This window comes from Pseudophryne corroboree, chromosome 3, assembly GCF_028390025.1.
Source record: "Pseudophryne corroboree isolate aPseCor3 chromosome 3, aPseCor3.hap2, whole genome shotgun sequence".
Lineage (NCBI taxonomy): Eukaryota > Metazoa > Chordata > Amphibia > Anura > Myobatrachidae > Pseudophryne > Pseudophryne corroboree.
This window is the reverse complement of record NC_086446.1, coordinates 498,060,646-498,132,734: the sequence shown is the minus strand read 5'-3', so window position 1 is coordinate 498,132,734 and position 72,089 is coordinate 498,060,646. Positions and strand designations below refer to the sequence as shown.

At 43.9% G+C, this 72,089-nt stretch overlaps 1 long non-coding RNA gene and 2 pseudogenes across 1 annotated transcript; 2 read left to right on the top strand and 1 right to left on the bottom strand.

The window, feature by feature from the left end:
• Nucleotides 1-40,063: 40,063 nt before the first annotated feature.
• On the top strand, nt 40,064-61,302 carry LOC135057945 (uncharacterized). The gene is made up of 3 exons (XR_010244483.1): nt 40,064-40,138; nt 60,751-60,803; nt 60,892-61,302. It is a non-coding gene; the product is annotated as an uncharacterized LOC135057945 (long non-coding RNA).
• On the bottom strand, nt 56,450-56,568 carry LOC134896565 (5S ribosomal RNA; annotated as a pseudogene).
• Nucleotides 58,619-58,737, top strand: LOC134894667 (5S ribosomal RNA; annotated as a pseudogene).
• Nucleotides 61,303-72,089: the final 10,787 nt, after the last annotated feature.

Here is a 72,089-nt window from a genome sequence, read left to right as displayed (position 1 = left end):
CCCGGACGCTGACAGTACCCCACCCTCCTTTGCGGGTGGACTCCGGACACCTATAAGGTTTAGCTGGAAATTTGGCATGAAATGTCCGAAGAAGTCTTGCGACATAGACGTCCTCTGCCTCTACCCAGGACCTTTCCTCAGGTCCATATCCCTTCCAATCAACTAGGAACTGGAGGCGACCATATCGTTTGCGGGAGTCGAGGATCTTATGAATCTCAAATTCGTCTCCTTGTGTTGACTGGATCTTGGGTGATTTAGGCAGAGCAGCTCTGAATCGATTGAGTACCAACGGTTTTAAGAGAGAAATATGAAAAGCGTTAGGGATTCTTAAATGTGGAGGTAACTACACCTTGTAAGCCACAGGATTCAAAACTTTTTTGATTGGGTAGGGCCCAATAAACCTGGGAGTAAACTTGTTAGTAGGAACCTTCAATCTTAGGTTACGTGTGGAAAACCAAACCCGATCTCCCACTTTAAGACTTGGTACCGCTTTTCGCTTCAGATCTGCGTAGGTCTTATACTTCTTGGATGTCTTGAGCAAGGCCTTGTGAATTTGTCTCCAAGTTTCAGTAAATTGTCGAAGTGTTGACTCTGCGGCAGGAACCTCGAGTGTAGGCAGAAGTTGGAAGTCAGAAGTCAGGAACTTTCGGATGATAACCATAATTAATGAAAAATGGAGAAGATTTTGTGGCAGAGTGATAAAGATTGTTATGGGCAAATTCTGCAAATGGGAGGAAGTCCAGCCAGTAGTCCTGAGAGGAGGACATGAATAAACGAAGAAATGTCTCCAGGTCCTGGTTCACTCTTTCTGTTTGACCATCCGTTTGAGGATGATATCCTGAGGAGAAATTCAATTTCATGCCAAGAGCAGAACATAGGGATCTCCAAAACTTGGCCACAAACTGGGGACCTCTATCAGATACGATTTCCTGTGGTAAAACATGGAGTTGAAAAATTTCTGCTATGAATAATTTTGCCAGCTGGGATGCTGATGGAAGACTGGCCAGGGGAACAAATTGTGACATTTTAGAAAATCGATCAACTATGACCCATATGGTGTTCCGTCCGCCAGACGCAGGCAAGTCAGTAATAAAGTCCATAGAATTATGTGTCCATGGTCTTTGTGGCACAGGTAGCGGATGAAGTAACCCGGCTGGAGGACCTTTGGGACTTTTATGCTGAGCACACTTTGGACAGGCAGCCATGAATTCCTGAACATCAGTCCTGAGATGAGGCCACAAGTAGGAGCGCTGAATGAATTTGAGCGTTTTATGACCACCCGCATGGCCCATGAAGGAGGAGGAGTGAGCCCATGTAAACAGTCTCTTGCAAAGATTTGGAACAACGAAGATCTTTCCTGGAGGAGGAGGTGGAGAGGTATTGGTTGCTGAAAAAGAGGTGGAGTCTAAGATGTATTGTTCTTTTGAATGGTCAGAGGGTTCTTCAGAACTCAAGGAACGAGATAATGCATCTGCCTTTTTGTTGAGGGACCCTGGACGGTAACTAAGTTTAAAGTTGAAACGGGTAAAGAAGAGTGCCCATCTTGCTTGACGTGGGTTCAGACATCGGGCTGACTGTAGATACAGGAGGTTCTTATGATCCGTGGTCACCGAGATTGGATGCTGAGCTCCCTCCAACAAATACCTCCACTCCTCAAAGGCTAACTTAATTGCTAGTAATTCTTGCTCCCCAATAGCGTAATTCTGCTCAGCGGGGGAGAATCTTCGCGAGAAGAACGCACAAGGATGGACTTTCTTGTCCTCGAAGAGCTGGGATAAAACCGCTTCTCCTCCTACCGTGGAGGCATCGACTTCCACCAGGAACGGATGGCTGAGATCAGGTTGTCGAAGAATAGGAGCGGTCATGAAGGCCTTCTTTAATGACGAAAAGGCTTCTAAAGCCTCTGGAGACCATTTGGCTGGATCGTCTCCTTTCCTAGTTAAGTGCTGTTATGGGGCTATGACAGAGGAATAATTCTGAATGAATGTTCGGTAGAAGTTAGCGAACCCCAGGAAACGTTGAACTCCCTTAAGGCAAGCTGGAAGCGACCAATCCTGAATCGCTTGGATTTTAGCGGGGTCCATCTACAACTTCTGCCCTGAAAGGATGTAACCGAGGAATGGAATCGTGGGTACTTCAAAGGTGCACTTCTCGAGCTTACAAAATAGTTGATTCCTCCGTAAACGAGTTAGAACTTCTTTGACTTGTTCTCGATGGGTCTTCAGATCCCTAGAAAAAATGAGGATGTCATCCAAGTAAACCACCAAGCAGTCATAGAGGAGGTCTCTGAAGATTTCATTAACGAATTCTTGAAAGACAGCTGGGGCGTTACATAGGCCGAAAGGCATTACCAGATATTCGTAGTGGCCATCATGGGTATTAAATGCCGTCTTCCATTCGTCACCTGGGCGAATACGTATAAGATTGTAGGCCCCCCATAAGTCCAGCTTAGTGAATACAGTAGCTCCTTTGACACGGTCGAACAGTTCTGGAATTAGAGGTAATGGATATCTGTTCTTAATAGTAATGTCATTGAGACCTCTATAGTCAATACAGGGCCGCAGACCCCCATCCTTCTTTTTGACAAAGAAAAACCCTGCCCCAGCCGGAGAGGTGGATGACCTAATGAACCCTTTTTCCAAGTTCTCCCGGATATACTCCGACATGGCCTGAGTCTCAGGGAGTGAGAGTGGGTAGATTCGACCTCGGGGAGGAGTCTTGCCGGGTACCAGATCAATGGGACAATCCCAAGTGCGATGCAGAGGCAAGGTGTCCGCCCCATGCTTACTAAAAACATCTTGGAAGGCCTGATATTCTGCAGGAAGGCTTGAAGGACTAGAAGTGCAGAGAGGTCTTACAGAGGGCAAACAGTTCTGGAAACAATTTCGTCCCCAGGAAAGAACATCCATGGTTTGCCAATCTATGTGGGGATTGTGTCTTATTAACCATGGAAATCCTAGGATCAGTTCGTGAGAGGCTTTAGGAATTACTAGGAAAGGGATGTTTTCCGAATGAAGAGCTCCAACCTTCATCTTAAAAGGAATTGTACGAAGAGTGATAATTCCCTCAGGAATATGACTTCCATCCACAGCAGTAATTGAGATGGTATGATCCAAACGAACCGTTTGTATCCCAGATCGTTTGACCAGAGCTGATGTAATAAAACTTTCGGCGTCTCCGGAGTCGAGTAGTGCAGGGATGAGAAGGGAGGAAGAAGGAAGCTCCAGGTGGGTTAACAAGACTGACTGTTTCTTGGCAAGTAATTCTGAAATTCTCCTAGCTTGACCTCTCCGGCACAAGCTAGGAGCGGGCGTTTCCCGGACGTTGGCTACAAGATTCAACAAAATGATCAGATGCACCACAGTACAGGCATAAGTTCCCTTGTCGCCGTCTCTGACATTCCTCATTGGAGAGACGGGAACGATTGATCTGCATGGGTTCCTCGGTAGTTGGAGTTGATGGTGTTGGCGGAGGAATGACTCAAGGCCTGGGACAATCTGACCGTGATCTCTCCATACAGCATTCTCTGTATCTTAAGTCTAATTTATTGCATAGGGAAATTAACCTATCCAACTTATCAGGTACGTCCTGGGTCACGAGCTCATCTTTGATCTTTTCGGAGAGACCGCTCCAGAAAGCTGCGATGAGAGCCTCCTAATTCCAGTTCAGTTCAGAGGAGAGAGTACGAAACTGGATCACGTACTGACTGACCGTACGCGTGCCCTGACGCAGGCGCAGGATCTCCAATGAAACAGCAGAAGTCCTGCCCGGTTCGTCGAAGATTCTTCGAAAGGCGGCTACAAACTCCGAGTAGTTAGACAGGATGAGATCCGACCTCTCCCACAATGGTGGCGCCCATTCCAACGCTTGTCCAGTAAGTAAAGAAATGATATAGGCTACCTTGGTTCGTGCTGATTGAAAACTGTCTGACTGTAGTTCGAACTGGATTTCGCACTGGTTAAGAAACCAGCGGCATTGCTTTGGATTCCTATCGAATTTACTGGGGGATGGCAAATGCAACCGTGGAAGTGGGACTGACACAGGAGGAAGCGGAACTGGAGGTGCTAATGTGGGAGCAGCTGTAGAAACTTGAGGAGCCGTAATGGCAACATAGAGAGAATCGAGACGTTCGGACATACTCTGCATGAATTGCACAATTTGAGATTGTGTGGCCTCCTGCTTACTTAAGCGAGACCAGATATCTGCGGTTGAATCCCCTCCTGAGGCCTGATCACCCGTCGAATCCATTGGGCCAGTGCTTACTGTCACGTCTAGCAAAGTTTGGGGATCTGGCAGCTGAGATTTGCCCAAGGAGGTAGCAGACTGTGGAAGAACAAGATGAGGGGGTTGGATATAGTTCCTTTGCATGGGACACGGAGCAATAAAGGATGTAGGCGGGGTTTGAGAGTCAATGGAAAGTATTTATTATGTACAGAGCTGAGGTAGAAAACTGAGGTTGGTGAACGGTGACTTGAGAACGTGGTCGGAGACAAAGAACTGTGGAACTGTGAGTGAGGGTAAAAACTAGGCTGAAGACAAGAACCAAGGACTGTGATCTATAAGATGAAACTGCGGTAGAGGAGCTGAGAACTGTGGACGGTAGTTTGGGTCGTGACTGGAGACTGAGAACTGTAGACTGTGGCTTGAAAGATGAAGCTGGAGATAACGAGCTGAGGACTGTGAATGGTGGTTCGAGGACTTGGCTGGAAGCAAGAATCTGCGGACTGTGGCTTGGAGGACGAGGCAAGAGACCCGGGGTCGTCCGTGCCCAAAGGGTCTTACTGAACTGGGTTTTCCAAGAGCATCTCCACGGGCAGCAGCAGGCTAGGGACGGCAAGATTGCAGCAGCAACTGAGAACTGGCAAAGTAGGGTTAGAAGTACCAGAATACAGCAGGAATCCTGGGAGCACAGGCTAAAGCACCTACAACAGGGTTGTAACTTGAAGCACTGGCGTCCCTGTCCTAGACCAGCCCCCTTTTATAGGAAGAAGTCTCCCTGGATTGGCTGGAAAACTAGGAACAGGAATTATGTCAGAAACTTGGTCTCCAACATGGCGGCGCCCAGTAATGCAGACCTTTTCTGACAACATGCTGCTCACTGCCCCTGGTCTCCTAGGCAACGGTGTAGTGAGAGGGAGCTGCTGCAAAGGCATCCCGCCGCCACGAGCGGACCCCCTCAGCGCCATTACTGCTGCCGGTACCCCTGAACCCAGCGCCGCTGCCCTCCACCGCCGCTGCCCAGCCGCCCGTGAAGCCCGCCCCTCGGGATTCCGCACGCTGACACTATTTTCTTTACCAGAAATATCCATGTAGTGGGGTAGTTTTAATTAGAGTCTTGTCAGTCATAAATAAACAAGGTGACACTTTCTGAAGTAGTCATAGGAGTACAGTAGTGACTCAGCAGTAACAGGGAAATATTACAGCATCAGCTGTGCAGTACTGCAGAATAGTAGATCATAGTGGGGTGGTTTCAGTATGCCGGCCGTTGGGATCCCGGCGCTCAGTATACCGGTGCCAGAATCCTGGCATACCGACAACTATTCTCCCTCTTGGGAGTCCACAACCCCCCTGAAGGGAGAATAAATAGTGTGGCGCACACAGCGAGCCCACAATGGGCTCATTTGCGCTCGCCCAGCTGTAAGTATGCCAGTGGTCGGGATCCCGGCCGCCGGCATACCATACTACACCCAGTTAGAGATGTGTGCCGAACCATTTTTGCTGCTGCTGCCACCAGTCATGACATTCAGACCTGATCGCAGCAGCAAAATTATTATCTAATGGGTAAAACCATGTGCACTGCAGGTGGGGCAGTTATAACATGTGCAGAGAGAGTTAGATTTGGGTGGGTTATTTGGTTTTTGTGCAGGGTAAATACTGGCTGCTTTATTTTTACACTGCAATTTAGATTTCAGTTTAAACACACCCCACCCAAGTCTAACTCTCTCTGTACATGTTATATTTGCCCCACCTGCAGTGCACATTGGGGGTAATTCCAAGTTGATCGCAGCAGGATTTTTGATAGCAATTGGGCAAAACCATGTGCGCTGCACAGGGCCGTAACTACGTGTGTGCCAAGGGGGCTTGGCACACAGCGCAGTTGCCCTGGGGGCGCAACGGGCAGCGGCATGTAATGAGTCAAATTGACTCATTACATGCCGCCTCTGTGTGCGCCGCGCTGGAGGAGAGAGACCAGCGCCGGGTTCAAGGAGGAGGAGGGAGGGGGAGCAGTGAGCCGCAGCAGCGCTATTTGATTGGTAGTAAGCGCCGCTGCAGCATCCCCCTCTCCTTCTGTATTGGCTGGCCGGCGCTGCTATGGATGCTGGGATGCGGTTCCTTCATCCCAGCATCCACAGCAGCGCCAGGCAACCAATACAGAAGGAGAGGGGGATGCTGCAGCGGCGCTTACTACCAATCAAATAGCGCTGCTGCGGCTCCCTGCTCCCCCTCCCTCCTCCTCCTTCTCACCTCACACAGCCTGCACCGAGAGGGAGCTGCACGAGGAGCCTGTCAGCGGGGAGAAGGTAAGTATGTCTCTCTCTCTCTTTCTCTCTCCCTTTCTCTCTCTCTCTCTCTCTCTCAGGGGGACACCGTCTGCCGCAATGTGTAAAAAGGGGTCCTGGCTGCCGCAATGTATAAAAAGGGGGTCTGGCTGCCGCAATGTGTAAAAAGGGGGCCTGGCTGCCGCAATGTGTAAAATGGGGTCCTGGCTGCCGCAATGTGTAAAAAGGGGGACTGGCTGCCGCAATGTGTAAAAAGGGGGCCTGGCTGCCGCAATATGTAAAAAGGGGGACTGGCTGCCGCAATGTGTAAAAAGGGGGACTGGCTGCCACAATGTATAAAAAGGGGGTCTGGCTGCCGCAATGTGCAAAAAGGGGTCCTGGCTGCCGCAATGTGTAAAGAGGGGGCCTGGCTGCCGCAATGTGTAAAGAGGGGGCCTGGCTGCCGCAATGTGTAAAGAGGGGGACTGGCTGCCGTAATGTGTAAAAAGGGGGGGGTCCTGGCTGCCGCAATGTGTAAAATGGGGTCCTGGCTGCCGCAATGTGTAAAATGGGGTCCTGGCTGCCGCAATGTGTAAAAAGGGGGACTGGCTGCCACAATGTATAAAAAGGGGTCTGGCTGCCGCAATGTGTAAAAAGGGTGCCTGGCTGCCGCAATGTGTAAAGAGGGGGCCTGGCTGCCGCAATGTGTAAAGAGGGGGACTGGCTGCCGCAATGTGTAAAAAGGGGGACGCTGTCTGCTGTAATGTATAAAAGGGGCTCTACCTGGTGTAGTGGCGCTACTGTGCAGCGTAATTTGAATAATGTAGACTACTGTGCACCGTAGTATGAATTGCTGTTATTTTGTGGCCACGCCCCTTCCCCGTGAAGCCACGCCCCTATAAATTTTTTGCGCGCCTGCTGCGCGCACTGCCCCTGTCTTACATGGGGGGGGGCGCCACTGTCGTTTCTTGCACACAGCGCTAAAATGGCTAGTTACGGCACTGGCGCTGCAGGGGAGGCAGATATAACATGTGCAGAAAGAGTTAGATTTGGGTGGGTGATTTTATTTCTGTGGAGGGTAAATACTGGCTGCTTTATTTTTACACTGCAAATTAGATTGCAGATTGAACACACCCCACCCAAATCTAACTCTCTCTGCACATGTTATATCTGCCTCCCCTGCAGTGCACATGGTTTTGCCCAATTGCTAACAAAAATCCTGCTGCGATCAACTTGGAATTACCCCCATAGTTTTGCCCATTAGAGAACAATTTTCCTGCTGCGATCAGGCCTGAATTAGGCCCTTGGTGTTGTTTAAAAAAAAAAAAAATTGACAAAAAAGCTAAAATCACATAATTGTTTGCCTTTTTTGTTCATAGAGTATTATTAACCTCAATAACATTAATTTCCACTCTTTTCCAGCCAGTTTTGACCACCCCACTGCTCACAGTATTGTTTTCATCAACTTTAGGCCAAAGGCTAACAGCAAGCTGGGTTGTTACTAATGACAGAGTAGCGGTATAAACACATTGCAGTTTATAGCACATCTATGAAACATTGCCATACAACAGTGGTAGAAATGAAAAGTAGTGCAATATGGAATTGTTCTTGGGCCATCCCACCCACCCTTATGTTGGATATTAAAAAGGACATGCACAATTTAACAAGCCAATCACTTCAGCAACAGGGACTGACCTTTTTGTGGCGGAAGTGCTTGGTTTGTTTGGGCCCGCACAAAAACAAACTACCAATGGGCTTAAGGCAGCTATGCTAACAGCTCTTTAGTGGCAAGATGTCATCATCACTACCATCCTCATCCTCACCCTCATCAGTATGTATATCATCCTCACACAATATGAATTCATCCTCGCTGGAGACCACCATTAGAGAATTCTCTGTATAAAGATGTAATTGCCAGTAAAGGTCTTACTCATGGAATTTGTAGTTTATTTTGATGAACATTATCTTTTTCACATTTTTAGGAAGTAGCTTGTTATGCCGATAACTGATAAGGTTTCTGGCTGTGCTGAAAACTATTTCTGAGTACACTCTGGAGGGTGGATAACTTAAGTAATGCAAAGTTAGTTTGTACAAGGGCCAAAAAATTGCCTTTTTTATTTTCAGTAGGCAAAGGGACTCTGTGACATGCCTATTTGTACGTGTGTATGTGTCATTAAAATTTCACCATTTTTTTGGATGGTGACCGTATTAGATGGAATTATGATAGAGGTGTCACAATTCTTTTAGACCCGACTAGATGTCAAAATTATACAACAATAATTTTTTTAATTTTTTTAACTGGCATTTCGGCTCATACTGTGTGGAGTCACAGAGCTTACGTGAAGTGAAGTGAACAAAGCGCACTGGAGTACAGATCATACTGGGGTAGGTAGAGTACACAGAACAGTACAAACCAATTATAAGTGCACCCCAGTATGCTGTACCCCAGTGTACGTGCGGAAAAGTGTTCTGAGTCCACACAGTGGGCCTAATTCAGACCTGATCGCAGCAGCAACATTTTTCTCTAATGGGCAAAACCATGTGCACTGCAGGTGGGGTAGATATAACATGTGCAGAGATGTTAAATTTGGGTGGGGTGTGTTCAAACTGAAATCTAAATTGCGGTGTAAAAATAAAGCAGCCAGTATTTACCCTGCACAGAAACAAAATAACCCACCCAAATCTAACTCTCATGCAAAACTTATATCTGCCCCACCTGCAGTGCTCATTGTTTTTTCCATTTGAGAACTTTTTTGCTGCTGCGATCAAATCTGAGTTAGGCCCACTGTGTGGAGTCAGAACGCTTCTCTGCATGTGCACTGGGGTACAACATACTGGGGTACAGTGCGCAAGACAGTGCAAACAATTTATACACCAATATATATTTTTCTTTTTTTAACTGGCATCTCGGCTCACACTGTGTGGAGTCAGACCGCTTTTCAACATGCGCACTGGGGTACAGAGCGTACTAGGGTGCAATGCGCAGAACAGTACAAACAAGTTACACAACATTTGTTACTTTTTTGCAACTTTTTTTAACCCACGGCTTATGTGAACGCAGTGGGTGGGGCCTTCAGAGTATTAGTCACTCTGGACACCGCAAAGCCACGTAAATCAGCAGAGAGCAGCATACAGCAGCAAGCCTGAACTGAAGGAAAATTGTTGCCCCCTTATATAGAATCCAAAACTCGCAAAAATCCAACACAGGGAGGATGAAATTTTGCCTCAATCTGGAATCCGAGTCTTGTGGGAACACCCGAGCTGCAGCTAGAAGTGACACGGATCCCGGAAGTTCAGAGTGGCTCGGATAACAGGTAATCCGAACAGCTCATCTCTAATCATAGCATATTAATATCAGCACAGTAGTATAAAAACATAGCAGGATTACATCATACCACATAGTGTTTCACAGGTATAAGTCCTTCTGCTATTACAGAACAAACACAACTTGACTACTAGACCTTAAGACCCCCATTCATCAGCAATCACAATTTATTTTCACAGATCATGTGATATTTTTTCCTAGATTATTGTTTCCACAATCCATCTGACTTTGGCTGCCCATACATTACAGATTTGTTTCCGTTATCTGCAGATTTTTTCCATCGAAAGTCTGGATCTGCAAATTATGAAAGTGCCCATGCATCACCTCAATTTGTCTTTTTTTCCTAGTCACATGTAGATAAAGTAAATAATGGGCACTACTACTACTACCTACCACACCTCTTCTACTCTTGAACTCAATAACAGTACCACTAATATGAACCCTTCTGTTAATATTATGATTATTATCCTATATTTATATGGCACCACATGCGATCCGCGGCGCCCAATTAGAGTACATAAAGAAATAAGCAAAACAAGAAAAAGTGACTTACAACCAGCCAAGGTCTCTTTGAGCTTGCCCTCGTCCCAAAACATACAGGAAACAAAGTGTGTAGGTGTCCCCTGTATTTTTAGAACCAACACCAGGCTCCACTAGCAAGGGGGTAATGCCGCAACTAGGGGACAGACTTGACGGGGTCCCCTCTGCCAAAGCATTTCCCCTCCAGCTAGTCAGCCCAGGCTGCGAATTCCTTGCAAAGTGGGGACCCCCCAAAAAAGGGGTCCCACCTCTTCAGTGGACCCCAGGCTTGGGTGGTGAGTGCAGGGTTGATAGCTCACATAAGTATTATTGCACATTACTACAGGTCACAGCATGCCTGCACTTGGAGAACCACAAATGCCAGCATGCCCAAATATTAAGGGCCCGCTGGCACCAGGAGTCCACATGTAAAGGAAATATTAAAATAAAGACAAAACACACCTATGATACAGCATTATTCACCTGGGGGTTAGTGGCCTGTGAATACTTTTGCACGGTCGCTATTCTCCCAAGGACTTTTGTCATCTTCATGCTGCATCTTCACCTAGAGGGTGGCAACCTATGAGCTCTTTTGCATTATCTGCCACCCACCCAGAACCCCACTGTCTTCTTGTCTTTAGAAGCTTTTCTCAGCATCTCCACTGTCAGAGTGCCTTCCCCCGTTTCTCGCGCTGGATAATTTTAGCGGGGCAATGACGTAGTGAGCAGCGATTATGGCCATCTTCTTGAAATTCAAAAATGGTGCCATGAGTGGGCCAATTATGGCTTTCAGCACCATTTTTTAAATGGACAGCTCCACCAGTCACAAGCTTTCCTCTCCTGGGATTCAGAAGAGGAATGCTATGGTGCCCGCACAGACCCCTGCTTCCCCACTACTGACACCGTGAGAGGGAACGCTGCAAAGTTAGAAGTGGATACATCTGTACATCACTGATTTATTGTGACAATCAACTTCATAGGGCATCCTGTCAGCATACCGGCATTCGGGATTCTGGCAGTCGGAATACCTACACTGAAATCCCGACACTGGTCAGAAGACCGATGCCGGGATCCCGACTGTTGGCATCCCAAATTTTAGTATGCCAGGGCTAGTTAGAGTTAGGCAGTGAGGGAAGTGGGTGTGGTGGTTAAGCAAGGAGAGTTAGGCTACAAGGGCGAGGGTTACTCACCTAGCATGTGTCGGGATTCTGTATGTTGGGATGCCGTTGTGGATATTTTGACCACCGGCATCCCAATACCATCTCTCTCCAGATTGCCCCAGTATATCACAGATGTATAAGGGCCTTTAACACTGCTCTGGTATCATGAAAAAAGTTACGTTGACAGTACCATGGGATCAGATTGAGCCCATGGTAAAAAAATTATTATATCACCAGAATAAAAACACTGTGTATTACAATATTTATTTTTTTTCCAAATAATATTTGACAACGAATGTATGTACTCAAATCTCAACAAACAGGCATACAAATGGAGCCACGCTAAAGTGGTTTCGTCTGTGCCTGGCCTATCGCCCCGTCTGGGGCGCGCGCATCCGTGATACACAAGCGCTCCATTCACTACAATGGGAGCGTCTCTGTGCGCTCCCGGCGTGACTTTGCAGACGGATCGGCTAGTCATGCCAGGAGCGCTCGTATGCGATGGAGCTGCACTAGGATGTGTGAGCTTCAGATTATTTTAAATCACTATAAGCTTAACTTTTACTGCTGGCATTGGCTGCACAACCATTTGCTCTGTACTTATTGCACTCCTTACAAATGAATTTGGTTTTCTCACCTTTGGTCTGGAACAAATGTAGCATCTCTTGTGCTGTCCTGAATGGCGCTGGGTGGTGCTAGGAGCTGATGAGGAAATGCAGCAACTGCAAGTGACCTGTTTGACATCATGCAGTGTTTGCTGCACTTCCAATCTCTAACGTGTATGTGGAATGATCAAAGCAAGGGCCATTTCCCTACAAGACTTTTTGTCGCTTGTCTATCTTATGTTCTCCAAAATTGGGCACATTTTCATTGAAAATAATGAATGCGTTCAAAGCAGCGGTGTCAATTATTCCATAAAAGAAAAAAGAAAAAAATATTTATATTACATGGAAGGTTACCATGGGATCCATTTGACCCCAAACAGAAATATACATAAATAAAAAATAAACAGAAAGACACAAAAACTAGTGAACTTGTACCACATTGTTAAGAGGTCCTTACGAAAAAGGAAAGGCAAGGTCACTAATCATGATAGTTTAAAAAAAAATTGGGTCAAAGAGGAGTGGGGTTACAGAGACCCCATGTACCACACCAGGGTTAACTAGGACTTAACTAAACCAGGTATGAGGAAAGGGTGGCGTCACCACCTAAATTACAGGATGCTTACCTTTTCCTCACATGGGATAGTCTGTCACTCTGTCACAATACCAATGATCAGCACAGGTATTTCAAATAATATGATATTACCGTCATCTGAAATATTTCAATATTCAGCATTATATTTGCAGTTATTTCAACTCCCACTACATCATCATTACAGTATATCCATTGGGACTGTGGATGAGTTTGAAGCATTTGCATATAAAAGCACAGATGCAAAATGCGTTCACAAACAAAACAGAATTGCGCAGAGTTGGACAGACTACAAGCTGTGTGTAGCACTGCACCAGTAGCACATGCACTAGGTGTATTTCAGGTATACATTAGGCACACTTACAGTACACCCAATTTTTATAATGAAATTCAGTGTTAGGTGTAAATAAAATAATAACCTTCACAATAGCTGGTATAAGTCTCCTTGTCATGTTTACACAAAAAAATCTTGCTAAAAATACACTTACATCATATGATAAAAACAAGCAATGACGAAAGCACCTATCAGCCTAAGGGATGCGGATGTGCTGTGATAATATCGGCCAAACTCGCACAGTAGTACATTGCATGAATGTATCAATTATCGCATGCAGGGACATAGCTTGCGAGTAAGCTCTGTCCCTGCAAATGCCCTCTGTAGCATTATCGGGATATTTTTTTAAAAATACCCCGATGTCCTGCTGCGCATGTGCTGCCATCCATAGCTACCACAGCCGGGCCCCCCCCCATCGCGACTACCCCTGCACCATGCTAAGACCTTACCAGTCCCAGGAGCCGGTGACCGCTGCTTCCAGGAGGCTGCCGGACGCCGGATCCTGCTGCTGTGTTGCAACCCCCGGTGCTGTAAAATGAGCTGCCACTTTGCAGCATCACTTTACTAAACAGGGGTCACAGCAGTGACGTGCGGTGGGGTGAGGCAGGTGAGGCAGAGACTTTCCTGTCATACTAACGTTTGTGCCAGAGGTTTGACTGCGTAAAGTATATGAAAAATACAAAGAATATGTTTGAAATATCTTCTTTGCATTATTCTAATAATTTTTATAGCCAAAACTCTGGAGTAAAAAGTCTATGGCAGGTGATGCAGTGCCTCACCTGTGTATCTTTTCCGCACATCTCTGATCAACACCAACCAAATTTCCAGGAGTTTATACTGCTGCACCTGTGTATAATGCCCAGATGTACGCTTTGGCTCAAAAATTGCATGTAAATCTGTCTCTGGTTCTAGCCAGTGCCTCCTGAGTTATTTAGCTCACCGCATGTCCCTGGGTCACAGCACAGCAGCAGGAGGTTCCAGTCCCCCGACAGCGCTCACCGGAGCACCGATCACCGGCTCCTAGATGGGTAAGTATGATTTAAAAAAAAAAAATTGGACAAAAGCCCTTTAATACAATTGAGTGAAACTAAAATAATGTGAAAAGGGTGTGAAATCACCCTGTTTTACATTATTTTAGCAAAAATAATGTTAATAAATATGCCCATTATAGGTGAATTCACAATCAGACAAAGAGAATGTTTGCGACCATCATTGTCACCAGTGTATAGTTCATCTACCCAGGGGCGTAAATTCAAACCAGACGCCCAGAGGTGAAATAAATGATGGTGTGTCCCCCCTCCCCCTCATACACAGCCACATATACACAAACTGCAATATATGCAAGTGCACACACACATATACAGTAAACAGACAGCGCCACATATGCACACACACACCAACAGCCATATATGCACACACAACCACATACATACATACATAGCCACATACAGTACACACACACTCCTACATATGCACAAACCATACCTCCCTCCCAACTGTCCTGATTTTCGCGGGACAGTCCTGTTTTCTGGGGACTGGGCCGCACTGTCCTGCAGTGGGAGGGGGGGCAGTTGGGAGGCTCCTGTCATCGCTGCCCTGCTTAGCAGAGCAGCGGTGAATAGACGCTGTGCGTACGCGCACAGCGTCTATTCACTGGAGACAGAAGGAGAGGGGCCATGCCAGCAGATCACAGAGTGCTTGCTGGGCATGCCCCCTCAGTGCCGGAAATGGGGGGCGTGGCTCGCGTTTGCGGCACTCCCGCGAAGCCACACCCCCTTTCAAAATTGGGCGTGGCTTCGCCGTGCAGATGTCCCTCTTTGCCTGGAAGAAATGTTGGGAGTTATGACAAACAGCCACATACTGTACACACACACACACACACACACACACACACACACACACACACACACACACACACACACACACAGCCATGTATACACATACAGCCTCCTCACCAATGTGAAAGCAACGATAGGCATGGTAAATATTGCAATACATAAGATAACAGCCTATTAGTCATTGACAAAATGTACAAACACAGGAGCTGGGAGCTAAGGGGTAACAATGCTAAATTCCTTTGTCGTATAAACAACCCTTTATGAAGCTAAGAACACTGTACGCTGTTTACTTAAAAAAAATACCGTAATGGTACGCTATCTGCGTAACGATCGCTCAGCCGTAGGCGAGACGCTCAAGCGTCACGTTCGCTCACGGCCCAGTGATCACAGGACACGTTATTGGTTATGTCTAGGGGAATGATTCGCTGTAGCGTAGCCTACGCTCGAGACCACGAGGAGGTCACCAGCGATGCAGACGCTCACAACACTATACCTTTATGTTAAAATCTTATACCAATGAAATACACTAAATACCTTAATGTGAGTACAGGGTGTAAGTGCAACCTTGTGTAACCTGACTAACTACAAAGCTGCTTGTGCGTCACCGACGCTCAAGTGAACACTTAACACTATAGAAAATACACAGATACTGGTTTAGGTTCCAAGGCCTATTAACTGTATTATATCTAATATACTTGTAAAAGGGGATAACAGTACATATGATACACTACAATATAACAAAGACTTCCTAACCACAGAACTAAACAATAAATACAAAAAGACAATACTACACTGACCTAAATGCAATACAATACAATACTATAATACTATGAGAGATATAAGAGAAAAGAAGAGAGAGAGAGGGAGAGAGAGAGAGAGAGAGAGAGAGAGACGGAGAGAGATGAGAGAAATTGGCTCACAGAAAGACAATGATTACGGAGAGAAACTTACGCACAAAGGGTAACGATCGCAAGCGCCTCTGGACAGCCAGCTTCCCGATTATCAGCAATGATAACAGTTTGAAGAGAAGTGAAGGCTGGATGTCACAGACCCGTCTTTTATGCTACTCACACAATGCAATCTATTGGTCCCTACAGTCTCACTGTCCATTGGACGCAGGAACTCGGCTTCGCATTATAACAAAGGTCACAAGTTGATTCATATCAGTGGCCCTGGTTATGCAAAACAATGGGTGATAACTAACACATTCCTGTCTTCTGGAGGGGGTATTGTTTGGCGAATACAAAACAGAATCCTGTCTGGGTTTTGTTCTATATTCATGATGTCCACTTTCAGTTGAGACAATGACATCTCAGCCCTCATTCTCCTGTATACAAATCCAGCCCCATTTGTAAACACAGGTGTTGGCCTTCCTCATTGAGTCTCAAAAGCTCAGTGTAATTAAAGACTATTGTACTCCGTCTGCGGGAAAGATACTGATTTGGAGTACAATTGATCTTCAATTACTATTCCTGTGTTTACCTTATGCATGTGTAGGTATGAGGCCCTCTTAACATGCAAACTATTGTTTGGGGGATCTCTGAGGTCAAAGAGACATTTGAGACCTACTGATGCCTGTCTCCAACTGTTCAGATGCATGACTAAGTAAGGACAAATAAATAAATGGACATAACTTCTTATGTCCATAACTATTCGCACAAGCAATTAATCTACTCCAAACCAACACCGGAATATTGCTATTTAAATACTCTTCCGATAGGTACCAAACACCACTGTCTGACTCCTGTTAGACCCTTCGCACAATACAAAGAGGGATTCCTCCGTTCAGGGACATTCTATATTAACCAAACTTTCAGAATCTATCAAAGGGACCATAATCTATAAACTACATTAATTGTGAACATTTGTAACGAATGAGTCGCACGCTACGATCACATAAACTCTACCGTAAATGCGCATACCGCGCCTGCGTGTGCACGCTATTGCGGGTATGCGCCTCCACGGGAGAGCGTACGCACGCGCAGCACGGACCAGTGTGCGGTGCAAATATGGCAGTGTGCATTGAGACATTTTTCTGACTTCGACAGTCTACCCTTTGGCAGTCAATAATAACTGCCACAAAACTTTTAAGGAGAAAAATGTAAGTCAGGGGTTAATTGATTTCCATGGTGGGGTAAGGAAGGAGAGAGGAGTAGGTGTGAAAAGGGTATGACCTAGTGAGAGAGTAGAAGCGTGTGTGTATGAGTCCATGTTTGGAGGGTCATGTATCATCGTGCCGTACGTGTGGTAAATCAAGCTTCGAGGTATTGCGAAGTATACATTTGAATTCCTTCTTATCCCGTACTAAGGGTCTGTGGATGGGCTGTCAAACTCTACCGAGCTCATTTCGGCTGTGGTTGCAACAAAATGGGGATGCACATTTTAGTTGATGATACATGAATGGGGGAGGTATGTGGTTGCTGATATCTGTGCCTGTATTCCCTATCGTCTATGTGTGTTATTACCTGAGGGTTGTAGAGATGAAGATAAAGAACACTTATGGAAAATGCAATGATATTCTATGTCAGGGAAATGTACATCTGTCGTTGAGGTTGTGTTCGGTATCTGTTGAGAGTCGTCTTCTTTGCGCTGTATTGCTCCTTAGGCATGAGCAAATAGCTTTGTCTGAGCCATCAGATTTACAAAAAATGTTGGGCTAGCGTGAGTTTAAAAGTACTAGGGAAACTGGGGATCCATGGCAAAGTTCATCAAGTGTCCATATCATAGGTTGTCAAAACTTCATCTTTGGTCTTGTCTGTTGTCTTGTCTGTATACCGTCTCGTCAACTTCCTCGTCCAAGGGGTCTTTGTATCTTGGAGAAAAGCAGAAAAACAGGTGAAAGAAACGGACCGTATAATCGCATTTTTCATCACATTCTGGTTTCTATCATTGGGTCATAAATCAAATCCAGGTTAATTACGGTTTCCTCACTCTTCAAGCTCATCACTTTTGTACTTTGTTTGCACCTCATTAAAGCCTGCCCGCATCTAAATATCAATCCAATTGATATAACGACACCCAAGATACATAGTAGAAACTTTCCAACATCCATTATGACTCCTTGAGCCCATTCTCCCAAACCGGAGAACCAATTTCGCGGGTTCAACCATGACACCCAACCAGTCAGCTCATTACCTACAGCAGCAAGGGTGAGATTGTGTTTTCGACGAAATTCCCACTTTAATTGCAGAATATCGTCCATCTTTTGGTCTATGACCTCTACCGGATCCTCGGTGCTATTTGTGATATACGTGCAACACTTTATGCCGTACTGTGTTGCCAATGTAACACAATATCCGCCTGTTACTGCTGTGAGGTAATTAAGAACCATCCTATGCTGAACTAGTTCTGTTTTGTAAGCTTGAAGTTCTCTTCCAGTGTATCTAAACGTGTCATCATACATTTCAGTGATATTATCTAACAAATTGGCGAGTGCGGAAATGTATTTATAATTCATCACTCCTCGAGCGGTACGAGTGAAATCTAACGCTACCAGAACCTGAATCCCGGTGGATTCATGGATAAGATCAGAGGCCGGATGCTCTAACCTTTCTGACAGTTGTCTTTTAACCCGGTGCTCGTAATGAGTGTGAGTATAAGGAGCTTGGGCACCACGGTGTATGTCCTTCATTTTGTCATGTGTAACAGTCATCACTTCAGGCAATACTTTTCCAATATAACACAATCCTTCAGAGTTTGGGGCAAGCCATTTGTACGCCTTTCTCCCGCATATGAAATATGCATCATCGGGGAGAACATAAGGGACGGAGAAGGACATGATCATGTTACAAACCTTCCAGGTGAAATCTCCTGACCCTAATTCTTCCATCTGCTTAATGCACGTATCGGTTTGTACGATATGTGCACAGTATCCTGGTGATACCTCTCCAACTCTAGTAATCCTATTTCCTAAGGTATATCGATACCGGAAAGATTTTCCTCTACTGGCTATGTGGCGTACCAGCTCTGTATCTGTAGGCATTCTATCTGCTCTGTGTGAAAAGGTCATGGTAAGGTTGCTCCATGACACTTCCCAATTTCCCGGCTTACGGGGATTGGAGATATTAAAACATAAGAGGGACCTATCCACATGGTATTGGTGGAGCTTCAAACTAGGAGGGCTGGAGATGTTAAACCTCCGGTCCACCGGTCTCCCACCCCTTAGCTCAAGTACCTCCCCTAACGTTAAAGGAAATGGTACTAGCCCTGATTTGCTATGACCCTGAGGTACTTGAGAGCATACCCAACAATCGGTCTTATTTAACACATTACCCACTAAGGAGTGATAGTCACTCAATGGATGCCGGTCCATATGGATATTAAAACTGGATTGGCATTTCTTTGTTACAGAGCCTCCAGATACAACTTTCTTTTTGAACTAACATTCCTTCACAGTTGTTTACAAATAACATGGTTGTTAGATCGTGCCCGGTACTCGCCTTTGCTTGGTGATTGGGTTGCTATTGGAAATTTACACCTCCGTCTCAGTCATCAGGACCTTTCTGGATCCTTTCTCGACCTCACTGGTACTCTCACCGAAACAGACTGCTCTGGTCAACATCATGGTTAACGGGAAAAATCCATATCACAGTCTCTTGGGGCAAGTCCATCTTACAGGAGGAGAAAAGAAGAAATTTGTAAATGGGGTATAAGAAAATCAGTTTGAGGGGGAGAGAACTCGTTACGATAATAAGTTCTCTCGTCTTGTCGTTCTTCTTGTTCTGCTGTCCTCTCAAAAGGTGCTGTCTCTTCAGTCTTCCGAATGAACCTTCTGGTGATGTAATCTTTCTTCCTAACTAGCGATCTTTCTGTGTGGAGCAAAAATCTGGCATTACCATTGGTTAACACTTAGGGGTGACATACCATCTTTAAATCATGGAAACATGAGTGAGGAGAGAGAGAAAATAAAAAACAAAAGAGATAGAGAACAATTCATGTGCATATATACATTACATAACTCGACAATAACCATCAATAAGAGAAGAGAAACAAAGCATTTTTAAACATTGTCAACATTAGGAAAACATTGTCAGACTATTAGGCTGTCGTATCTACGTGTCTAATGGTTTCCTTGAGCAGTCCCTCCCCACCAGCACTTGCATTATTCCACTGTCTGTATCTGGCCAGAATACATTGTGGTGGATAGGTCATGCTGGGGTTTGGTAGACTTCTGCAAGGACCAAGCGAATATGCAATGTTTGAATTCTTACCAATAATCGTCAGAGATGGGGATAGAGAGAGAGAAAAAAAACATTTTTCACAAATACATTTACAACGTTTAACCTGGTCATTCCTGTGTCTTCAGTGAATGACCTCCCAATTTACTAACCATTACCTCAGGCTTACCATCCGTCGTATGATCACCTTTCTTGACTACCTATCATGGGTGTGGCTCAAAATTCCTCCTATCTGATCTCTGATTATAATGGTGTGTGTTGTAATTTTGCTCATTTCTTGGTCTAGGGGGTCTAACTTTATGTGGGTTATTACAGTTGTTGGCATAATGCCCTTCTCTTCTACAATGGTAACAAATCCTTGGCTTTCTCCATGTGCTAGGGGCCTGGGGTTCCGGTCGACTTGATGCATCCTCTAGTGCTTGGATGTTCAGTGTCATCAACCGCTCTCCCTGCGCTTCCCTGGTTCTTTGGATATTTCGGTCATGCTCGATAGCGGACTCTCTTAATGCCGCCACCGAGATACCTCTCCAATGAGGTATTGAAGTTTGTACCCTAATTTTTAGTGTATCTTTTAAGTTGTTCGCTAATACGGACACAGCTACCTCTCTGTGGTGTCCATTAGTTTCAATGTCATCTATACCAGTGTACCTAGCCATATCCTGCAGAGCCCGGTGAAAATACTCTTCTGCGGATTCACCTTCTTTTTGTCTTATTGTATAGATTTTATTCCACTTTGTTACTGTAGGAAAATATTCTTTCAACTGTAGATTGATTCTTTTTACATTATCTTGGTTATACTTGTTTGTTAGTGGCACTTCCTCATCTAGCTTACAATCAGTGATAAATTTCAATGAATCAACATCGGGGGGTAAACATGCCCTCAAAACTGTCCTCCAATCTTTGTTACTTGGCTCTGCAGTATGTCCTAGCACTCTAATGTATCTTTGACAAGCAACTAAGTCTTTCCTGGGATCAGGAAATTCAGACAGAATTGCTCTTAATTCTGTTCGGGAAAAAGGGCAGTACATGGCGATGTTCCTGACAGGAGTGATTCCTGAAGAGTCAGTTTCCCCATTTGGTACTGCAATTATCCTAACAGGATTAAGTCCAGTAATGTCATTCTGAATTGATTCTAGGATATAAGGTACATTTGTTTGTGCGTGATGTATAATACCATACATACCTGTGGACACGACCTCACCTGACCCTCCATTAGGGGGTTTGATTACAGTTTTTACTGACTGGGTCGCGTCCACCTGGACGTCTTGTGTGATGGCTTCTGGAAGAGGTGCCGACATCGTTCTGGGTTCACTTTCTGGTTGGTGTTCCTGAGGAAAGTTTAACATGGGGTGCGACTTGCATGGGTTAATAGTTGTACATTCAACAGTATTACAATTATCTTTGTTACATTTATTACACTTATTCTTATCATCTATACTACAGTTGCTAAGAGCGTTTATATTGTTCACCCCTGTGCTTTTCTCCGCAATCATAATTCTCCCTGCTGCCACGTTTCTCCTCTCAAGATGAAAGTTAGGTATGTAAGTTACATTTCTCTGTATTTCACTCTCCTGTAGCCATAACTGCAAACAATCATCATGTTTAACCCGTAGTTTCAAGTATTTTATGAGACAGATCCTCCGCCTTAAATTATGCAACACCTCTAAGTCAAAACTACCTATCCCGGGAAATGGTACCTTATCCCCCGCAGTCATTCGTGTCCATTCATCACAAAAGGTCTCAGAGTGGGGACCATATTTCCCCCACATTACTAACCGAGCAGACCCTCGGGGTCTGCAAGCCTCTGGAGTCTGAATCCTGACCTCCGACCGTCTCTGTATTGTGCACTTGGCTGCCATTGTGGACCTTTTTAACACAGAAAAAAACTTCCTAAAATGCACCAAACACAGAACTTCGTTGGAAATCCTTAAAGCTCTTCCACTGAACTTCTTCTGCTCCGGGTATCTCCGTTCCGCCTTCTAGCAGACACGTGTAGCCGTTGCAGGCCCTATTTTTAGAGATTTTCCTGAGAAAATTCCCTTCCTTTTTCTTTACACAAATCACGCTTGCATGTGCTCCCTACAACACGTATGAGGGCAAGATTTACGCATGGATATACGACCTCATATCACGTTGCGTTATTGGTCACACATACAACCGTGCGGTCCAATCGTACCACTTATAGACACTTGTTGCCCATAAATGGTAGGATCATTGGAGTCTCCCTACTGTGCTCCAAAACAGCCAGAGCGTAATACAACGAAAACTTTATCACACTCTGTTGCACGTTTTCACTCAGATCGTGCTCATCACGTTCCACATAGATCACAAAGTTCACAAAGCGGGATTATCACATAGATCACAAAGTCCACAAAGCGGGATTCAATACACTCATACCGTTTTCAACCCACTATCATTCTTATAGTTTTCTGATCAGAAAAATCATTTCCCGTAGTCTGATAGCTCTCCCCAGAGGTATTACAGTAAAGTAAGGTATTTAAACTAAGTTTTGGAAAGCTGAAATCAATTTGTGCTATTTATCGCTTTGCGTTATTTACCGCGTTGCGCTACTTATTGCCTTGCGCTATTTATCGCCTTTTAATTATAACATTTGTGATTTGTTACATGAGCGTACACGGACGCTCCGTTGCGCTGCGTGCGTCGGCCTTTGGGTTGCGTACGCAAGTCTCAGTCTTTTGTTAGAGACACGTGTACGCACAGCAAAGATCCACCGTAACACGATTTATACGTTTATCAATGTAGATGATCCTTGATCATTTACCGCGCACCACACTGACCTTGTCTCTTGGCAAAGCTGTGTGTTTGTCTATATTTTAACTATGTTGCTTCTACTTAAATTATTGAAATAGCGACAAATCTCTCTCAGCACATTTATCAACTATAAAACTGGCAAACAGGATAGTGATATACGAAAAAAAAAATGAAATACACGGATGGAAAAGAAATGCAGATATATATGTATACGTGCGTATATACGCAAGACAGAAGAAAAATACAGTTTTAAAAGACACAAGCGTTTTGTTCTTACCTCCTGGTCTCCGGATTCCTTCAGCACTCTTTATCTAAGCGAAGCAGACGCTTATCCCATCAGCACTGCGAGACAACCTCCCGCCCTTTTGCTGGGGGATAATGTCTGCTGATCTACCTAGTGCAGATATGTGAAGGACTGGACGGCCCCCAATTAACAATGCTAAATTCCTTTGTCGTATAAACAACCCTTTATGAAGCTAAGAACACTGTACGCTGTTTACTTAAAAAAAATACCGTAATGGTACGCTATCTGCGTAACGATCGCTCAGCCGTAGGCGAGACGCTCAAGCGTCACGTTCGCTCACGGCCCAGTGATCACAGGACACGTTATTGGTTATGTCTAGGGGAATGATTCGCTGTAGCGTAGCCTACGCTCGAGACCACGAGGAGGTCACCAGCGATGCAGACGCTCACAACACTATACCTTTATGTTAAAATCTTATACCAATGAAATACACTAAATACCTTAATGTGAGTACAGGGTGTAAGTGCAACCTTGTGTAACCTGACTAACTACAAAGCTGCTTGTGCGTCACCGACGCTCAAGTGAACACTTAACACTATAGAAAATACACAGATACTGGTTTAGGTTCCAAGGCCTATTAACTGTATTATATCTAATATACTTGTAAAAGGGGATAACAGTACATATGATACACTACAATATAACAAAGACTTCCTAACCACAGAACTAAACAATAAATACAAAAAGACAATACTACACTGACCTAAATGCAATACAATACAATACTATAATACTATGAGAGATATAAGAGAAAAGAAGAGAGAGAGAGGGAGAGAGAGAGAGAGAGAGAGAGAGAGACGGAGAGAGATGAGAGAAATTGGCTCACAGAAAGACAATGATTACGGAGAGAAACTTACGCACAAAGGGTAACGATCGCAAGCGCCTCTGGACAGCCAGCTTCCCGATTATCAGCAATGATAACAGTTTGAAGAGAAGTGAAGGCTGGATGTCACAGACCCGTCTTTTATGCTACTCACACAATGCAATCTATTGGTCCCTACAGTCTCACTGTCCATTGGACGCAGGAACTCGGCTTCGCATTATAACAAAGGTCACAAGTTGATTCATATCAGTGGCCCTGGTTATGCAAAACAATGGGTGATAACTAACACATTCCTGTCTTCTGGAGGGGGTATTGTTTGGCGAATACAAAACAGAATCCTGTCTGGGTTTTGTTCTATATTCATGATGTCCACTTTCAGTTGAGACAATGACATCTCAGCCCTCATTCTCCTGTATACAAATCCAGCCCCATTTGTAAACACAGGTGTTGGCCTTCCTCATTGAGTCTCAAAAGCTCAGTGTAATTAAAGACTATTGTACTCCGTCTGCGGGAAAGATACTGATTTGGAGTACAATTGATCTTCAATTACTATTCCTGTGTTTACCTTATGCATGTGTAGGTATGAGGCCCTCTTAACATGCAAACTATTGTTTGGGGGATCTCTGAGGTCAAAGAGACATTTGAGACCTACTGATGCCTGTCTCCAACTGTTCAGATGCATGACTAAGTAAGGACAAATAAATAAATGGACATAACTTCTTATGTCCATAACTATTCGCACGAGCAATTAATCTGCTCCAAACCAACACCGGAATATTGCTATTTAAATACTCTTCCGATAGGTACCAAACACCACTGTCTGACTCCTGTTAGACCCTTCGCACAATACAAAGAGGGATTCCTCCGTTCAGGGACATTCTATATTAACCAAACTTTCAGAATCTATCAAAGGGACCATAATCTATAAACTACATTAATTGTGAACATTTGTAACGAATGAGTCGCACGCTACGATCACATAAACTCTACCGTAAATGCGCATACCGCGCCTGCGTGTGCACGCTATTGCGGGTATGCGCCTCCACGGGAGAGCGTACGCACGCGCAGCACGGACCAGTGTGCGGTGCAAATATGGCAGTGTGCATTGAGACATTTTTCTGACTTCGACAGGGGGTAATTCCAAGTTGATCGCAGCAGGATTTTTTTTAGCAGTTGGGCAAAACCATGTGCACTGCAGGGGAGGGAGATATAACATGTGCAGATAGAGTAAGATTTGGGTGGGTTATTTTATTTCTGTGCAGGGTAAATACTGGCTGCTTTATTTTTACACTGCAAATTAGATTGCAGATTGAACACACCACACCCAAATCTAACTCTCTGTCCGGAGGTTAACAATGAAATACAGTATCAGTAAGGTATCAAATCTAAGGCATACAGGTAACCTAGGGTCCCGGCATATCAGCAGAACCAAAGATTTACATGAAAACTATTTGCAGTGTAACCACAACTGTATTTAAATGACTGATGCAAATAATAATGCTAACAATTTATGGAATATGAAGGTATTTGTTTTACAGCTGTTATTACCATTTGTGTGATTTGCTTGGTATTATATTTTGCAGGGGTTGCCTGTTGTACACCATACTTCTCATGCCCGATGTACTGCATAATATTTCATGTTGTTATTTCTTATATCACATGATGCTTCACTAAAAAATACATAAAAAACTTAAAAAAAAACTATAAAAAAATAGACTTATCTATTGTAGGTAAGATAAAATGCAAAAATGTCATTGTATTGCAGTGTATTAACAGCAGATGGTGCTATTGTTTTCTTATGCATTACGTTTGCCTTTGGCAAAAAGCTTTTAGTTTGAGTACTGTAAAAAGTAAAACATTGTATTTATTTGTTTTTTTGGTTTGTAAATTTGTTAATTCATTAAAATGATTGGTAATAAACATACATTTGAAAAGTTAGAGTTCTAGAATTCCTTCTCGCCCATCAGACTCTTACCTAAAAACTTGGAAGTTAATATAAACGTTTACTAAGTCATGTTGTAGATCGTAGAGGCCTTGTGGTGCATCTATCTGTATCACTTTCCAGTCTCACATGGCAATTTTGAAATTGAGGTCTTATTCAGGTTTGTTAGCAAACCTAAAAAAAGTTAGCCATTGGGCAAAACCATGTTGCGCTGCAGGTGGGGCAGATGTAACATGTGCAGAGAGAGTTAGATTTGGGTGTGGTGTGTTCAAACTGAAATCTAAATTGCAGTGTAAAAATAAAGCAGCCAGTATTTACCATGCACAGAAACAATATAACCCACCCAAATCTAACTCTCCCTGCACATGTTACATTTGCTCCACTTGCAGTGCAACATGGTTTTGCCCAGTTGCTAACTTTTTTGGTTTGCTAACAAACCTGGATAACCCCCTTACAGTACACTTATTAAATGAATAATCTCTGCTCTTTTTTTGATCTACTGTAGTGTATATAAATAAATGTTCATATTTCACCGTTACTATGAAATGGTTTATCCAGGATTCTGTGCCTCTATAAAATATTGTACACTAGGGTATCCTGTGAGAAGGTTGACAGTAACCATTTTGACATTGATAATGTTGACACCACAATGTTGACACAATAATGTCTATATGGTTCAAACTGTCAACAGGCATTAGGACAACATCCTTAAACTGTCAGGTTCACAATGTCGGCATCTGAAATGTTGCTATGTGAAATTATGACAATTTTCCCAGACACCAAGCAGAATAGACTAACCTCCAGAATTCTGTCCACTGCCTCAGTGAAGCGGGTAGACTGGTGGGGTTATGTTGCATTTGTGGCATTGCACATTTTAGGGAGGGCGGCAATGATACAAATCCTGTTGATAAGACCACCCCTTAGACACACATGCACTTCAGGATCTCCCACCAGAGGTGAGATTTAAAAGTAAGGGAGCGACAGAGAGTTGCAGGGAGATGCAGAGGTTGACTGAGGAGGCAGTGGGGGACAGAAAGAGGCAGAAGGTGGCAGGGAGATGCAGTCGGTGACAGTGGGATGCATAAAGTGACAGTGGGAGGCAGAGAATGATTGGGAGACAAGCACACAGTTTGACATGGTGCAGCAGTTAAATCTTGACATTAGTTGACCTGCTCTGAAAATAGTGGTTCTCCATAAGTATGGTGTTTATTCAGCAATTGCAGGGGTGGCAATCTAGCCTAGAATCTGTAAGCTCCGCTCCTTCTCTTCACTGGCAGTTGCACCAGGATCGCAATGCTGCGGCTGCACACACACTCAAGATTAGCCTCACCTCTCTAAGCTAAGGGGCAGGCCCCTCAAGGCAGATACTTTCTGCCCTTGGCTCATCTGACATTACTCAAAATGGTTGGGCCCAGGAGAATACAAATTGCTGGTCTGGGACCCCTTAGTCTCCAGGAAGCCCAAGTGTACAGGCTGCACCACTGGCAATTCCGCCCCTGAGAAAGCAAGTGCTCTAATTGCAACAGTCATAAAGCACTGTCTCCACCCAATGTAATATAATACTTCAGAGCCATAACTAGACTTTTTGGTGTCCTATGCCAGAAAGAGAATTGTAGTGCCACATAATTCAATATATGTTATGATGACCTACTTATGTCAAAGTTGTAGATGTGGGTGTTGAAAAACTGGAGTGACAACTTTCAGTTGTGAATCAGAATGCTTTCTCTTGACATGACATACATAACTACATTGACTTGAAGGAAACAGGAACTTTCCAGCATGTCTTCTCTTCTGGCCAGCCTTTAAAAGTAAGAGCATGTCACAGCTGAACAGAAGTGGAATGAAGAGCAGGATACATTCCAGTGTATTTCCAGTCCCCATCAGCCCTGAACAACATCTATAGGTGTCTAGGATGATTACCTGCTCATTCTTAGCAGTTTGTATACTCTAACTCAACCTCCAATTCAAACCATGACCTGAAACCTACCCTGCAGCAGGTGCATCCTGCATTACCTGGCCTCTGCTCTACACAAAAATGCATAGAGAAAAGGAAGGACTTTTGTGTTGGGGCACTCTTGTAATAAATAATAGTAAAATATAACCTTTATTGGTATACATTAAATTAATGTATCATCCTTCCTTTTTAGCCAGTGAAGTTATATTTATTAATGCAGTGGGGTACGGAACCTACTTTGCTTTATTGAATGCACAAGTTGTACTAAAAATAAAGAAGCTTTATTGTTTTAAAAAATGGCAAATTCACACTGCAGAGTCACTCACAGTGCTTATATTTATGAACACAGTGGGGCTAGGCACCTACTGAGCTTTATTGAACACATACAAGTTGTACAAAAAAAACAACTTTTTTTTTTTCATGACAACTTACCCTGCGGACTCACAATGCTTATTTTTATGAAAGCAGTGTGATTAATTATTAAAATTATACAAAGAAGATACTTATGACACATATTCTGTGTCATTAGTACAGTGTCTCCATTAATTCTAATAATTTTCTGGCCTGAAATGACTTTGGGAGGCACTGATAGCAGTGCCTCCCATACATAATGGGAAGGGGGACAGAGCGGGGGGCGGGGCCAAGCACTGGGCTGTAAAAGCCCATTCAAAACAGATGGGGAAAGCAGCATATATACAAGTGCCTCACTGACAGGGACACCACCCCCATGTCAGCGAGGCACCTGTGATTGGACAGCGGATCCAGTGCTGGATCCACTGTCCAATCACCCACACACGGAAGTGGCAGCGGCTCCCGGTGCCGGTGACTGGTGTTGGAGCTGGCCGGGAAGCCGGCTACAGCAGCGGCGGCCCTTCAGCAGGAGTGAGTGCGTTGAGGGGCAGCACCCCCTGCCCCTCGTTCCTCCTCTGGCGGCTCCGTCCTCCCGCTCACAGCCAGCAGCACAATAACCAGGTTGGTGTGTTCTCTCTCTCTCTCTCTCCCTCTCTCTCTCTCTCTCCCCCCTCTCTCTCCCCCCTTTTGCCCCCTCCTGTGGATTACTGCAGGAACGAAGTTTGTAAGTATCATTTACATTTTTTCAAGTACCCCTATTGGATTCTAAATGGACCAGTGGATGTGATCGGCGTGGGATGAGGGTAAGTAATCTCTCTCTCACATTTTTTGCAGGTACTCCTATTGGATTCTACATGGATAAGTGGACGTGATCGGCGTGGAATGTAGGTAAGTAATCTCTCTCTAATTTTTACAGGTACCCCTATTGGATTCTACTGGACAAGTGGACATGATCGGCGTGGGATGTAGGTAAGTATGTGTGAGTGCATAAGTGTGTTTTAATACACTTTTACTTTCAAGGTATGTGTGTTGTGTTTTTATTGGGTATTTTTTGTTGTTGTAGAACTACAGGTACCAGCGGCCCCTTTATTTTCCCTCATGCTGGTACTTGAGGTTCTCCAAGTACCAGTAAGCAGGGGAGGCTTGCTGGACCTTGTAGTTCCATAAAAAAAACAATATTCTTTTTTTTTTTTACACACTTATTCCTATCAGCCCGGCACCCACCGCCCAGGGGTGCTGGGGACAGCCTCGGGCTTCACCCCTGGCCCTTGGGTGTCTGGAGGGGGGGACCCCTTGATTTAAGGGGTCCCCACTCCTCCAGGGAACCCAGGCCAGGGGTGACTATTTGGGGGGGTAATGCTACGGCTGCAGGGACCTGCATAAATGTGCTCCCGGCTGTGGCATTATGTCCTTGGCTACTGGAGCCCGGTGCTTGTTTTAAAAATACGGGGGGACCCCTACATCTTTTGCCCCCAGCTCCGTATTTTTGGAACCAGGACCGGACTAAGAACCCGGTGCTGGTTGTCTAAATACGGGGAACCCCTGCCAATTCTTTTCCCAGTATTTAAACAACCAGGACTGGCTTAAAGAGCTTGAGCCTGGTTATACTTAGGAAGGGGGACCTCACACAATTTTTTTTTACATCTTTTAACCCATTCAGACCCTTTTCCATTAAGTTAATGGAAGCCCTGGACAACAAAATTGCATTCATGTCCTCCTTCCACTCCCTTACCAGTCCCAAACACTAATTTTATTTTTTTTAAATCTAAAAATTTACAATATATCACAAGTATGATGAGCAGGCAGGCAGCGGGCATTGGCGGCATCAGACTGAGATGCAAATTAGTGGTGGAGGGCTGGGTCAGTTGATGGAGGGTGCGTTTGTAAGCCATTGGCGGTGGCAACAGGCATCGGTTCAGGGGCAGTAGCGGGCATTTGCTCGGCAGCGGTAGGGGTCATCGGTAGGATTCGGATGACATTTTGGCTGTAGTGACTCCCCAGCCACTGACCTCACCGCACGCCACTGATTAGGACCTCAGGGCAGTAACAAATAAAAACACCAGTTTGAACTGTGCACCAAGGGTTAATGCTGCCTTTGTATTAGGACCTCTAGGCTATGCATCAAGGTGCTGCAGTTAAGTACAGCGCCAGTATGACACAGCCAAAATGCAAGTAGTAGATGAGATGTTACTTCTTGCACTATTAAAAATAAAAATGTTTTGCTAACTGCCTATATGATCCATCTAGCTCGGCTAGTATTAACTTGGGACATGTGGGTGCCCGTCATGACTCTCCCCTCCCGCGTTCCTGTGTGACATGGCGCCTAAATCCCTGAGAAGGGGCTTATATCAAATCCAAAACATGTGAGAACTGATGAGGGGAAGATGACGTGTTACCTTATTTTGGAATCCGATCCTGGTGGGAAAATGTGAGCCAGAGCTTAGATTTCTATGGATCCCAGAAGTTCGAATGTGCTTGGTTCTAGGAGAACCGAGCACGCCCATTTCTAATCAGTACATATAAAATTATGTTAGCAGGAAAATGTTTATTTGTAGCAGCCAGTACTTCAGTGGTTACAATCGTTTTGAATAGGGACTTATCCTGCAGATCAAAAGTTGAATTGATAATGCAAACAATATGCAATTTTACATATAAAAAAATAGACATCCAAATGGTGTAATATCACAATCTTGTGAAATGAGTGTGTGGATCCTTGTAATTTCTATGTATTTAGGGTTAAATAGCTGATAAAGTAGGCCTCACTTGGCACAGTAGTACTGATGATGCTATCAATACTCCTGTTGTGTGTTTGCACAAATAAGTGTGAGTGTCTTGCATGTGTGGGTCTAAAGTATAACAAGAAGATATAAAATATGTCAGAATTCATCTCTAAACCTCTAAATTTATACTTCCCACCTATGTGCTGTAAAGCAGTGAACAGATGGGTGAGAGCACCAGAGATGGAGTAGATTTCTGAAGGAAAAAATAAGAATTTACTTACCGATAATTCTATTTCTCGTAGTCCGTAGTGGATGCTTGGAACTCCGTAAGGACCATGGGGAATAGCGGCTCCGCAGGAGACTGGGCACAAAAGTAAAGCTTTAGGACTACCTGGTGTGCACTGGCTCCTCCCCCTATGACCCTCCTCCAAGCCTCAGTTAGGATACTGTGCCCGGACGAGCGTACACAATAAGGAAGGATTTTGAATCCCGGGTAAGACTCATACCAGCCACACCAATCACACCGTATAACCTGTGATCTGAACCCAGTTAACAGCATGATAACAGAGGAGCCTCTGGAAAGATGGCTCACAACAATAATAACCCGATTTTTGTAACAATAACTATGTACAAGTATTGCAGACAATCCGCACTTGGGATGGGCGCCCAGCATCCACTACGGACTACGAGAAATAGAATTATCGGTAAGTAAATTCTTATTTTCTCTGACGTCCTAGTGGATGCTGGGAACTCCGTAAGGACCATGGGGATTATACCAAAGCTCCCAAACGGGCGGGAGAGTGCGGATGACTCTGCAGCACCAAATGAGAGAACTCCAGGTCCTCCTCAGCCAGGGTATCAAATTTGTAGAATTTAGCAAACGTGTTTGCCCCTGACCAAGTAGCTGCTCGGCAAAGTTGTAACGCCGAGACCCCTCGGGCAGCCGCCCAAGATGAGCCCACCTTCCTTGTGGAATGGGCTTTCACAGATTTTGGCTGTGGCAGGCCTGCCACAGAATGTGCAAGCTGAATTGTACTACAAATCCAACGAGCAATAGTCTGCTTAGAAGCAGGAGCACCCAGCTTGTTGGGTGCATACAGGATAAACAGCGAGTCAGATTTCCTGACTCCAGCCGTCCTGGAAACATATATTTTCAGGGCCCTGACTACGTCCAGCAACTTGGAGTCCTCCAAGTCCCTAGTAGCCGCAGGTACCACAATAGGCTGGTTCAGGTGAAACGCTGAAACCACCTTAGGGAGAAATTGAGGACGAGTCCTCAATTCTGCCCTGTCCGTATGAAAAATTAGGTAAGGGCTTTTATAGGATAAAGCCGCCAATTCTGAGACACGCCTGGCTGAAGCCAGGGCCAACAGCATTACCACTTTCCATGTGAGATATTTTAAGTCCACAGTGGTGAGTGGTTCAAACCAATGTGATTTTAGGAACCCCAAAACTACATTGAGATCCCAAGGTGCCACTGGAGGCACAAAAGGAGGTTGTATATGCAGTACCCCCTTGACAAACGTCTGAACTTCAGTATAGTCCTTACTCCTCTCCTTCTTATGATTCTCAGTACCTTGGGTATGAGAGGCAGAGGAGGGAACACATGCACTGACTGGTACACCCACGGTGTTACCAGAGCGTCCACAGCTATTGCCTGAGGGTCCCTTGACCTGGCGCAATACCTGTCTAGTTTTTTGTTGAGGCGGGACGCCATCATGTCCACCTTTGGTTTTTCCCAACAGTTCACAATCATGTGGAAGACTTCTGGGTGAAGTCCCCACTCTCCCGGGTGGAGGTCGTGTCTGCTGAGGAAGTCTGCTTCCCAGTTGTCCACTCCCGGAATGAACACTGCTGACAGTGCTATCACATGATTTTCCGCCCAGCGAAGAATCCTTGCAGCTTCTGCCATTGCCCTCCTGCTTCTTGTGCCGCCCTGTCTGTTTACATGGGCGACTGCCGTGATGTTGTCTGACTGGATCAGCACCGGCTGACCTTGAAGCAGAGGTCTTGCTAGGCTTAGAGCATTGTAGATGGCCCTTAGCTCCAGGATATTTATGTGCAGTGATGTCTCCAGGCTTGACCACAAGCCCTGGAAATTTCTTCCCTGTGTGACTGCTCCCCAGCCTCTCAGGCTGGCATCCGTGGTCACCAGGACCCAGTCCTGAATGCCGAATCTGCGGCCCTCTAGAAGATGAGCACTCTGCAACCACCACAGGAGAGACACCCTTGTCCTTGGTGACAAGATTATCCGCTGATGCATCTGAAGATGCGACCCGGACCATTTGTCTAGCAGATCCCACTGGAAGGTTCTTGCGTGGAATCTGCCGAATGGGATTGCTTCGTAAGAAGCCACCATCTTTCCTAGGACCCTTGTGCATTGATGCACTGAGACTTGGCCTGGTTTTAGGAGATTTCTGACTAGCTCGGATAACTCCCTGGCTTTCTCCTCCGGGAGAAACACCTTTTTCTGGACTGTGTCCAGGATCATCCCTAGGAATAGAAGGCGTGTCGTCGGGATCAGCTGCGATTTTGGAATATTGAGAACCCAACCGTGCTGCCGCAGCACTATCTGTGATAGTGCTACCCCGACTTCCAACTGTTCCCTGGATCTTGCCCTTATCAGGAGATCGTCCAAGTAAGGGATAACTAAAACTCCCTTCTTTCGAAGGAGTATCATCATTTCGGCCATTACCTTGGTAAAGACCCGGGGTGCCGTGGACAATCCAAACGGCAGCGTCTGAAACTGATAGTGACAGTTATGTACCACAAACCTGAGGTACCCTTGGTGAGAAGGGTAAATTGGGACATGTAGGTAAGCATCTTTGATGTCCAGAGAGACCATATAGTCCCCTTCTTCCAGGTTTGCAATCACTGCTCTGAGTGACTCCATCTTGAATTTGAACCTTTGTATGTAAGTGTTCAAGGATTTTAGATTTAAAATTGGTCTCACCGAGCCGTCCGGCTTCGGTACCACAAATAGTGTGGAATAGTACCCCTTTCCCTGTTGCAGGAGTGGTACCTTGATTATCACCTGCTGGGAATACAGCTTGTGAATGGCTTGCAATACTGCCTCCCTGTCTGAGGGAGACGTCGGTAAAGCAGACTTTAGGAAACGGCGAGGGGGAGACGTCTCGAATTCCAATTTGTACCCCTGAGATACCACCTGAAGGATCCAGGGGTCCACTTGCGAGTGGGCCCACTGCGCACTGAACTTCTTGAGACGGGCCCCCACCGTGCCTGAGTCCGCTTGTAAAGCCCCAGCGTCATGCTGAGGACTTTGCGGAGGCGGGAGAGGGCTTTTGTTCCTGGGAACTGGCTGTTTGCTGCAGCCTTTTTCCTCTCCCTCTGCCACGGGGCAGAAATGAGGCGCCTTTTGCCCGCTTGCCCTTATGGGGCCGAAAGGACTGCGCCTGATAATACGGCGTCTTCTTAGGTTGAGAAGCTACCTGGGGTAAAAATGTGGATTTTCCAGCAGTTGCCGTGGCTACCAGGTCTGATAGACCTACCCCAAATAACTCCTCCCCCTTATAAGGCAATACTTCCATGTGCCTTTTAGAATCCGCATCACCTGACCACTGCCGCGTCCATAAACCTCTTCTTGCAGAAATGGACAGCGCGCTAACTCTTGATGCCAGTCGGCAAATATCCCTCTGTGCATCACGCATATATAAAAATGCATCTTTCAAATGCTCTATAGTCAGTAATATACTGTTCCTATCTAGGGTATCAATATTTTCAGTCAGGGAATCCGACCACGCCACGCCCGCACTGCACATCCAGGCTGAGGCGATTGCTGGTCGCAGTATAACACCCGTGTGAGTGTATATACATTTTAGGATATTCTCCTGCTTTCTATCGGCAGGTTCCTTTAGGGCGGCCGTATCAGGAGAGGGTAGTGCTACCTGTTTAGACAAGCGTGTGAGCGCTTTATCCACCCTAGGGGGTGTTTCCCAACGTGCCCTATCCTCTGGCGGGAAAGGGTATGATGCCAATAACCTTTTAGGAATTATCAGTTTTTTATCGGGGGAAACCCACGCCTCATCACACACTTCATTTAATTCCTCGGATACTGGAAAAACTACAGGCAGTTTTTTCTCACCAAACATAATACCCTTTTTAGTGGTACTTGTATTATCAGAGATATGCAATACATTTTTCATTGCTTCAATCATGTAACGTGTGGCCCTACTGGAAGTCACGTTTGTCTCCTCATCATCGACACTGGAGTCAGTATCCGTGTCTGTGTCTGCCATTTGAGGTAACGGGCGTTTTAAAGCCCCTGATGGCGTTTGAGACCCCTGGGCAGGCACAAGCTGAGTAGCCGGCTGTCTCATGTCGTCAACTGTCTTTCGTAAAGAACTGACACTGTCACGCAATTCCTTCCATAAGCTCAGCCACTCAGGTGTCGACTCCCTAGGGGGTGACAACTCTATAATAGGCAATTACTCTGCCTCCATCTCATTTTCCTCCTCAAACATGTCGACACAATCGTACCGACACACCGCACACACACAGGGAATGCTCTGATAGAGGACAGGACCCCACTAGCCCTTTGGGGAGACAGAGGGAGAGTATGCCAGCACACACCAGAGCGCTATATATAGACAGGAATACCACTATAAAACGTGCTTTTCCCTTTATAGCTGCTGTTATTATTAGAACTGCGCCAAATTAGTGCCCCCTCTCTTTTTTTACCCTTTTCTGTAGTGCAGGACTGCAGGGGAGAGTCAGGGAGACGTCCTTCCAGCGGAGCTGTGATGGAAAATGGCGCCCGTGTGCTGAGGAGATAGGCTCCGCCCCCTTCTCGGCGGCCTTTTCTCCCGCTTTTTGGTGAGTTCTGGCAGGGGTTAAAATACATCCATATAGCCCTGGGGGTTATATGTGGTGTATTTTCGCCAGCCAAGGTGTTTACATTGCTGCTCAGGGCGCCCCCCCCTAGCGCCCTGCACCCTCAGTGACCGAAGTGTGAAGTGTGCCTGAGTAACAATGGCGCACAGCTGCAGTGCTGTGCGCTACCTTGTTGAAGACTGATGTCTTCTGCCGCCGATTTTTCCGGACCTCTTCTTGCTTCTGGCTCTGTAAGGGGGCCGGCGGCGCGGCTCTGGGACCGGACTCCGAGGCTGGGCCTGTGTTCGGTCCCTCTGGAGCTAATGGTGTCCAGTAGCCTAAGAAGCCCAAGCTGGCTGCAAGCAGGCAGGTTCGCTTCTTCTCCCCTTAGTCCCTCGATGCAGTGAGCCTGTTGCCAGCAGGTCTCACTGAAAATAAAAAACCTAAAACTAAACTTTCACTAAGAAGCTCAGGAGAGCCCCTAGTGTGCACCCTTCTCGGCCGGGCACAAAAATCTAACTGAGGCTTGGAGGAGGGTCATAGGGGGAGGAGCCAGTGCACACCAGGTAGTCCTAAAGCTTTACTTTTGTGCCCAGTCTCCTGCGGAGCCGCTATTCCCCATGGTCCTTACGGAGTTCCCAGCATCCACTAGGACGTCAGAGAAATAGATGAAACAATTGAATCTGCTTTTGCATGTATTGTTCCCCAGACAATACCTGTTGGTATGACCAGTGCAGGGGAGACTGGGGACCTTCTCGCAATGAGAGTTCAAGAAAATAGAGAGATTGTGTCACTGTACATCCTTATAAGTATGCACAACAATGAAGTGGAATGCAATAATTCAACACAGTTGGAGCACGGTGTGGTTAGATTACCACCTAAGTTAAATTTTACAACGTATGAGTGCAGAAAAGTACTCCCTAGGATCCAGTTCTCACAGTCTGTGGCAAAACAAACCTGCAGTAAAACTTCTGGTTCCAGTCAGATACAGTGCATCCAGTTCCAATCTGGTAAATCCCCACAGCAATACTGGTCCCAGCCAGTGTACAATAATTCCAGTACAAACTTGATTTTCTACTGCTTAACCGCTTCCCACCCTAGTATCCAGTTTACCTGGTCCCAGCCCGGCACCCAGCGTATCCGGTTCCAGACAGGTATTCAAATTGGGCGGTCCCAGCTCGTCACTCAGTGTAACCAGTTCCAGTCCAGTATCCCGTTAGGCTGTCCCAGCCCAGCCCCAGCGTAACCGGTTCCAGCCAGGTAACCAGTTTGGCTGTCCCAGCCCAGTACCCAGTGTGGCCGGTTCCAACCTGGTATCCAGTTTTTACCAGTCCTTTTCCGACACTCAGCATAACCGGATCAAACCCAGCCAGTTCAAGACTGGTCTCCACTCTAGTCAGATCTATTCTGGCCTAGTGTCAGCTGCCTCTAACCACTATCATCAGTTCTCCTCACCCATACCAATTGGCTGTCCTCTCAGGTCCAGTTCCTCAGTCCCGACTACTCTAAGGGCTAAATGTAATAGCCTCTGAGTTGCTGGAGTTGCGGGAGTTTGTATGAGTCTGCCCGTTTTTTTGAAGCAGCAATCATTTAAAAGGCAAAACCAGGTTGGTTTTTGCCTTGTATATGATTGGTGCTTTAAAAAGACGGGCAGTTTTGCACTTCTGGCAACTTGGAGACTATTGCATTTAGCCTCAAGCCTCTGTTGTCTTCTCATGTGCAGAAACTACATTAGAATGCCCAGTTTCATACACATGGCTTATACCTCTATTCCAGCCTTAGGGGTATATTCAATTGAAATTGAAAGCTGCCGTCTGTCGAAAAGACGGCAGTTTTCAACTTTTTTAGGTTGGAAGGGGTTCCGACCTATTCAATATAACCCAAAATTATCCAACAAGTCAAGGAATTCGACTTGTCGGAAAGCACGTGAATCAGCGGAATAGCTGCCGATCCGCGTGCTTCTGTCGGAAATGGGGCCAAATCCGATAGGTTTTGTCCCCATTTCCGACTATCTCAATCCAACTTTAAAAACAGTCGGATTGAGATGAGGGAGCCAAGAGGAGGAGAGGGGGGAGACAAGCCGGGAAACGGGGGAGAGCCACGGGGAGACAGGGGAGAGCAGCACTACAGCAGCGGCTACAGCAGCGTAGCAGGAGGATGTGTCACAGCTACCACTCACAGCAGCAAGAAATTATTTGTATCAATTGCTTGATACAAGTTCTGGCGCTATGATTGTGCTGGTTCTCTAAGCTGCTGTTAGGGTGAGAGATAGTCAATCTCTCATATACTGCAAATACAACGTGTGAAACATAAAAACAGCGCTAATAAAGAATCTAATAGACAGGTGTTTCCTTAAGATAAATTGCATACGTTTTAATAATATTCAACATATATATAAAAGAGAAAATTCTCACAAAGATAAACCATAAAAATATAGAGCCTCTATAGCCAGTCTCTGACCACCGACATTTTGATGTAAATATGCACACCTCTTGGTATTTAACAATGTCCCTGTGACCGGTCACAATATCAACAGGATCCTTAAATATGCAGATATGTCCAATCTTGTGGTATAATTACCAGGATTACAGTGGATTGGCCGGGTATCCCACCTAGCGAAGATCTAGAGGCTATCTCCGATCCAACGCAGATGTTTTTGGTGGTTTTCCCTCTGTTAAGCAAAGTCTCACTTGCCGGAGCCGGGTGGACGCTGCTGTGAGTGGTGGCTGTGACACATCCTCCTGCTACGCTGCTGTAGCGCTGCTCTCCTCCGTGTCAGTTCCCGCGTCTCAATTCGACTTTTTTTTTTAAAAGATGAAAAAATCTTTCCATAAAAAATAGCTTCTCACACTCCTGCTGTCGACAGCAGGAGTGTGAGAAGCTATTTTTTATGGAAAGATTTTTCATCTTTTAAAATATTTTTAAGTGAATGTTAGAATCCTCTTTGCCATTTTTTATTTTTATACATGTGATTTTTGTTTGCTGCTGATGGTCCTTGGCTTTGTCTTCATTTTTAATAAAATTATGTACCCCCCTTTTTCCTCTTTTGTGGGGATTGAGTTTTTTGGGGATCGAAGTCACTCTAAAGTATTGTGAAAGAGTATACCATCAGGAACCGAATATAAAGATACCGCTATAGCAGTTCCACTACATTCTGAATTGTGAGTTGGGGTACGCTGTATTGGATTTCTACCACTCCCCTAAAAAAGATACCTTGATGTGATTACCATCTCTTTCTTGAGTGTGAGTTTGGGGTACGCCTCATTTTATCATCTGTAAAACATCACGAGGCACATTCTATCACTGAATATCACGCTGGGTGCAGTACAAGTGGGAGAAGTTATGGTACCTTAAAAATAAACCTTGATGTGCACGTAATTTTCTGACTAAAGTGTGAGTGGGGTACGCTCTAGAATCACCCCCAGGCTTTTTGAAGTCACCCCTATTTTCTCATTCTGTAAAGAAAAAAAGAATTTACTACACATTGGTTGTTTTTATTTATTTTTTATGTCTTTGTATGCTGGAGACCCTACATCAGGCTCTCTACATTGAAGAAAAGACCTAACCAAAGGAATCCCTTATTCTATCAAAAAGGGACGTGACGGTGATATTTTATCTGTGTAAAATAGTTTATTAGCGCTTATGGTTTAATTCAGATTTCAAATTTTGGATAGCTAGATTTGTTTTTGAATGTGATGACATTCTTTCTGAAGTTTGTAACATCTAAGCTGCTTGGCGCCCGTTCGGAATACTCCCAACAAACCATCTTTTTCTGAATGTCAGAATGGATCTGACTTCAATTGAATATACCCCTTAGCATCAACTCCAGAAACACAAAAACGTACAGACCTGACAATAAGCAGTGATACAGATTGTAAGTTAAGGGTGACTGTTAAAAGAGAGTCTCCTTATGTTGCTGTGATAAACAATGATAGAAAATCTTTACCAACACCACTATTTGATTAATAGGCTGCTACATATTTTATTATACAACCCACTGAGCATTGTATGAGCAGTAAAATCAGATGTATAAAGCCTACAAAATATTGTGACAAGATCACTTGAATAGTGGTGGATCTAAGGCAAGTAGATTTGCCCCAGATTTCTAACCTATCTGTTTTAAATCCCAGGCATTTGTGTTGGTTCTGCTGAGAGCTTTTTGCTTTTGATAAGACACGGATAAGGGTCCTGGGATTGGATGTGAGAAGAAAGGGTGGGTTCTCCATCCATTTAGGCCCAGTTTGGGTTTTTGGGCTTTTTGCCTCACAGAAGGCTAATTAAGACTTTCAGCTGTGTGAGCGTGTTAAAAAAGCTGTCAGTCTGGTCATTGCTCTCTCACACTGCCAGGAGAAAGAGGAGTGACTATGAAGTCTCTGAGAGAGAAACCTGCTGTGGAAAACCATCAAGCTGTGCCTGGTAAACTTCTTGTAATTTTTTTTACAGAGTTAAGATTATCCTGTGTTTAGTTAGTGCCAGATGGCAAGGTATTTTGTTTTGATGTTTATTTCTGTTTTACTGCACAATAAAACTGGTTGAGGCGAGTTGCACCAAATCAACAGACTTGTGTGATCTCTCAGATGCCACACACTGCTATCTACCCCAGGAGATGGTACCTGTTCGTCTGACCCTGTTACAGTATACTAGCTGTTCTACCCGTTCTTCACACGGGAGTTTCTGATTTTCATTGTTGTAAATATAAATGAGTGGTAAATCTATAGAGATGTAAATTTGAGACGTCTTCATGTAAGTAAATATTAATCCATGGTTCTTGGCATTACCCGAGGAGCACCTGTAGCAGATACGGTACAAAGTGATAGGGCCATTCTTGTAGTTTATTAAATTCTACCCACTGGAGGTGCAATCCAATTTTTGATCCGATTGTCCAGTTTGGGTGTTATCATTCATGCAACACAAGCCACGCATCGGTAATGATGTCATTATTTCAACCATCTGTTCATCGCTCTAGGGGAGGTTTATTAAAATTCTAATTTCGTAGTTTTCCTGTTTCCCACCTGAAGAATACCTATGTTAAATTTCAGCTTGCTAACATATCGTGAAGTAAGAGAATTAGTGATGAGTGAGTGAGGGGTTTTGCATTTATATATACAGATAACAATATTCATTGAATGTGGGCATCCACATTATAATGCTTTCAACGGTCAAAATGTATTTTATGCAAAAGCAAACTAAATCAATCCTTTTAGCTCAAAATGCTTTTCTGAGCCTCATCGATTTAACCCAGTGTGAATCAGTCAAGTTGACATTCTGTATCCAGAATCCTTTGCAGCAGGCTTTGTGTAGCGTACAACTGACTTTGTAAACCTATACAGTTTCATATTATATTTAGTCTGAAATAAATTAAACTGTTTTCTTTCTATTGGCTTCTTATTCTATGTTTTTGAGCTGCAAAATAAAAATAAATATTGTTAATGATACAGTATTGGGCCTAAAGCTTTGCAAATCCTAAGTAGCCTGGATAACTTTGAAGTCTAACAATGCATCCATTGTGGTAGGTTGTTCAGTATGAATTTACATTACACAGATAATACCAGCTAACAATACCTAGCCTAGGCAGACCACTTTTCACATAAGCACGGGAGAAAACAATGCCATAGAAAATCCTAATAATGCTTTTATTCATAGAAAAATCTGTGGAGAGAATAAGGCATTTTTAAAACCTGTGGAGAAGGTAGGGAGTGCTTGGGAGGTAGATGAATATGTTGCATAGAAGAATGTACAATTCTCATACATGAGAACATTATAATTGACAGCGTCAAATGGAGCCTACTTATAGACCATGGATGGAAATAATATTTCATTTATATCAAATGAATTTATATTTTGTCATGGTGGAAGCCGAGCTGCTTTCTTTTCACCTGCATAAAATAAATGGTTAATTGCCAGCAGGAGGTGATTTAGTACCTCTACAGTTTTCCAATAACAATATATTGAGGCTTTTTAGCTCTTGTAGGTTAGGATAAGATGAATCTCCTTTTGATCTGCTCAGGCTTCCTTAGACTGCCAGACTGCCTGATGCTACCAGCCCAGGGTTTCCTGCTGTAGCATCAAGGAAGAGGAGAGCTAACTAGTCCTCTAAAAACAGGCACCCAATCCAGCTGGGTAGTGTTTACTATACCCAGGGCTGTCTTAACAACATTGTAGGCTTGGGACAAACCAATGTACTGGGGCCCTACACACCCATTCACAGGAATAATAATAAAGAAAAATCATAACTTACCCCTCCTTTGGCCCCACACTGTCTCTCCACATGCTTCCATACAGTGAATGGCTATCAGCACGCTCCACCAGCCATCCACCAAGCAGCATGCCAACAGCCATTCAATGTCTAGCTGCAGGCTGGTAGGCAGGCAGAGAATGCTGCCTGGTCGCTCTGACTGTGTGTAATTTACAATTAGAGCACACAGGCAGCATTCTCTACCTGTCTCCCAAGAAGCTCCGGGACCTGACAGCCCAGGGGGCCATGCTAGAAGGTCCCAAGAAGTTGCCCAATGCTCCCATACGTTAAGATGGCCCTGACTAAACCCAGCCCTACCAAAGCCACACCACAGGAAGAGGAACAGGGTCAACGCTCTCTCTTCTTCGGAACAGTACTAACCAGTGGCGGCTCCATAGTTGGGGCTGCAGTCCAAAATTCAAATAGGGGAGCCACACCAACTGCCAGTGACTCCTGGCCAGTGATGTTTGGAAGTGTTTGGGGTGGTTTCCCTATTTGAATTTTGGACTGCGCCCCATCTCTGCAACTACCACTGTTACTAGGGGATCATGCAAATTAATGTTATAATTATTCACAAGCCAAAATAGTAGTAGATAACGAATACCTACCTACTCTTCCACAACTATTGGTAGATTTTCAATATGCATGGCGTGTCCTAGACCTCGAACTATGTATTGTCCTCACTAGTGGCGGCTCCTACATAATTGTAGTAGGAGGGCTGCTGCTACCCCCATGCCCGGAGAGGAGACTGCCAGCCTCAGGTCCCGTCCCAGCACCAGATCTGGCAGGTGCCGGGACTGATGCATGCTCAGATGCCATGACGCGACTGCGCATGTGCAAAACCCCAGCTTCTATGAACTGCATAGGCTGCAGCACATAGAAGCCAGCTAGGGCTGATGATCAGGCAGCGAATCCAGCTCTCTGCTTATCGCATCCCGGTGTGGCAATCCCAGAGGGAGACCTCCCAATGGGACTGTCTGTAGTGTCTGTGACTGACAGGTGTGACTTACAATAGGAAGTCACATCCAGTCGCAGTGAAGCCAGTGCAGTCACGGATGGACTGCATCTGGCTTCACTGTCACTGAGGTGGGTGGCGGATTTTACCTGGGGGGACTGCAGTACTGCAGCACATAGGTAAAATCACTGGTCCTCGCACATGCTTGATAAACCTACTCAGCCCACAGGGTTACTTGAAATCTGCATGCAGCTATTGTGGAAATGATCACAGTAGAGACCGACAAAACAGTATTAATCACATATCAGGTGGTTTAAACTAGTAGGGGACTATCATTTCCCCTCTGAACCATATAATTAGATTATAATGTTATTTATAATATATACAATCTGTGGATAAGAAGTGCAAGTAACAATTACAGATAAATAAATGCAATATTGGTATTCAAAATTACTTTTGATATATACAGTATGTATCCTGTGCCGGATTACCAAATAGGGGTTCACTACGATCTGCCGGCGGTCGGCCTCCCGGCGACCAGCATACCGGCGCCGGGAGGCCGGCCGCCGGCTTATCGACAGTGTAGCGAGCGCAAATGAGCCCCTTGCGGGCTCGCTGCGCTCGCCACGCTACAGGCACGGTGGCGCTACGCGCGCCACACTATTTTATTCTCCCTCCAGAGGGGTCGTGGACCCCACGAGGGAGAATAAGTGTCGGTATGCCGGCTGTCGGGCTCCCGGCGCCGGTATGCTGGTCGCCGGGAGCCCGACCGCCGGCATACTGAAGACCACCCCCAAATAGGCAGAGTAGGCACCGACCTATGGGCCCTGCAACAACTAATCAAAATAATATTGATTTTATCTTGAAAGAAAAGTACAATTAAGCTTTCTTAAATTGTTTCCAAATGATAGAAAAAATTAATCAACTCAAAGAAATGAAAACGTTATATTAAAGACTCTATAGAGAATATACTGTATTCATGTAATGTACCCAGCAACAACTTAGAGTACATAAACCATAGACATCAGATTCACATTAGAGTTTATTCCTTAAAAGCTCATCTTCTGTCAGCAGTCAGTTTGTATAAACTATTTCGGTGCAACTTACATACGTTACTAACGGTCATCTCCATCTAACGGCCAACATGCACACTACCTACAGTAATTCAGTGTTATCCCACTAGAGTGTGCGCACAAGAAGTCTTGAGAAACTAAGCTTTCTGTAAGCTAGTGTGTTCAATAATATTGTGTGATATTGTTTTAAGATATCTAATAATTTTTGTTTAATAACATAATATGTTAATTTGTTTCATTACATTAATAATTGTTAATGTTTGTTTTGTGTAATAAAATTGGTTTATTAAAATTGTTGGTTGGTAAAATTAAAAGATATTAAGAGATAATTTGCAAGGGGGGTCCGGAGATTTTTACTGCCTAGGGGCATCCACAGGGTTTAGGAAAGTATATGCTCAACTGCGCACTGAGTCCCTTTTGGCTCGAATAAGCTGCTGCACTTTAAGGTGACCAACCTCACAGAATACACAAAATATAGAAAATTGTGCTGCGCTCAATCCTGATGGTGATTGTAATGGGCTAACAACTTAATTTGTTATATAAACACTCATTGTTTGAATTGTAAGTATAATATAACTTTTCAAATAGGCAAATATGAAATTAAACTGTATCCCTTGCAGATGTTCTGTATAGAATATACAATATAGTGTAATACTGGTGAACCGGATAGGTATTGAAATAATGAAAATAGTGGCAAATGTGGTTACTTTAAGCACTGAGTTTTTTTATTTTTCAAATACTTATGTCCTTCAATAAATGTCCATAGAACGTGTCTCAAAGTCACCCTTTCTCAATGCGGCGTCCCGCATAATAGTTGTACCACTTTAAAGTCTTTTTAACACACAGTTAATCCTGCAGTGGCGCTGGGATAGATGCTTGGGTCTTCACGGTGTGGAGGGTTCAGTTTTACAGCATAAGGTGCATAGACAGAAGGGGTTTTTCCGGACTGGCCTCTCCTCTCTCACCCCGGCTGCCCGTGGTGCATCCTGCTTCAGACGCCCCTCGTGCGCCGGTCGGTTTGAGAGTGAAGCCTGTCTGAGGTAAGGGGAACCAAGGGGGCGCTCTGCAGAGCTGCTCACCAGGCGACCCCTGCCTCGTACGGACACTCACCTGCCGTCCTCTCCCACTGATCGCCGAGCTCCGTCACCGGCTTCCTCCCTCGTCCTTCGTCCGGCGGTTGCTAGGTTACGAGCGTGCTCTCCGGATGTCCTGGTCACGTGACCGGGTCTTTCACAGCTGTTCTAGTATTGAATGCTCCGTGCAGCGATGATCAGTGTGAATCAGATGAATAAAATCAGTAGTGCCTCCAACACGTTTCAGCCTCTGCTGGGCCTTCCTCTGGGAGAATTGGGTGCTTGATTGATAAATGGCTTTGGTTTTTAAAGGGTGATTGAAATGCCTAAACCGGTCATGTGATCCTAATGTACTGCTCCTATTGGTCTAAACTCCTTTCTATCTGGTGTATATAATCACCTAATTCTTTCTAAAGAGGCCTAATTGTGTATCTGATCCCTACCTTAATACCTATTATCTATTCAAAATTAATGCATTACGACTGTTAACATTATTTAAATATATAGGGGTCAGTTTGAGGTATCTTGTGTGAACATCTGGGACATTAAGACATGTCTCCCTATATCTGTCTGCATCACCTATGTTGGGCAGGTACCATTCTGGATATGGGTCAAGTATTAAGGGATCCTACCTTAGCGGTGAGAAATAACTCATTTTTTACATATTACTGATTTGACTTCGTTATCTTTGTTTAGTCCAAAAGGGGCCAGTGTCTTCATTTTGTACATCCACCTCAATTCTACTCTATTGATCTTTTCAATAAAGTCACCTCCCCTCCAATTTGGGTGTACCTCTTGTATCCCTATAAATTTTAATGACCGGGAATCGCTACCGTGGTGATCTTTAAAGTGTTTTGAAAGATTGTGTTCCTCCAATCCCCTTTTGATGTTGCGAATGTGTTCACTTATTCTGGTTTTCAGTGGGCGTATAGTTTGTCCTATATATTGTTTTTTGCACCCACATTCTAGTATATAAATGACACCTTTACTGTTACATGTTAATCTGTCCTTAATATTGTAAACTTTATGTGTGTTGGTGGAACTGAAACTATTTACTGGTTTGGTGCTTTGAGGTCCCCCGTTTCTACATCCTAGGCATGTCCCACAGTAGTAAAAACCTGTTTTGGGTTTGGATTGATTGATGTATGTTTGTGTCATCTTGGTTGGTTGTAGGTGGCTATGCACCAATTTTTGCTTCAGATTTGGTGCTTTTCTGAAAATGACTCTTGGTTTTGTATCTAGAATATCATTTAAAGTTTCGTCTTCCATGAGAAGTGGCCAATGTTATATAATAAATTAAGTTGTTAGCCCATTACAATCCACAGGGTTTAATCCAGCACAGTTGTACCAACATGTAACAATATTTGGATGCAGGTAAGAAGGAGCACATAAGCAGTATTTTAACATATACATTATGTGTTGTCTAGGTTGCTAAAACACATCACTTATTCTTACATTTTTGATATTATGTTTCTGTAATTCACTATTATTAATTGGTATAGAGTAACTTTGGTATTCCATGTTAACGATTAAACAATAAAATTATTTATTACTAGCAATAGATTACTTTCTCCCTCCCTCTTACTGTACATACTGGTCCAGCATCTTGCCTACAAGTTCACAAGCAATGTTTAAAAAGCTGAATTTTTAAAATTCATTTTAATGTTGCCATATATTTCAGTTAGGTTTCCAGCATGTTGAAATTAATGTGAATGCCACCAGGGATCTTTGTTATTACTAGCCAGCAGAGCCAGCCCTAACCAATATGATGCCCTAGGTAAGATTTTGGCTGGTGGCCCTTAGAGCCGCTGCTAGTTCCACCTCTGACCCTACACCCCTTTCCAGCACCATCACTCCTCACCCATAGCAGTCCTCATTTTTGTGCTCCTACCCCTTATATTTTAATTAGGAACAGTGCGCATATTCAGCACAAAACCCAAAAAAGGACGTGTTCTTGCTGGGAAGGTGCATGGTCACACAATAGTACCCCCAATTCAAATTACGCCACACAGTAGTGCAACTTTATATACATTTTATCATACCATAGTGTCCCTTATTCACATTACATCACACAGTAGAACCACTTTACTTTATATACGTTATATACGTTACTCTGCACAGTAGCGCCCCTTATTCACATTACATCACACTGAATTGCCCCTTATTCACATTACACCACACCATATTGCTCTTAATTCACATTAGACCACACAGTAGTGCCCTTTCTATACATTTCGTATACACAGTAGAGCAAATTATACACATTATTAGTAATGCCTTTATGCACATAGTACCACACAGTAATGCCCCTTACACATATGACACACATTATAAATGTCTTTATGAACATAATGTGCCTTACCACATTATGCCAGCCTTACCACATTATGCCAACCTTTATTAATGCCATTGTACACATAATGCTCCTTACACATGTGCCGCACATTATTAATGCCCTTATACACATAATGACACGCATAATGTCCCTTACACATATGCTGAACATTAATGCAGCAATCACACACAGAATATAGGCATGCTGCATATAATTTTAATCATCAGAAGCTCATTGTGCCCCTAGGCATTCCAAATGCCCTAGGCGTTTACCTAGTTTGCCTATGCATAGGGTCGGTTCTGCACCCTACTATAGTATTTATACCCTAGCAGTTACAGGCAAAGTATACGATTCACCCTGGATTGGTTACACAAGTTAACTAGTAATCAGTGACATGCAGTGAGGTGATTTAGAGCCTTTCCTGTCATACTAACATATATATCTATTAGAGGTTTGTGATTCTGCACAAGTCTTTGAATGAGTTTTTATATTATAATTGTTTAAGACCAAAATCGGATCAATATATTGGGAGAGTGATCTCCGTATATATAGCACTGGTGATGCGCCCGGAGTCAGGGGTATATCTGGAGCATATTTTTCAAGAGAGAAAGAAGACTCTTGTGTGGGCACACTCTTATTTGCTTAACAATAAATAAGGATAAAGGTAAATATTGCATTGCATTATTGAAAGTGGCTTCACATAATATCAAATTGTATCCAACAACCGGAAGAAACAGATTTGCTATGCATTAATGAGGATTATTACTTGGTAAAGGAATGTTCTGGTTTAATTTATATCAATGATAGATTGGCAGGAGAATGCAGACACCAACAGCACTACATTCGTATCTTGCCACACCAGTACAAGCAATGCTTGTATTAATGAGACCTAAATTGGTCTGAAAGACTTTGCATATTCATAGGACCTCATGTCTCTAATTCTCACTGTCCTTATTAAGTAGTTATCAATATAGGGCAGTACGGATGGTGTAATGGTTAGCATTACTGCCTCACAGCACTGCAGTCATGGGTTCAATTCCCACCATGGCTCTGACTGTGTGGAGTTTGTATATTCTCCCCATGTTTCCTCCGGTTTCCTCCCACAATCCAAAAATATACTGGTAGTTTAATTGGCTCCCAACAAAATTAACTCCTAGCGTGAATGTGACTGCGTGTATATGAAATAGGGAATATAGATTGTAAGCTCCACTGATGTGAATGGCCAAAATATTCTCTGTAAAGTGCTGCGGAATATGTGTGCGCTATATAAATAACTAGTAATAAATAAATATGCTATGTCTTTATTACAGGATCGTTGAGATATGAGTAAACAAATAGAAATCAACATAGACAGTATATTAACAGATTAAAACATACAGACTATAGGCATGCTGCATATAATTTTAATCAGCAGAAGCTCATTGTGCACCTAGGCATTTCAAATGCCCTAGGCAACTGCCTAGTTTGCCTATGCCTAAGGCCAGCTCTGATAGCCAGACAGGATAGACAGGCAAATCCATGATTAGTGGATACTCTGCTGGAGTTGTCAGGTGTATTTCTAAATGACTGTGCATTTGTTTGTCTTTGCTTCCATAGTTATTTTATCATCAGTGGCTAATTTGTTAACACTTTGGCTATGTTGAATATTGCTAACTCCTACTGCAACTACTGTAAATTCAATTATATAGAAGTGAGCATTCAATATTCAACATAATTAAACGGTTAAATTAATTAACTGCTTAAATGGGATCCGGTCAGGATCCCGGCTGTCGGTATCCCGGTAGTCTGAATACCGACGCCCCAGGAAGGAGATGAGACACCAGGGAGGAGAGGGAGGCCATCCACAGTACTAATATGGAGATCTCCCCCCCCCCCCTCCTTACTGGATCACATAAGATTAGAACTGCCTACAAAAAACAGTCCAATTTTCATTATGCTTAAGGCATACCTCCCTACTTTATACATTAGGAATGTGGAGCCCTTCCGTCGCCAAAGGCTTCCGCACATCCGAAAGGGGGCAAAGCTTTGGGAAAGGGCGTGGAGCCTCATGGTATCCTCTCGATCGCGTCACATTGGGGGCGTGCACAGCACTCTACGAGATGCTGGGCTGCCCCCAGGCTCCCTCCGTCTCTGTGAATAGAAGCCAGCATCTATTCTACTCCTCTGCTGCAGATATGTGTGCGCTCCCCCTAATCCCCCACCACCACCACCGCCACGGGACACTGCCAGCCACAGGTGGGACAGCGAACAGTCCCAGGAAAACAGGTTTATCCCGCTGAATGCGGGACAGTTGGGAGGTATGCTTAAGGTATAACTGCAAGAACAGAGAAAAGACAAAGAACAGGCAGAGTTTGGCAAACGTTTTTTCTGAAAAAATTTTTCTTGTATTATACTGCATACCAATGTGTTTGTTTCAAGTTTAGACACATGCTGTAGGTCTTTTTATTATGTTGCTTACCCAGGATGAAGAACAATTAAATAATCCTCTGGTGTATTCTCAAAGAGTTCTCATAAGTAGGGTTATCATACTATCCCTTTAAAAACGGTACACTGATGGATTACACAGGTTCTGTGGCTAATTAAAACCAGGTGAAAGGCAAGCCTTTTTATTTATTTTTTATTAACAGTTTCTTATATAGCGCAGCAAATTCTGTTGTGCTTTACAATTGAAAACAATGATAAAACAAAACTGGGTAATAACAAACAGTCTTAGGGGACTACCCAATTGTTGGAGAGCTATTCAAATGTTGCTCCAATCAGATGCCCATTACATGCATCAGTCACATTTAAGCTCACACCTCCGAAGGCTGCAAGCTGACATGTGTGAAAAGTTGGATAATCAAACAGGACTTTTTCCCGTCCCGTCCAAATATTCAGACGGGTTTTGCCGCTTTATGCGGCTAAACTGTGTCTAACTAGGCGCATCAAGCGCGATAATTAAAGGGCAACCAGAATAATTGAATAGCAATGATGGGAGCCCTTTAAATATTGAAAAAGAACAAACATTTGAATAGCCCCCATAGAGGTAGGAAAACTTGAAGTCAGCTAGGCACAGAACCTGTGTAATTCATAAGTGTCCCGGTTTAAAGGAATAGTATGGTAAGCCTACTTATATTTATTTTATTGTATTATTTTATAGCCCTATTCAAGGGAATTGAGAGGCATTTAGGAGCATAGAAAGGGGGGAAAAAATAGTTAAAACAAATGATGGTCTCGTCTGGATGTAACCTAATGTATCTTTTTTCAAAACTGCATGACAGCTACACTTTAACCTCCATAAAAGAATATAATTATCAAGACAAAACTCAATTAGCTGGTGCATTTCACTTTAAAAAGTGTAATGACTAAATTCATCAGCATCATTTCTTCCAAACCTGTGCCTGGCTCCCATGTGTAAATTAAACACGGAATTACATTCTGTGACAATTAATATTGTAGCTCGATAAGGTACAATAATAAATGTGATCAGTAGCTAATTAATTGTACAATGACAAAATAAAACAAGACTTTTATTTCTCTGCCTAGGGAATATTCCATTTAATTGTCACTATGCCATCCATTAAGTGTTGATTAAATACATTCTTCCTCTTAACAAGGCAGTTATGTAAAACGCCTGTTTGTCAAAATGAGTTAAGTGATTTTTAGCTTCATGGTTGCTGCAGGAGACAGTTGAAAATCCATGCAGCGAATGGTGTTTATTAAAGAAATCAGAGATAAACCCGAAGCACTATATCATTTGGATATGCCAATAATTAATAATATTGTGAGTTTGTACATAGATATGAGTGGTCCTATGATGAAGCCAACATAGGTACTTGGGGCAGCCAAATAAAAAGAATGAATAAAACTACTTTTTTTTTTGCTTTTCGTAGATCAAACAAATGGTTTCCTTCCTTTTTTGGTGATCTAGTAAAGATTTACATTACAATGTTGTCTTTAATACAGATGAGGAGGACTATATTGCAGCAATTAAACTCTACATACTTTTCTGACTACTCAGCGTTAATTACTTAGAAGATTATCACACTTTTTCAGTTGAAGAGAATAAAATAATGAGTAGTAAATTTGCTTGGATGTCTGACAGTGTCAGTTACAAATTTAACACAACTGTAACTGTCCTTTTCTATTATCTCCAAAAATGTGCAGCTCCAGAAACCATTTTCCTTTTTGATACATCTAGAATACTTACTGAATCTGCCACAGCCACTGCTGATAGCTTGTTGGCGTCAGGTGATACAATTAGGAACCAACAGAAGACAGGCAATTGACCCAGAATCTGCCTCTGTTGGATGTACTCTACTTCTTTTGGTAATGTCATTTGTGAAGCAGACATCCTTATTTAGTAAATATACTTGAATTAAATACAGCCTGTCCTAATTTTTAACAGCTTTCATTTTCCATGTCATGTTGGTTTGTCTCTACTTATATTTTTAATTTTTATATGGTTCTAGTTAGAGATGAGCGGCTGCAGTTCTTCAAGAACCGGACCCACCTGAACATAACGTTCCTAGCCGGGATCCGAGTGTGGCTCAGGTTTTTCTGCTTGACTCGGATCCCAAAATGAGGCAAAACGTCATCCTCCCAATGTTGGATTCTCATGGGTTTAGGATTCTATAAAAGTCCCCGGTGATCAGCGTATGTGTCCATGCTGTGTCTGTCCAGGGGTGCTGTGTTGTCCATCCAGAGGTGCTGCTTTGTCCATCCAGGGGTGCTGTTGTGTTGTCCATCAAGGGGCTGGGGCTACTGTATCCAGACAGAGGTGCTCTGTCAGTCCATAAGGGGGTGCTCTGTCTGTCCATAAAGGGGCTGCTGTGTATTCCAGGGGTGCTCTGTCCATGCTGTGTCCGTCCATAAAGGGGCTGCTGTTTCCTCCAGGGCAGCTCTGTCCATCCATAAAGGGGCTGCTGTGTATTCCAGGGGTGCTCTGTCCATGCTGTGTCCGTCCATAAAGGGGCTGCTGTTACCTCCAGGGCAGCTCTGTCCATCCATAAAGGGGCTGCTGTGTATTCCAGGGGTGCTCTGTCCATGCTGTGTCCATCCATAAAGGGGCTGCTCTGTCCTCCAGGGCAGCTCTGTCCATCCATAAAGGTGTTGCTGTGTCCTCCAGGGGTGCTCTGTCCGTGCTGTGTCCTCCAGGGCAGCTCTGTCCATCCATAATGGAGCTGCTGTATCCTCCAGGGGTGCCATGCTGTGTCTGTCCATAAAGAGGCTGCTGTGTTCATCCAGGGGTGTGCAGTCAATCTAGGGGTTCTCTGCCCCAGTGTGAACAAAATAAAAGCAAAATATATATATATTGTTTACTTGTGCTATATGCCAGTGTACTATACTATTATTTTTCTGTGACACTGCCGGTCACACCGTAGTGTATCATACACGTATTGTGACACTGCAGGTGGTCAGTCCCCAGGGGTACTGTGTTGTTGTCCATCAAGGGGCTGCTGTGTCCAACAAGTGGCTGCTGTGTCTGTCCAAGGGTGCTCTGTCAATCTAGGGGTGCTTTGCCCCAGTGTAAACAAAATCAAATCTAAAAAAATTATTTAAAAAAAAATACCAATGCAGGTGGTCCGTCCACAGGGATGTTTTGTTGTACATAAAGGGTTGCTGTGTTGTCCATCAAGGGGCTGCTGTGTCCGACAAGGAGCTGTGTGTCCATCCAGAGATAGAGCGTCCGTCCATAAAGTGGATGCTGTGTCCGACAAGGGGTTGCTGTGTCCGTCCAGGGGTGCTTTGTCAATTTAGGGTGCTCTGTCAGTTCATCAAGGGGCTGCTGTGTCCGTCCAGGGGTGCTCTGTCAATTTAGGGTGCTCTGTCAGTTCATCAAGGGGCTGCTGTGTCCGTCCAGGGGTGCTTTGTCAATTTAGGGTGCTCTGTCAGTTCATCAAGGGGCTGCTGTGTCCGTCCAGGGGTGCTTTGTCAATTTAGGGTGCTCTGTCAGTTCATCAAGGGGCTGCTATGTCCTTCAGGGGGTGCTCTGTTCATAAAGGGGCTCTGTGTCCTCCTGGGGTGCTCTTTCTGTCCATAAAGGGGCTCTGTGTCCTCCTGGGGTGCTCTTTCCGTCCATAAAGGGGCTCTGTGTCCTCCAGGGGTACTCTGTCCATTCATAAAGGGGTTGCCGTGTCCGACAAGGGGCTGCTTTATCTGCCCAGGGGTGCTCTGTCAATCTAGAGCTGCTCTGCCCCAGTGTAACAAAAATAAAAGCTAAAACTATAATAATAATAAAATATATATATATATATATATACACCTACACTTTCTGTACTATACCCCAGTGTACTATACTATTATTTTTATGTGACACTGCCGGTCAGACCAGTGTAATAATCATACATGCATACCTCCCAAGATGACCCTCCAGGAGGGACACAATGATCTGCTTCTGGACTTTTCTCTTAATTTATGATTGACGCCACTTGTTTTGAACAGGTTAATGGATACGAAAGGTGTTTCAGCACAAGTGATAGCAATCATAAATTAAGAGGGAAGAACAGGAGCAGAGCATTCTGTCCCTCCTGGAGAGGGTCATGTTGGGAGGTATGTACACAGATCGTGACACTGTAGGTAGTACCCCAATTTTATCCAAGTATTGTGACACTGTAGGTCATACCGCAGTGTAATTTTCATACAAGTATTGCGAAGCAGTTGGGATCTAGTGGAGCACTAAATGTACTGTACACCTTTAATTCAGCGTTTACCTTCATTAATAACCTTCAGTAATACACATATGGGTCTTGTCGATGTGTTGGCCTGCACTCTGCAAGTGAGCAAGTCTATTAGGGTACAATTACCATTTGCCTGTGTTTCAAAATTAAGCTTTTCCACAAATTACATGAATCTCTGATGGTTTTCAAATATCCATTTATTAATCTTTCTAATTAGTTTTTGAAGCTATACACAAGTTATTGCTATATTGACTGGTCAAAAGCAGAGGGAGACAGCGATCGATTGAGTTAGAAAATTTTTGTAAATGACAGAGCAGCAATTAGCTTAACTAGATGGAAACATTGTTGTCTTGTGTATTTAATTAACAACATCTTTCCTTTCAGTGTTATTAACCCCTTGTGGAATCTAAAGGGATGCAGTGCTTTGCACTTAAGAGTTTTAAGTGCCTTAAGTGATCTCTGTGGAATATTATGTTGTGTTAAGAAAACAGACAACATCCCATGCTTAAGAAACAGAACATGTTCATCTACCTAGAGTGCAGGCATTCATGTTTGTCTGAGATATTGCTCTTTAGAGTTCTCTATTTTACATAACTGTCTTATCTAAATTAAAAGGCCATTCCAGGGCCAATATTTACTAAAAAATCGAGTTTGTCCGATTTGTGTTTTTTTTTTCTAAGTCCCAACACGGGAATTCACTAAGCACCAATCTCGGCAGTGTTTGGACTATTCGTAATTGTTTGAATGACAAAGTTCAGAAATACGAATGAATAGACCATCGGTCAAACGCGGCTGTTATTTCATACAACACGGGTATTCACTATTCATTCGTAATTGGGTGTTAGTCTCTGAGTGCTCAATTGCGGTCGTATTTTTTTGCGAATCGTTAAAAAAAGCGGCAAAAAAATAGACCTGCTTTTTTCAGCCGTGTGTACATGTGTTGACACTTACAAATCATTCCCACCTGACTTATCATGCCTATAAAAGGGACACAAACTTGTCTCATCCAAAATAATTTATTGCCTTATGTTTGCTGGAGTAAATTTGGATTTTTAAAAGTCAATACACATTTTCGACATATGTCTATTATTAAACACATTAGTGTTAAAAGTTAAAATCTCTTTCATTTTGTGGGTTGTGCCTCAGGTTTTTAAATATGATTACTCATTTTTTACACACACAAACATGCAGAACAATAATGTCATTCATTTTGGTTATTAAAATGTAAAAATTTACACAAACATATTAGGACACTTTTACACAACTCTATTGTGTTTTTCTTGTAAAGTCGTCTACAGAAGAAATGTAAACCAGTTTTAATTCACATTGTAAGTTGCATTGGTCATGGATGATTATGCCTGGCTGCCAATTATTGTGTCTGCAGGATCTGAGATTGATTGGAATCTAGAAAGAGTAATGATTAGAAAAAAATCAAGTGGTCTGGTTACTTCCTGCTAAAGACATTCTGTCTGTCTGCCAATTATTGTGTCTGCAGGATCTGAGATTGATTGGAATCTGGTCTCTATGTCAAAGGTCAAATTGGAAAAACCAAAATTCGGACAATAAAGATTAATTGGATAGGTTATCAAATCTATGTAGAGTTTGGTGGTGCGCCCAGAGCCAGAGAGAGCATACGTCAAAAGTGGGAGAGGAAAAGAAGGCTCTTGTGTGGGCGCACTCTTAGTTAATTGAAATTAATTTAATTAGTAGTTAATTGTTCATGAAAAGTAATAAAATGTAACTTTTATTAGATATACATTAAGATAAATTTCTCGTGATTACCTATAGCAGGGCTGGCCAAACCAGTCCTCGAGATCTACCAACAGTTCACATTTTCCAGACCACCTAACTAGTACACAGGTGTAGTCATTACTAATTAAGATGTGCTGCATTCATTCCTAACTGACAATTCTACAGATCTCCAGGAGGCCTGGAAAACATGACCTGTTGGTAGATCTCGAGGACTGGTTTGGCCAGCCCTGACCTATAGGATCCAAAAAAAAGAGAATGTAGTTAAAATAAGTATTACATTGAAAAATAAAGGAATGTTCTGGTCCTGTCTCACAGAGTGTGATAGGAAAGGCTGTAGACACTTCAATGTTCTACACCCATTTCAGCCCGACCAGTACAGAGAATCTGTATTGAAAAGACCAACATGTGGTCAATTGTCAAATGTATCAGTGTTGGACAGGTCCGGCAGTAAATGGTGAAACATTAGCCACTTCCTACCGGTCACCAACCAAATGCACAGGTATAATGTATTTATAAACGACTCAGAGGGTCAAGAGCGATTATTTAGACAAAATATGCAATCATTGAATGAAAATATAATAAGAAGGATAGAAACAAGTGGTGATACTGCTGTTGGCATCAGATAACGCACATCATAAAGATGAAAGGCTACTACACTGGGTATTCCCTGTGAGTCTCCTCCTCAGGTACTAACCCAGCCCAACACTGTTTAGCTTCCAAGATCGGACGAGATCGGGCACTGGAGGTGTGGTATGGTAGTAGACAGATCGGTTGGACGCCAATGAGAGTGCACCTATATAAGGAAGAAATGTGGCAGTTGGTCACAAAAGATGTGGATCTGCTTTCTACGTTAGGCTGGATGCAACAAATCCCACACTGGTGGTATTGTGCACCCTGGATCGTAGATGAGAGTCCACAGAAATAAGAGCAGAAATAAGAGTTGAAATCATCAACAATTCTGTACAATATGTCCTGGTAGCAAGCATTTACTGACATCAAGCATATGCACAAGCATGATTCATGCTGAGTATAAACATTGGTAATACTGTGAATAATTTCTGTACCAAAAAAATATATAAGGAAACCAGAGATGTAAAAATCAATATATATATATATATATATATATATATATATATACACACGCTGATGTGAGGACTGAATGTCAGATCGCTGGATTGGCTAAATCTGACTCAGGATAGAGGTTTGCACAAAGAAATGGGGGTAGAAATCATCACCAATTCTGTGCAGTATGTCCTGGTAGCAAGTATTTACTGACATCAAGCACATGCATAAACATAATTCATACGGAGTATAGACATTGATGATACTGTGAATTATTTCCGTGCCAATAAGAATGAGAAAAACAAAAAAGGATTTTTTTCTAAAAACATTTATATGTATATACGCTGATGTGAGGACTAAGTGTCAGATCTCTGGAATGACTAAATCTGACTCAGGGTAGGGGTTTACACAAAATTCCTGGTTATAGGAAAAAGCCAATAATAGCCTGGGAAGCTGGTTGAAGTGACCCCCTAGCTAGTAAATGCATGCAAGTAATTAAACTTACACCAAGGAAATGATAAACATATGTATCACAGTATAATAGATAGTATCTTATTCCATTTATCAGTAAGCAGAAATATGCTGGTGGCAATATCATGAATTGTGGTTTGTTAAAGACGCTCAAAGTGCCCACACAGGCAATGCCAAATTACATAACCTGTGTGGAATCAGCAGCAAAATATCCCTCAATTGTCGTGACTGGTGCCGGTGGACCCGCTGGCCTCCCAGCCAGCGGGTCCACCGGCACCAGCCACGACAATTGAGAGATATTTTGCTGCTGATTCCACACAGGTTATGTAATTTGGCATTGCCTGTGTGGGCACTTTGAGCGTCTTTAACAAACCACAATTCATGATATTGCCACCAGCATATTTCTGCTTACTGATAAATGGAATAAGATACTATCTATTATACTGTGATACATATGTTTATCATTTTCTTGGTGTAAGTTTAATTACTTGCATGCATTTACTAGCTAGGGGGTCACTTCAACCAGCATCCCAGGCTATTATTGGCTTTTTCCTATAACCAGGAATTTTGTGTAAACCCCTACCCTGAGTCAGATTTAGTCATTCCAGAGATCTGACACTTAGTCCTCACATCAGCGTATATACATATAAATGTTTTAAGAAAAAAATCCTTTTTTGTTTTTCTCATTCTTATTGGCACAGAAATAATTCACAGTATCATCAATGTCTATACTCAGTATGAATTATGTTTATGCATGTGCTTGATGTCAGTAAATACTTGCTACCAGGACATACTGCACAGAATTGGTGATGATTTCTACCCCCATTTCTTTGTGCAAACCTCTATCCTGAGTCAGATTTAGCCAATCCAGCGATCTGACATTCAGTCCTCACATCAGCGTGTGTGTGTATATATATATATATATATATATATATATATATATTGATTTTTACATCTCTGGTTTCCTTATATATTTTTTTGGTACAGAAATTATTCACAGTATTACCAATGTTTATACTCAGCATGAATCATGCTTGTGCATATGCTTGATGTCAGTAAATGCTTGCTACCAGGACATATTGTACAGAATTGTTGATGATTTCAACTCTAATTTCTGCTCTTATTTCTGTGGACTCTCATCTACGATCCAGGGTGCACAATACCACCAGTGTGGGATTTGTTGCATCCAGCCTAACGTAGAAAGCAGATCCACATCTTTTGTGACCAACTGACACATTTCTTCCTTATATAGGTGCACTCTCATTGGCGTTCAACCGATCTGTCTACTACCATACCACACTGCCAGTGCCCGATCTCGTCCGATCTTGGAAGCTAAACAGTGTTGGGCTGGGTTAGTACCTGAGGAGGAGACTCACAGGGAATACCCAGTGTAGTAGCCTTTCATCTTTATGATGTGTGTTATCTGACGCCAACAGCAGTATCACCACTTGTTTCTATCCTTCTTATTATATTTTCATTCAATGATTGCATATTTTGTCTAAATAGTCGCTCTTGACCCTCTGAGTCGTTTATAAATACATTATACCTGTGCATTTGGTTGGTGACCGGTAGGAAGTGGCTAATGTCTCACCATTTACCGCCGGACCTGTCCAACACTGATACATTTGACAATTGACCAAATGTTGGTCTTATCAATACAGATTCTCTGTACTGGTCGGGCTGAAATGGGTGTAGAACATTGAAGTGTCTACAGCCTTTCCTATCACACTCTGTGAGACAGGACCAGAACATTCCTTTATTTTTCAATTTAATACTTATTTGAACTACATTCTCTTTTTTTGGATCCTATAGGTAATCACGTGAAATTTATCTTAATGTATATCTAATAAAAGTTACATTTTATTACTTTTCATGAACAATTAACTACTAATTAAATTAATTTCAATTAACTAAGAGTGCGCCCACACAAGAGCCTTCTTTTCCTCTCCCACTTTTGATGTATTGATTGGAATCTAGAAAGAGTAATGATTAGAAAAAAATTAAGTGGTCTGGTTACTTCCTGCTAACATGTATGTGCAGCTCAAACATTTCCCTCCTCCAAAAAAATTCAAAGATGGTAAAAAATAAATGTGCGTACTAATTTCCTGTTGTTTGTACCACTTATAATTAATGATGTTGTACAAATTGTCAAGGAACTAAGTGTTATATCTATTTTGACAAACATACACTTACTAAGTATTTTGATTTACTTCTGTGAATTTAAAAATGTGAGGTTTATTTGTTAATTTTATTTTGGTGGCTGCTTGTCCTGTCCTTTGCCTTTAGCACTGTCATGTTGGCGTGCTCTGGTGGAGCATCTTGGTGGTGATGACACTGGCGTGATATTTGGAGTAGTCGTACCAGAACTGCTGCTTGTTTGCTGTTGGTGCATGGATCTGAGTGTTTCATTGAGGTTAGTGAGGGTGGCATTGAGTTCACGTGTAGCAGCATTTTGATTGTCTACAATTCGGAATACATTCTCATTTATCTTTTGATTGTTTTGAAAAACGTTCATATAGCTTTGCTGTTGTCTGTGCTGTTCTTCCATTAGTCTGTGCTGTTCTTCCATTATGCGCTGTAAGTTGGCCATGACCTGTGTAATGTCTGCACGCATGAGTTCCATGGTATTGGCAATTCTCGTGGTTTGTTCATTTTGTCTACTCATATTTCTGTTTAATCTTCTGAGGTGACATGGTAGGCTTGCAAACATTTGTGCCTGCCTACGCAAGCAATCTTCATTAGTGGCCTGCTGTCTAGCCCAAATGCTCCAAAACACGTGATCAGGGCCTTGTGTTACTGGTGTTGTTGGGCTGTGTTGAGGTGGTGGAGTGCTTTGCTGTGGTGGTGTACTCACAGGTGCTGGGGGGCTCATTCCTTTGCTTAATGGCTGCATTTCTAACATGATTGTCTCATCCATGTCACTGTATTGCTGTTGTTGCGGAGGGATACTGTTACCAGGACTAGAAGCTGTAATTGTAAAAAAAAATCTGTTAGTTATCCATATGTTTGAAAAATAAAAAAAAAAACACTAAACATGGAACACGTCATTGACTGGTGCTTTCACATATCCTGCCTAGCAACATCATCACTCATAACGTAAATACATACATATGGCTGTTTGTGGCTAATGTGTCTGGTTACTTCATTGTGAAAGCAAACACATTATTTTTATTGTAGATCATACATACTCCACCATAAAAACTAATTGTAATCCATAATGTGTTACCTTATAGTTTTTCAAAAACAAACATAGGAATGTTTTTATATGTATTTGCCAATGTTAGGTCAAACACACATGTGAAAAATTGTAAAACAACCTTACTCTTTCACAACATTACACATGAGTTTCTGTTGCAGTATCTTACACACAATGTGCTACTGTATGGCTGAAGTGGACATACATATATTTACAGGATGTGGACAAGGCCATTTTGCTAGGATTCCATTTCATGTTTTTTTGGCTTCGGTAAGTATATCATATTTTGATGTGTTTTGACTTAATGCGTTTAAGTGAAAGTTTGATTACGATCAGAAATGTATTACTTGTATTTCAGTTTGATACTCACAATCAAGATGAGGGGAGTGTGGTTCACGTCTTGGAGGTGTGTCCAAAATTTGGAGTGGGGGGACCGAACATACTGTCGATAATCTTCGTGGCGGGGTAGCCTGCTGTGGTTGGCCCTGGACATCAGACCTTGCTTTCTTTGCTGCCACATGTTTTTTTTTGGTGGTGTGTTACAGAAGTCCGACTTCTGCTGCTCCAGACTTCTTTTGATGGACCTAGTATTAAAAGTGAAATTTTGTTATGGCCATTCCTTTACAAACATACCCTATACTACAATGGACACTTTACCTGCTTCCGCAGCGTCATCATCATCAGATGTCATGGGAGTTACTGTAGGACGACCAGTACTGCTTTTTTCCAACACTGTAAAACCAAAATAAAAAATAATGTTTTCATGCTATTGTTGATACATCCACCCATTATGCTTATAAACATTAATTATTTAAAAAATGCTTGTTTTTTTAGGAATAAAAACATAAGAACTGGTTTCCAAAAAACAACTACATACAACAATAAACACTGTCCAATAGCCATATGCACTATGGAAAGTGCAACACAGGAAAACATGTACAGGACACAGACATAGGACACAAGTCAAAATACATACACTAACAACCCAAAACACACACATCTTCATTTTGAAATGAAAGGAAAAATATTACATATGCACTACAGAAATTGCTCTGTGATGTGGTACTCCAAACACACATTACCACTATATGAGCCAACCAAAAAAAAAAAAAAACACCCAAAAAAAATAAAAATAAAAAGCAGTGTTGTGTCAGGCTACAAATGCAGCCTCAAACTGAACAAACAAATAGTGGGTTTTTAAAAAAAAATATTACATTCAGTAATAATGACATTACACATGTAAGTGGTTTCCAAACCACTTTCCACTACTTTTTAGGATAACCTAAATATAAAAACTAGTCCAAATTAAAAAATTAAACATGTGCAAAAGGAATACATTATTGCTGGACAATTCAATGACACACCAAGTCCAAACTACACATGGAAATTGGTCCAAAAAAACCCCCACATGACATACAATAAAGTAAGATGTTACATTGGCTTTTGTAGAAAACATTACCAAAAACAAGGTATTTGCTGACATAATATGCAACGTCACATGACACACATTTGAAAAAAAAAAAAAAAAAAACCATAGATTGTTAATGCAAATACACATGCTCACCATTCTTCCTGGGCCTATCTGAATCCCGGACATGGGTTGCAGAGACTACTTCAGGAGGTATTACACTCCACATGGGCTCCTCATACTCCAGATATCTTGCAATATAGGGCTGCCCACCACCGGTTTTTCTAGCCGACTTCACCTCCTTGGCCATTTTGGACTTGACACGTCGCTTTATGTCATAGTACCGTTTGCGGCACGTGTCCTCCGTCCGCTTGACCACCCCCTCACTATTGACAGCAGCAACAACTTTCGCCCACAACACCGTCTTCTTCCGTGTTGGCACCTTGGCGGACTCAGGCCCAAATAACTGCCGCTGATACTTCATCAGTTCCCGCACCAATGCCACATTTTCTGCATAACTAAACTTGACATTCTGCCCAGTTTTAGTAGTGGTGTGTGGCTGCGGAGCTCTCTGACTGTCACTATCACTGTCACTTGAGGCTGCTGCAACAACCTCACCCACCTCCTTAACCTTACTCACACTCACCTCCTCCACCTGACCGACCTCCTCCCCCTCACTCACACCCTCCACTAGAGATGAGCGGGTTCGGTTCCTCGGAATCCGAACCCGCCCGAACTTCAGTTTTTTTTACACGGGGCCGAGCGACTCGGATCTTCCCGCCTTGCTCGGTTAACCCGAGCGCGCCCGAACGTCATCATCCCGCTGTCGGATTCTCGCGAGGCTCGGATTCTATCGCGAGACTCGGATTCTATATAAGGAGCCGCGCGTCGCCACCATTTTCACACGTGCATTGAGATTCATAGGGAGAGGACGTGGCTGGCGTCCTCTCCGTTTATAGAGAAGAGAGTGAGACTAGAGTAGAGAGAGACACAGTAGTAATTTTGGGGAGCATTAGGAGGAGTACTTTAGGAGGAGTACTACTACTTGCTGAAGTGATAGATAGATAGTGTGACTGTATAATGTATATCTGACTTGTGGGGGAGACACTGACAGTGGGGAGCAGTTAGAGTCTGAGAGCAGGACTTGCTGCCAGAGTGCCACACTGCCATTGTGACCACACTGACCACCAGTATAATATATATTGTGATTGTCTGCTTAGGAGTACTACTTGCAAGTTGCTGATAGTGTGACCAGTGACCTGACCACCAGTTTAATAATCACCACCAGTTTAATATATATAATATATATATATAATTGTATATAATATATATATAATATTGTATACCACCTACCCGTTTTTTTTTCTTTCTTCTTCTTTATACATACTACTATAGTAGCTTACTGTAGCAGTCTGCGGTGCTGCTGAGCTGACAGTGTCCAGCAGGTCCGTCATCAGTCATTACATAATAAATATTTATTATATACCTGTCCGGCTGCAGTACTAGTGATATTATATATATATATATATTGATTTCATCTCATTATCATCCAGTCTATATTAGCAGCAGACACAGTACGGTAGTCCACGGCTGTAGCTACCTCTGTGTCGGCAGTCGCTGGTCCATCCATAATTGTATACCACCTACCCGTGGTTTTTTTCTTTTCTTTCTTTATACATACTACTATAGTAGCTTACTGTAGCAGTCTGCGGTGCTGCTGAGCTGACAGTGTCCAGCAGGTCCGTCATCAGTCATTACATAATAAATATATATTATATACCTGTCCGGCTGCAGTACTAGTGATATTATATATATATATATATTGATTTCATCTCATTATCATCCAGTCTATATTAGCAGCAGACACAGTACGGTAGTCCACGGCTGTAGCTACCTCTGTGTCGGCAGTCGCTGGTCCATCCATAATTGTATACCACCTACCCATGGTTTTTTTCTTTTCTTTCTTCTTTATACATACTACTATAGTAGCTTACTGTAGCAGTCTGCGGTGCTGCTGAGCTGACAGTGTCCAGCAGGTCCGTCATCAGTCATTACATAATAAATATATATTATATACCTGTCCGGCTGCAGTACTAGTGTGATATTATATATATATATATATATATTGATTTCATCTCATTATCATCCAGTCTATATTAGCAGCAGACACAGTACGGTAGTCCACGGCTGTAGCTACCTCTGTGTCGGCAGTCGCTGGTCCATCCATAATTGTATACCACCTACCCGTGTTTTTTTCTTCTTCTTTATACATACTACTATAGTAGCTTACTGTAGCAGTCTGCGGTGCTGCTGAGCTGACAGTGTCCAGCAGGTCCGTCATCAGTCATTACATAATAAATATATATTATATACCTGTCCGGCTGCAGTACTAGTGATATTATATATATATATATATATATATATATATATATTGATTTCATCTCATTATCATCCAGTCTATATTAGCAGCAGACACAGTACGGTAGTCCACGGCTGTAGCTACCTCTGTGTCGGCAGTCGCTGGTCCATCCATAATTGTATACCACCTACCCGTGGTTTTTTTTTTCTTCTTTATACATACTACTATAGTAGCTTACTGTAGCAGTCTGCGGTGCTGCTGAGCTGACAGTGTCCAGCAGGTCCGTCATCAGTCATTACATAATAAATATATATTATATACCTGTCCGGCTGCAGTACCAGTGATATTATATATATATATATATATATATATATATATATATATATATATATATATTGATTTCATCTCATTATCATCCAGTCTATATTAGCAGCAGACACAGTACGGTAGTCCACGGCTGTAGCTACCTCTGTGTCGGCAGTCGCTCGTCCATCCATAAGTATACTAGTATCCATCCATCTCCATTGTTTACCTGAGGTGCCTTTTAGTTGTGCCTATTAAAATATGGAGAACAAAAATGTTGAGGTTCCAAAATTAGGGAAAGATCAAGATCCACTTCCACCTCGTGCTGAAGCTGCTGCCACTAGTCATGGCCGAGACGATGAAATGCCAGCAACATCGTATGCCAAGGCCGATGCCCAATGTCATAGTACAGAGCATGTAAAATCCAAAACACCAAATATCAGTAAAAAAAGGACTCCAAAATCTAAAATAAAATTGTCGGAGGAGAAGCGTAAACTTGCCAATATGCCATTTACCACACGGAGTGGCAAGGAACGGCTGAGGCCCTGGCCTATGTTCATGGCTAGTGGTTCAGCTTCACATGAGGATGGAAGCACTCAGCTTCTTGCTAGAAAAATGAAAAGACTCAAGCTGGCAAAAGCACCGCAAAGAACTGTGCGTTCTTCGAAATCCCAAATCCACAAGGAGAGTCCAATTGTGTCGGTTGCGATGCCTGACCTTCCCAACACTGGACGTGAAGAGCATGCGCCTTCCACCATTTGCACGCCCCCTGCAAGTGCTGGAAGGAGCACCCGCAGTCCAGTTCCTGATAGTCAGATTGAAGATGTCAGTGTTGAAGTACACCAGGATGAGGAGGATATGGGTGTTGCTGGCGCTGGGGAGGAAGTTGACAAGGAGGATTCTGATGGTGAGGTGGTTTGTTTAAGTCAGGCACCCGGGGAGACACCTGTTGTCCGTGGGAGGAATATGGCCGTTGACATGCCTGGTGAAAATACCCAAAAAATCAGCTCTTCGGTGTGGAAGTATTTCAACAGAAATGCGGACAACATTTGTCAAGCCGCGTGTTGCCTTTGTCAAGCTGTAATAAGTAGGGGTAAGGACGTTAACCACCTCGGAACATCCTCCCTTATACGTCACCTGCAGCGCATTCATCATAAGTCAGTGACAAGTTCAAAAACTTTGGGCGACAGCGGAAGCAGTCCACTGACCAGTAAATCCCTTCCTCTTGTAACCAAGCTCACGCAAACCACCCCACCAACTCCCTCAGTGTCAATTTCCTCCTTCCCCAGGAATGCCAATAGTCCTGCAGGCCATGTCACTGGCAATTCTGACGAGTCCTCTCCTGCCTGGGATTCCTCCGATGCATCCTTGCGTGTAACGCCTACTGCTGCTGGCGCTGCTGTTGTTGCTGCTGGGAGTCGATGGTCATCCCAGAGGGGAAGTCGTACTCGTAAGCCCACTTTTACTACTTCCACCAAGCAATTGACTGTCCAACAGTCCTTTGCGAGGAAGATGAAATATCACAGCAGTCATCCTGCTGCAAAGCGGATAACTGAGGCCTTGGCATCCTGGGTGGTGAGAAACGTGGTTCCGGTATCCATCATTACTGCAGAGCCAACTAGAGACTTGTTGGAGGTACTGTGTCCCCGGTACCAAATACCATCTAGGTTCCATTTCTCTAGGCAGGCGATACCGAAAATGTACACAGACCTCAGAAAAAGAGTCACCAGTGTCCTAAAAAATGCAGCTGTACCCAATGTCCACTTAACCACGGACATGTGGAGCAGGGCAGGGTCAGGACTATATGACTGTGACAGCCCACTGGGTAGATGTATGGACTCCCGCCGCAAGAACAGCAGCGGCGGCACCAGTAGCAGCATCTCGCAAACGCCAACTCTTTCCTAGGCAGGCTACGCTTTGTATCACCGGTTTCCAGAATACGCACACAGCTGAAAACCTCTTACGGCAACTGAGGAAGATCATCGCGGAATGGCTTACCCCAATTGGACTCTCCTGTGGATTTGTGGCATCGGACAACGCCAGCAATATTGTGTGCGCATTAAATCTGGGCAAATTCCAGCACGTCCCATGTTTTGCACATACCTTGAATTTGGTGGTGCAGAATTTTTTAAAAAACGACAGGGGCGTGCAAGAGATGCTGTCGGTGGCCAGAAGAATTGCGGGACACTTTCGGCGTACAGGCACCACGTACAGAAGACTGGAGCAACACCAAAAACGCCTGAACCTGCCCTGCCATCATCTGAAGCAAGAAGTGGTAACGAGGTGGAATTCAACCCTATATATGCTTCAGAGGTTGGAGGAGCAGCAAAAGGCCATTCAAGCCTATACAATTCAGCACGATATAGGAGGTGGAATGCACCTGTCTCAAGCGCAGTGGAGAATGATTTCAACGTTGTGCAAGGTTCTGCTGCCCTTTGAACTTGCCACACGTGAAGTCAGTTCAGACACTGCCAGCCTGAGTCAGGTCATTCCCCTCATCAGGCTTTTGCAGAAGAAGCTGGAGACATTGAAGGAGGAGCTAACACGGAGCGATTCCGCTAGGCATGTGGGACTTGTGGATGGAGCCCTTAATTCGCTTAACAAGGATTCACGGGTGGTCAATCTGTTGAAATCAGAGCACTACATTTTGGCCACCGTGCTCGATCCTAGATTTAAAACCTACCTTGGATCTCTCTTTCCGGCAGACACAAGTCTGCTGGGGTTCAAAGACCTGCTGGTGAGAAAATTGTCAAGTCAAGCGGAACGCGACCTGTCAACATCTCCTCCTTCACATTCTCCCGCAACTGGGGGTGCGAGGAAAAGGCTCAGAATTCCGAGCCCACCCGCTGGCGGTGATGCAGGGCAGTCTGGAGCGACTGCTGATGCTGACATCTGGTCCGGACTGAAGGACCTGTCAACGATTACGGACATGTCGTCTACTGTCACTGCATATGATTCTCTCCCCATTGAAAGAATGGTGGAGGATTATATGAGTGACCGCATCCAAGTAGGCACGTCACACAGTCCGTACTTATACTGGCAGGAAAAAGAGGCAATTTGGAGGCCCTTGCACAAACTGGCCTTATTCTACCTAAGTTGCCCTCCCACAAGTGTGTACTCCGAAAGAGTGTTTAGTGCCGCCGCTCACCTTGTCAGCAATCGGCGTACGAGGTTACTTCCAGAAAATGTGGAGAAGATGATGTTCATTAAAATGAATTATAATCAATTCCTCCGTGGAGACATTGACCAGCAGCAATTGCCTCCACAAAGTACACAGGGAGCTGAGATGGTGGATTCCAGTGGGGACGAATTGATAATCTGTGAGGAGGGGGATGTACACGGTGATATATCGGAGGATGATGATGAGGTGGACATCTTGCCTCTGTAGAGCCAGTTTGTGCAAGGAGAGATTAATTGCTTCTTTTTTGGTGGGGGTCCAAACCAACCCGTCATTTCAGTCACAGTCGTGTGGCAGACCCTGTCACTGAAATGATGGGTTGGTTAAAGTGTGCATGTCCTGTTTATACAACATAAGGGTGGGTGGGAGGGCCCAAGGACAATTCCATCTTGCACCTCTTTTTTCTTTAATTTTTCTTTGCGTCATGTGCTGTTTGGGGAGTGTTTTTTGGAAGGGCCATCCTGCGTGACACTGCAGTGCCACTCCTAGATGGGCCCGGTGTTTGTGTCGGCCACTAGGGTCGCTTATCTTACTCACACAGCTACCTCATTGCGCCTCTTTTTTTCTTTGCGTCATGTGCTGTTTGGGGAGTGTTTTTTGGAAGGGCCATCCTGCGTGACACTGCAGTGCCACTCCTAGATGGGCCCGGTGTTTGTGTCGGCCACTAGGGTCGCTTATCTTACTCACACAGCTACATCATTGCGCCTCTTTTTTTCTTTGCGTCATGTGCTGTTTGGGGAGGGTTTTTTGGAAGGGCCATCCTGCGTGACACTGCAGTGCCACTCCTAGATGGGCATGGTGTTTGTGTCGGCCACTAGGGTCGCTTATCTTACTCACACAGCTACCTCATTGCGCCTCTTTTTTTCTTTGCGTCATGTGCTGTTTGGGGAGTGTTTTTTGGAAGGGCCATCCTGCGTGACACTGCAGTGCCACTCCTAGATGGGCCCGGTGTTTGTGTCGGCCACTAGGGTCGCTTATCTTACTCACACAGCTACCTCATTGCGCCTCTTTTTTTCTTTGCGTCATGTGCTGTTTGGGTAGTGTTTTTTGGAAGGGCCATCCTGCGTGACACTGCAGTGCCACTCCTAGATGGGCCTGGTGTTTGTGTCGGCCACTAGGGTCGCTTATCTTACTCACACAGCTACCTCATTGCGCCTCTTTTTTTCTTTGCGTCATGTGCTGTTTGGGGAGTGTTTTTTGGAAGGGCCATCCTGCGTGACACTGCAGTGCCACTCCTAGATGGGCCCGGTGTTTGTGTCGGCCACTAGGGTCGCTTATCTTACTCACACAGCTACCTCATTGCGCCTCTTTTTTTCTTTGCGTCATGTGCTGTTTGGGGAGTGTTTTTTGGAAGGGCCATCCTGCGTGACACTGCAGTGCCACTCCTAGATGGGCCCGGTGTTTGTGTCGGCCACTAGGGTCGCTTATCTTACTCACACAGCTACCTCATTGCGCCTCTTTTTTTCTTTGCGTCATGTGCTGTTTGGGGAGTGTTTTTTGGAAGGGCCATCCTGCGTGACACTGCAGTGCCACTCCTAGATGGGCCCGGTGTTTGTGTCGGCCACTAGGGTCGCTTATCTTACTCACACAGCTACCTCATTGCGCCTCTTTTTTTCTTTGCGTCATGTGCTGTTTGGGGAGTGTTTTTTGGAAGGGCCATCCTGCGTGACACTGCAGTGCCACTCCTAGATGGGCACGGTGTTTGTGTCGGCCACTAGGGTCGCTTATCTTACTCACACAGCTACCTCATTGCGCCTCTTTTTTTCTTTGCGTCATGTGCTGTTTGGGGAGTGTTTTTTGGAAGGGCCATCCTGCGTGACACTGCAGTGCCACTCCTAGATGGGCCCGGTGTTTGTGTCGGCCACTAGGGTCGCTTATCTTACTCACACAGCTACCTCATTGCGCCTCTTTTTTTCTTAGCGTCATGTGCTGTTTGGGGAGTGTTTTTTGGAAGGGCCATCCTGCGTGACACTGCAGTGCCACTCCTAGATGGGCCCGGTGTTTGTGTCGGCCACTAGGGTCGCTTATCTTACTCACACAGCTACCTCATTGCGCCTCTTTTTTTCTTTGCGTCATGTGCTGTTTGGGGAGTGTTTTTTGGAAGGGCCATCCTGCGTGACACTGCAGTGCCACTCCTAGATGGGCCCGGTGTTTGTGTCGGCCACTAGGGTCGCTTAGCTTAGTCATCCAGCGACCTCGGTGCAAATTTTAGGACTAAAAATAATATTGTGAGGTGTGAGGTATTCAGAATAGACTGAAAATGAGTGGAAATTATGGTTTTTGAGGTTAATAATACTTTGGGATCAAAATGACCCCCAAATTCTATGATTTAAGCTGTTTTTTTTAGTGTTTTTAAAAAAAAACACCCGAATCCAAAACACACCCGAATCCGACAAAAAAAATTCGGTGAGGTTTTGCCAAAACGCGGTCGAACCCAAAACACGGCCGCGGAACCGAACCCAAAACCAAAACACAAAACCCGAAAAATTTCAAGTGCACATCTCTACCCTCCACCTCACCCACCTCTGAGTCACACATAATTGTGTGTCTAAACACTTAGCACAGAAAAATAAAAAGACAAACAACACACTCCTCCACTACCACTGCACAAATCACACACACACACACACACACACACACACACACACACACACACACACACACACACACACACACACACTGACAAGGGACTATAAATAAAAAATACTTGGACCAAAAATTAGACAAAACCACAAAAAACAAGACTACAAGAATGACAAGACTACTTTCAAATAGAGATGTGCACTTGAAATTTTTCGGGTTTTGTGTTTTGGTTTTGGGTTCGGTTCCGCGGCCGTGTTTTGGGTTCGACCGCGTTTTGGCAAAACCTCACCGAATTTTTTTTGTCGGATTCGGGTGTGTTTTGGATTCGGGTGTTTTTTTTAAAAAAACACTAAAAAACAGCTTAAATCATAGAATTTGGGGGTCATTTTGATCCCAAAGTATTATTAACCTCAAAAACCATAATTTCCACTCATTTTCAGTCTATTCTGAATACCTCACACCTCACAATATTATTTTTAGTCCTAAAATTTGCACCTAGGTCGCTGGATGACTAAGCTAAGCGACCCTAGTGGCCGACACAAACACCGTGCCCATCTAGGAGTGGCACTGCAGTGTCACGCAGGATGGCCCTTCCAAAAAACACTCCCCAAACAGCACATGACGCAAAGAAAAAAAGAGGCGCAATGAGGTAGCTGTGTGAGTAAGATAAGCGACCCTAGTGGCCGACACAAACACCGGGCCCATCTAGGAGTGGCACTGCAGTGTCACGCAGGATGGCCCTTCCAAAAAACACTCCCCAAACAGCACATGACGCAAAGAAAAAAAGAGGCGCAATGAGGTAGCTGTGTGAGTAAGATAAGCGACCCTAGTGGCCGACACAAACACCGGGCCCATCTAGGAGTGGCACTGCAGTGTCACGCAGGATGGCCCTTCCAAAAAACACTCCCCAAACAGCACATGACGCAAAGAAAAAAAGAGGCGCAATGAGGTAGCTGTGTGAGTAAGATAAGCGACCCTAGTGGCCGACACAAACACCGTGCCCATCTAGGAGTGGCACTGCAGTGTCACGCAGGATGGCCCTTCCAAAAAACCCTCCCCAAACAGCACATGACGCAAAGAAAAAAAGAGGCGCAATGAGGTAGCTGTGCGAGTAAGATAAGCGACCCTAGTGGCCGACACAAACACCGGGCCCATCTAGGAGTGGCACTGCAGTGTCACGCAGGATGGCCCTTCCAAAAAACATTCCACAAACAGCACATGACGCAAAGAAAAATTAAAGAAAAAAGAGGTGCAAGATGGAATTGTCCTTGGGCCCTCCCACCCACCCTTATGTTGTATAAACAGGACATGCACACTTTAACCAACCCATCATTTCAGTGACAGGGTCTGCCACACGACTGTGACTGAAATGACGGGTTGGTTTGGACCCCCACCAAAAAAGAAGCAATTAATCTCTCCTTGCACAAACTGGCTCTACAGAGGCAAGATGTCCACCTCATCATCATCCTCCGATATATCACCGTGTACATCCCCCTCCTCACAGATTATCAATTCGTCCCCACTGGAATCCACCATCTCAGCTACCTGTGTACTTTGTGGAGGCAATTGCTGCTGGTCAATGTCTCCACGGAGGAATTGATTATAATTCATTTTAATGAACATCATCTTCTCCACATTTTCTGGATGTAACCTCGTACGCCGATTGCTGACAAGGTGAGCGGCGGCACTAAACACTCTTTCGGAGTACACACTTGTGGGAGGGCA